At 40.8% G+C, this 72,089-nt stretch overlaps 1 protein-coding gene across 2 annotated transcripts; it reads left to right on the plus strand.

Moving 5' to 3' along the window:
• The first annotated feature begins 10,475 nt into the window (after positions 1-10,475).
• On the plus strand, positions 10,476-58,116 carry AHR (aryl hydrocarbon receptor). Of its 2 annotated transcripts, none has more exon segments than NM_001082205.1 (11): positions 10,476-10,814; positions 21,746-21,933; positions 37,031-37,134; positions 42,689-42,778; positions 44,867-44,990; positions 45,554-45,681; positions 47,070-47,272; positions 48,019-48,128; positions 49,072-49,213; positions 51,941-53,183; positions 55,513-56,305. In NM_001082205.1, coding segments are annotated over 11 exon segments (2,544 nt in total). In that variant the 5' UTR covers positions 10,476-10,749; the 3' UTR covers positions 55,660-56,305.
• Positions 58,117-72,089: the final 13,973 nt, after the last annotated feature.

The following is a 72,089-nucleotide window of genomic DNA, read 5'->3' on the forward strand; positions in this document are numbered from 1 at the left end:
TCCAGGATGCAGGTTGGCATTTTTTCTAATTTGGATATAAGTTACTCCATCCCTTTTTCCGTGGGGATTTGCTTTATGGAATCATACAGAAAATTGGCCAACAGCAAAAGGAAGACCTTTCTCTCTCTCTCTCTCTCACTGTCCACTCTGCCTGTCCAAAAAAAAATTTGGAATATTACCACGCACAACATGTGCTTAAATAAGCATTATGAAAGAACAATACAAATATTCAAAATACATATCTGAAAAGCATATGGTTCAGATGCACACTGTTTACACGGTAAAATAACCTACTTGGTATTTCTTTAAGCACCAAGATACTACAAAATAAGTACTTGATTTACAGAGTTTTTTCCTCCTTGAAACACATTATCTTTATGTGATCCTTTAAATATAGACTCAGATAATGAGGATGGATGAACCCCAAGCAGTGACTGAAAGAATATGAGATATTTATCCAGGAAGTGGGAAAAATGTGAATCCCAACCCACTCGCATCTGTGTTCTAGCAAGAAAGTCACTCAACCAAAGTTAAAAGTTTTTCTAGGGGACATTTCCACAGCCTACTTTGGGAGGGATGGGTGGAGAGCATGCTGTTGTATGGGATACTCCACCCTCAGCTATGTCCCCTTGATTAAATATGTAACCAGGTCCACTCATCTTGATCAACCCACCAATCAGGTAATGGCAGATTTTTCTGATGCTTTGTATAGGGTTTGATTGATCTGTGGCACCTACATTGCCTAGCATTCATGTGAAAGATATAACTTGAAGTCAAGGTTAGCATTTGTTCCAAAAGTTTTTAGCATGCTGTTATTTAAGCACATAAGCCTTAGAGATACAAATTCTGAGTAGTGATGTATTATGCAATCTTACAGAAAAACCAGTGATCATATATAAGAAATTAGATACAGTAGAAATTTCACATGTATAACAAGTGGAAAAGTATTTGGAAGGTATTGGCATTTATGAGCATTTCAGTATACACAAGTGACTGGTGAATATAGCAAAATGAATAATTTGTGGTTAGCGTGAACCAGCTGAAGTCTTGAAATACACAACTAACTGCACTTTTATTCTTTAGCCACACAGGCAGTACAACAGGGATTTAGGCTTTTTTGTTCACAGTCAAGAGAAGTGTAGAAAGTCACTTGTGTCTTTTATTTTCCACTTATCTTTCATCTGTTTCCTGTAATATCAAGAATAGAACAAGTCCTAAAGCTTTATCTTGGGCAAAAGCTGGGTGCCTCATGTTTCTGTCGTACCCACTGAAATGGCTATCAGTCTTTACATAATTACTGTGTCTCCAATTTTTGAACTTGAGAGTAAAAGGTTTTGTTAAATCTTGTTTTTTTTTTCCTTTTAACTGTGAACTCTTTTAATACATAGAATGAATACCTGTACACCCTTCAAAATTTGTGCATGAACATACTAGAGCACTCTAAAAAGTGCATTAAGAATGCAGTACAAGAAATTTATTTTCATGCAAAAATTTGAAATCCATGCATACAAGGAGTCTTCAAGAAGTTTGTGGAAATGTGTTTTCTGTAAGAATTATACATGGATTAATTTTTTTTTTTTTTTTTTTTTTTTTTTGCACCAGGGACAGGCATTTGACATAACTGGCTAAGCTTCCACTTCATATACTTACATCCCATACCAGAGTTCCCTGTGCCAAATCCTAGCTCCATTGCAGTTTTCTGCACCCAGGTAAGCAGCAGCTAATGGCTCAGGTAGTTGGGTCCCTGTTACCTACATGGGAGACCTGAAAGGAACTGCCGGCTCTTGGCTTCAGTATGGCCTAGCCCTGACTGTTTCAAGCATTTGGGAAGTGAACTAGCAGGTGGAAGATCACTCTCTCTCTCTCATCTGTGTGTGTGTGTGTGTGTGTGTGTGTGTTTCTTTGACTCTCTCTGCCTTTCAAATAAATAAAAAATAAAATTTTAAAAGAAAAAATGATTATTTGTTCCAAAATAAACTTCTTTTAATTCCATTTTCCATTAACTTAAAAAAAGAGCGAGAGAGAGAGAATCTTATATCTCCTTGTTCACTCCCCAGATGGCCCATACTGAAGCCAGGAGCCTCATCTGGGTCTCCCTCATGGGTGGCAGGGGCTCAAGCACTGAGCCATCTATCTTCCTCTGCCTTCTCAGGGGCGTTATCAGGAAGCTGAATCTGAAGCAGAGCAGCTGCTTCCTGAACTTGAACCAGCACTCTGTTATAGAATGCCTGTGTCCCAAACACTGGTTTAACCCGCTGTGCCATGACGCTGGCCCCTTCCATGAACTTTTTAAGTGCTCATGTTTGTGTATGTGTGTGTGTGCGTGTGTGTTACAACCTGAATGTTGCCACATGCATTTCCTAAGAATCTTCTCCTACATAACCATAAAACTGTCATCTTTCAAAATCCCAATTCTCCAGACACAACTAGATAAATTGAATCAACATTTCTGGAAAGTATTTTTTAATGCTCCCAGGTGGTTGTAACATGCAGCAAAGGTTAGCAACCCCTGTCTGCAGATTGGTTAAGTTCAAGTTGAGCCTTCAAGAAAAAAATCCATTGCTTTTGTGTTTTAATATGTATAGGATGTAGGCCGGTGTCACGACTCACTAGGCTAATCCTCCGCCTTGCGGCGCCAGCACACCGGGTTCTAGTCCCGGTCGGGGCGCCAGATTCTGTCCCGGTTGCCCCTCTTCCAGGCCAGCTCTCTGCTATGGCATGGGAGTGCAGTGAAGGATGGCCCAAGTCCTTGGGCCCTGCACCCCATGGGAGACCAGCAGAAGTACCTGGCTCCTGCCTTCGGATCAGCACGGTGCGCTGGCTGCAGTGCGCCAGCGGCAGCGGCCATTGGAGGATGAACCAAGGGCAAAGGAAGACCTTTCTTTCTGTCTCTCTCTCTCACTGTCCATTCTGCCTGTCAAAAAAAATATATATATAGTCTTTGTGTTTAGTAAATTTAAGTAATAGGTTTAAGTCATAGTTTCACAATAATACACATATCTTGAAGCTTTCCTCATCAAGTTAATACGATTTTCTGTTTAAAATAAATGTATTTGATCATTTCAGTTCCTTCATAACATGATCTAAATGCACTATATATTGTAATATTTATCATAAATACATTCGTCTCTCAAGCTAAATGGCTTTAAATAAAAATTATACTTTTACATACATTAACAAAATGTTTAAGAAATCAGATAGGAGTCTTAGCATGTGAAACATAAAGCTTTATCCTAAACTTTCTCATGGTCTGATTTCCCATTCATGAGAATATGAGAATAAAAGTTCCAGAAAGCAAAAAATCAAAATCTAAACAATGAATATTGATATTTTCATAAATAATGTTTTTTCATGTGTTAAAATTTTTGACATTTCTTACATTAAAGCATTACCCCGAAGCATAAATAAACTATTTTTTACTATTAGCAAATTATTCCTATATTTGAATTGCATTAGTATAAACCTAAAGTTTTATATCCAAAATTGTTTCATGTGTGTTAATTACTCGCCTGTGGCTTCTGTCTGTGACACTGCTGTGGAATATCCAGACAAGTAATGAAGACACTGAGCATTTAGCTTTCAGACACTTACCTTTGTTGTGAGGTCTTCAGCATTGATTCAAAGCAAGCCATGTGTGAACTGATTACTTTTAAGAAATGAATTATGACAATGCAAAGTAAGATTCCACTATAGATTTTAGACCGAAATACAAATCACAAGACCTAGATTCTAGACCATGAGGAGCAGCCACTTTACCTCTCTGGCCCTGAGGTTTCTCACCTTTTGGACGAAGGGTTGTGCTATGCCAAAGTTTTCCAAACTTTCTCTGTTCATAGCATTCTTAGTGTCCTCATAATTTTTTCATAACCCTGCAAGCTACAGCAATAACTAACAGCTCCCTTTATTAATTAAATAGGTTCAAACTTCTTTATGTCTATCCTAGCAACATAGTAGCTACATAACAAAATAATACATAAACATTAAAGTTATTTTTTAAAACAAATGTTATTCCTCATGGGACGTACACATCTATTGTACTGCGCCTCATACCTTCAATTGAGATAGAAACCACTACCTGAATTTCACACTCCACAGTAATTTGTCCCCAGTCCTGGTGTTCTCTCACAGCAATAGACAGATACTTAGCTGCACGAAATACAATGCCATCACAAGAAATAGAGAACAATTAAATGTTGAAGTTTTGGACGAGCTTGAGCCAGCAATTGCAGTTGATATCAGTGGTGTCCACCTGATGTCGATGTGTTGGACTTAAATATTTAAAATACCCCATCATGGTTCCCTGTTTGAGTTTTTGTGGCAATGCTGGGGCACCTGAATACACTGGGTAGGCAACCTGGGCTCTGCTTCCCAAAATGCTTGATGCAGATACACGTGTGATCCAAGAGCAGCGTATGAGTGAAATGGGTAATTCTGAGGACTGGGGTGAGGAGCTACAGGAAGGAACAGGACGTTAAAAACTGTGATGGTTTCCATATGAATGGACAAACCTTCTTGCTCCACTTCCCCTATGAGATGCCTGGCCATGCTTCCAAACTCAACTCAAGCGTCTCCCGAGCAAGCTCCGTTAATCTACCCAAAGACACCTTTTACACATTCTCAGAGTCTGCATTCCACACTTACAATTACATACTGAGTGACATAACTGTTGGATTAACTCTTATCCTTCCCCTTACAATGAAGGCTCTAAGAGAGCAGGAAGGCAGCTTAGATCACCACTCTGTCACATAGTTCTTGATATCTTGAAGGAGCTAAAACACCGTGCTCAGTTGAATTGAATGAATGCATGAACTATGACACAATAGGGTTAGCCTTCTTTTTTCATTATTTTTCTTTACTCTAAAACAACTGCAATTTATAGTAGTGTTCCAAAAACTTCTTTTTCTGACACAATTTAGCAGAAGAAAGGACTCCCACCCACAGATACACAGCTGTATCCAAAATCTCAAAATTAAGCCCACCTCAGCCAACTACAGGATGGCATTATTTTGAGAAGGCAGTCAAACGTTCCTGCACTCTTATAGGATATTAATTGTTGCAATTCATTTTGGCTGGCGCCATGGCTCAATAGGCTAATCCTCTACCTGCAGCACCGGCACACGAGGTTCTAGTCCTGGTCAGGGCCCCAATTCTGTTCCGGTTGCCCCTCTTCCAGTCCAGCTCTCTGCTATGGCCCGGGAGTGCAGTGGAGGATGGCCCAGGTCCTTGGGCCCTGCACCCGCATGAGAGACCAGGAGAAGCACCTGGCTCCTGGCTCGGATCAGTGGCTGCAGCGGCCATTGGAGGGTGAACCAACGGTAAAGGAAGACCTTTCTCTCTTTCTCACTAACTCTGCTTGTCCAAAAAAAAAAAAAAATCATTTTTATTTGAGAGGCAGGAAGGGAGAAGCGAGTGAGCACACTCTCATCCACTGCCCAAATGCTCCCCAATGGCCTGGCCAGCTGAAACTAGGAGCTAGGAGCTCAATCCAGGTCTCTGACTACTTAAATCATCGCCTGCTGCCTCCAAGAATGCACCTTAGCTGGAAGTTAGAATCAGCAATGAAACTGGGACTTGAACCCAGGTACTCCAATATGGGGTGCGAGTGATGCAGATGGCATCTTCAATGCCCACCATGGAATACTAATTTGTTAAAAAAATCATGTTACTGCACTCAAATTGTTCACAGTAAATTTTAAAATCTTAACTCATGGCCACAAACCACATTTTGACAGACATGCTCTACATTTGTGATATTAGAAATAGAAAGCAACAGTTTCTAGAAAGTGTCAGCTAATTTTTTAAAAATAGCACCATACCACAAAGACAGGTTTTACTGACATGCTAAGAAAAATGTTAAGGAGATTTAATGGCATCACTATGAAAATGAAATGGATTCTGGAAATTTTACTGCAATTGCTCTACAAAGACCAATATTTAATTAAGACTTTGTAATGGAATATAGTGTGATATGATCTCTGGATAATGAAAATAATTCTAAAGTAAAGTATAGAAAATAAGGGAATGAAAGTAGAACAGAATAAAATAGAATCATTGTACCAAATAACCTTCAAAAGAATACACATTTTTTTAAAATCATCAAGATTGGTTCATTGGATTTAATATATTTACTGCATCCCTTTTCTGAAGAAGAGTTATAAATTATAGACTCAGTAAACTTGGTTTTGATATGCAGTTTTTACACTTTTAAAGTTCCTATGCTATGAAGAATTTATTCTTTTATATCTTACAGATATAGGTAGAATGGCTATGGATAAGAACACAGAGATGAAGAAATGCAAGAGAAGGTAGATACAGATGGTTGCTCTGTTTCCCTGGAATTGCTAATCCATAAACTTCAAACTGCCTCGGTATGCGTTCTCTTCTCCGGGAATTTGTTCCATCGTTTGCCTTAAAATGAAAGCTGGCTCTCGCTGAGGATATTACTCTCTGATATGCTCTCCAGGTGGTACCTAATAGCTTCTCCTTTCAAGCATCCAGGGAATCCAGCTGATAACCCCTTCTTTGTTGCTACTTCCTAAGTCACTCTGTATTAGGCCAAAACTAACAGGAAGACTATTAACCATGATTGATAGATAGATAGATAGAGAAATAATAGATGGATAGATAGATAGATAGATAGATAGACAGATAAAGAGACCCAAAATCCAAAAAACAAACCAAGCCCACCCCTTTGTAGCTCATAATACAGAGGAGCCTTCCCATCCCATCTCCTCCATCTCTCTGATCCAAATTCACCAGTCTGCTACATCTCACCCACCAGCCGTCTTTCCTCTCGCTACTGTACTGATGGCTCCTCAAACTGCAAGTACATTTGAATCGCCTGAGTGAACTTGTTAAATTCAGATTCCAACTCAGTTCAGAACACCCAGAGGCTCCGAATTTCTCATAAATCCTGTGATAAGCTGTGGTTCTCTTTGAATGGCAAAGCATTGGAAGAGCTGTCTCTGATATCATCTAACCTACTGTATTCCTGAGAGTTCATTTGAGCTTTGACACTCATTTCTTCTTGCTTTTGTTATTTTAACATTCCTTTAGTGCCCCTTGCCTTTCTAACACAGTGTTCTCATTCTTTCATCCTCTCTCTCTCTCTCCTACTCTCCCCTCCACCATCTGCTGAAATACCATCTTTTTTATGAAGTCAAAACTACACTAAAACATCCCCCATTTAACCCTTTATTCTACCTACCTACTACCTACCATCTAATGTCACGCCTTTCACAGATTTTTTTTTTTTTTGGTAGTTGATAGTCTGATTTCATTTTAGAATAGCATAAAGTAAAAGTGATCTAGGAAGTTGCAACAGTCGAGGTGGACAGGAACCATATATCCTGAAAGTGTGATAAGAGAAACTAACTGGACACCATTTCGCGGAGGTTATGGAAATGACCTGCTGGCATTACTATGTATTCATCTCTAATTCAATGTGAGTGTGGGCTCACTACCCCACAAACACAGCATTCCGTGAATTCATCAGTGACCCCACATTGGAAAGCCAAACATGACACTTTCATTCCTCACCTAGGAGAAAGTTCTCAACAACACTGAATGCTGTTAATCACTCCCAGCATTTCTGCACATTGTCCTTGGTCAAGCAATAACGCCCTAATTTCCTTGATGCCATTCGAGGGACTCTTTATCATCTGCTTTGCAGGTCCAACAGCTTCTATCCAGCTATTAGATTCGGAGTTTCATTAAAGGGCTTCTCAGTCTTTCAGGTCTGATGCCTACTTCTTTGTCTGAATGCAAATGATCTTAGATTTATGTCTCCAGTTTATATGACTTCTTTGAGTTTGCCTACTCAACACCTTAGATGTCTCAAAAATAGACATGAGATATGAAGCTAAATTAATAATCTCTACTCCACTAGACTATGCTATTATTACTTAACCAGATACACAGTCCAGAAAACTAAGATTACATTCTTAACACACTCTCTTCTCCCTTGCTACCAAATATCAAATCTATTTTCTCCATCTCTACCATCACCTGCACTCCAGTATCAACAAATGTCTTCTCTTGATAGGGCTACTGCAGTGGCTTCCTATGGAGATCTCCATTCCACTGTGCTTTTCCCTCTTTCATCTGTTCTACATTCTGAAGATAAGGTAGTTTTTTGGAAACAAACTCTTGATTATCCTCGCTTTCCTCTGCTCATACTGAACTTCTTCTAGACCCTCACACTTGCCAGATGCCCTCCCACCATAAGCATTTGCCTACGTAGAATGTTCTTCCCCTGTTCCTCCTTCTGATGTCATCTCCATTACCATTGTATCAGTAAACCTTATATTCACCTCTGGGAGGAGGCCAACTTCATTCATTAGAAGACCATATAGAATCATGCACTTCTCCACCACATTTGTGACCCTTCCCAGAGAGCACAGTGTATTTCTGCTATTGTTTGCTTGGTCTTCTCAGTACCAGCTCAACTATCAGCCCTAAGTAGGTACTCTCACGCTATCTCTTGGAAGTAATAAATACTTAGATACAGTAATTGACTAACAAATCTTGATTAATATGGCACTTGAGCTGGGCACTATCTCTCTGTTTCTACTGCAGAATAAGTGGAGAGAGATGAATTGCAGATACTTCAAAGAACAAATTCCAATGGTATTTGCTGAGAGATCTGTATATCGTGACAGAGGAGTTTAAGTTGATTCCTAGCTTGATCTGAAGGATGGACCTGGAGAATGCTAACAGCCAAAGACAATGCAAGGGTTCAGCTAATGAAAAAGGATGAGTCCCATTGACTTATTTTTGGATACACTGAATTTTAGGTGACAGACTCACAGGCAGAAATGGCCTGAAAATATTTTAAAGTGTAGGAAAGGATGTGGTGTGAGGTATCATCTAGGCAACTTCAGCTCATCTGCCTTCCTTCTGCCCCTCTCAAGCAAAAGTATTTCTCTGCCTCCACTCTCTCTGTGTTAATAGCACAGAAAGAGCCAGACATCTTGGAGCCGCTCTTGTTTTTCTCTCATCCCATATTCCCCAATCCTTTTCTGTCACGGTCTGTATTTCCTCTCTTCTCTCATCCCAGCCACTTCCGTGGACTTTCACCTGCCGATTTCACTAGCTTCCTCTCTGCTCCCTTTGCATCCAGGCTTGTTCTCCTGTCATCCACTGTGCCTCTTCCTCCCAGGACTTTTCCAATACAAGCAGGATGTCACTTCCCTGCTGAGTATGTTTAAAAAGCTTCCGGGGCCTACAGCATAAAATCTGGACCTTTAGCTAAGTCTTATGAGTTATTCCTGAAATTCTTGAACAGGTTTTTCTCTGCAAGACAACTTATTTCTGCTCCCTCCTTATTCCAGCTCCTTTCACCAACCCCACCCTAGTAGACCTCGTGGTATCCCAGCTACCTCTTGCCTTAAACATTCACCTCCCTCCTTCTAGTCTTAATGAAAATTGACAGAGGAAAAGGCATTGTATTGCAGTGTGTTGTATTTGTTCCTAGCGTAGAGACAATTTTAATTAAATTTATTTATGAATGATTTATTTATTTAAGTCAGAGTTACAGACAGAGAAGGAGAGGAAGAGAGAGACAGAGGTCTTCCATCAGCTGGTTCACTCCCCAGTTGGCTGCAGTGGCAGATCTGACGCCAGGTACAAGGAGCTTCTTCCGGGTCTCCCAGGTGGGTGCAGGTACCCAAGGACCTGGGCCATCTTCTACTGCTTTCCCAGGCCATAGCAGAGAGCTGGAGCAGAAGTGGAGCAGCCGGGACTTGAACCAGCGCCCATATAGGATACTGGCACTGCAGGCAGCGCCTTTACCCACTATGCCACAGCGCTGGCCCTGACAATTTTATTTTTTAACTCGCCTCCAAGTCTAAACTCAATGTGGTTTTACAAAGCCTTCATCCCTACAACAGTTTTACCCCTTGGTTATCTGCCAGCTCACTGCAACAATGCTTAGCAGAAAGTCTGCTGAGTCACTGTCTGTCACATAGGCGAGGTTAAGCTCATTATTTATCTCTTGACGCAGTCTGGCTACAGCCAGCTTGCTTATGCGGACTCTGTGGTCACACCTTTCTCCCAGGTGGCAAATACTGGCCGTGGACCTCACCAAGATGGCTCCCGGTGGGCGTCGGGACGGCCTACGTCATCACGCGCCCGGGTGAGGGTGGAGTCCCTCGAGGGAGAGTGGGCGGGTCCAAGCCGGGCGGGGCGTGGCCTCGCGGCGCGGCGCGGGGCGGGGCCGCTGAGGGGCCGGGGGGCGCTCCTCCATTCAGCCCGTGCGCGCGGCGGCGGCGGCGGCGGCGGTGGCGGCGGCGGGAGGCAACGTCGGGGAGAGTCCGCTCGACGCCCGGTGCGGCGACCTTGCCTAGGGGCAACGAGTTCGGAGCGGACGGAAGCCAGCGGCCACCGGGGCAGGCGCCGCGTGCGGGAAGCACCCCCGGATCGGGGAAGCCCCGGGAGCCGCGCGGCGCGGCTTCCCCTCACCTCAGGGGTCGCGGCGACGGTCACCGGGGCGACCCGGGCCCGGCTTCCGAAGCGACAGACGGCCCCGGCCCCTCCCCCGCCGGGCCGCCTCACCTTCTGGCCGCCGCCCCGGGGGAAGGCACCTGTGCCTCCTCGCGCGCGGGGGTCGGCCCGGGCAGCGCCCCTGGACGGGCGCGCGCTGCTGTCGCCGCCGTCCCCGGCCGCCACCGGGTCCCGAGGATCGTGCAGCCCGCCCGGGGCTGGGGAGGGGGTAGCTTGGGGAGAAGGAGTGGCCGCGGGCCGGGCACCATGAACGGTGGCGGCGCCAACATCACCTACGCCAGCCGCAAGCGGCGGAAGCCGGTGCAGAAAACGTGAGTGTCCCGGGAGCGTCCCCGCCCCCAAAGCCCGGAGTCGGGGTTGGAGAGCCGGCTTGGGTTCTTTTTTTTTTTTTTTTTTTTTTTCCCCGTTCCCCTTCCCTGCGCGAGGGTCCCCGTGGCGCGCGAGCCCTCCTCCTCCTCCTTTTCCTCCTCTTCCTCCCCCTCCTCGGGAGCGGTGCTCAGGCGTTGGCAGCCCCCGCGGCTTAGCGCGCCCTAAGCCGGCGGCTCAAATCCCCTGTGCGCGGGTGCTATCGGCGGGGCGAACTGATTTAAAGAGCCACGCACGTGCGTGGCCTGCAGAGGTGGTCTTTGTGGGCTGCGGGGGCCGGCGCTCCGTGGCCCCGGCTCGCGCGTACCGACTGGGCAGGAGGTCCGACCGCGTCGGTGGCCGGCGTGGGGCTGCGGGCAGGTGCGGCGGTGTGGCGCGCTGATGCGGGCCCGCGCTGGTGCCTTTTTTTTTTTTTTCTTTTTGCGAGGTGTCGGGGCGGTTTTAGGGTTTGCAAAGGAGGACTTAGTGAAAGAGGTTTTCGTTCTCAGCACCCCTATCCCCGGTTTCCAAGCGGTGCCAGTTCTGATGGAGGGATTGCACACTTGGATTGGTGTGGGTTTGGGTGAGGTGCGTGTTAGGTGAGATGGCAGGTTGTAAAAAATAAAGAATAAAAAAAAAATGCGTGCTTTGGGAACAGGTTTTTTTTCTTGCGTGAGTGGCTTACTCCTCACCATCGCCCTCCTGAGTTCCTTCATTTGGGTTCTTGGGATCTCACGCACAGTTTTTAAGAATGCCTCAGCGTTTCAGTGCGAGCGAATCGGAAGCGTGCGTGTTGCCCCCAAGCCCTGCTGTCACTGCTGCGGACCCGAAAGATGACAGTTGGGTATTTTGAGCGATGGTTAAAAGCGGTTCTGATTCCCCCTGGAAGTTCCTAGGGATGCAGACGTAAGAGTGGGCATTGAGTGGCCATGAGGACTCTGGGTAGAATTTGGACGGCTGAGGGTCCCAGGGGTCCCAGGAGTTTTCGGTGCTGGCAGCGAGTTAGTTCCCAGTGCTGTTCATTCAGTAGAGTGGTTTACATTAAAACCTGGTTGATTGCCCTTTATCGTCGGTGAGTTAAATGGGAGACGTCCCCGATTCCTGTCGTAGGTGTAATCCGCAGTAGGGATATTGGGGGGGGGTGTTTATGGTCAGAAATTGTGAAGGTCTCCCTTGTGGGTTTCTAAGAGACCGAGTTTCAGTCTCTGTACCACCAAAAGGCACTGATGTCTCCGTAAAACGAAAGTACGTGCCTTAATTTTGCATTCATAGTAAAGATCACTTTTAGTTTCTCCTTTGAGCATATTGCATTTTGCTTTAATTTATGTAAGATGTACCTTTTAGTACATTACCTTAACATTTTGATATACTTCCTGAGGATTTAATATATCCTTGATTTAATAATTGATAGTGATGTGATGTAACTAAAGTATTCTGCGTTTATTATTCTGCGTTAATAGAGATGTCTGTCAGCTCTCTGCTGAGCACCGTATCTTGCTTCTAATTACGCAAATGCCTTAAATGTCAACTTGTTGTATAAGAAAAGCCGGGTGCCCCCATGTAACTGATCAGCTGAAAGTGTTTATATTCTTACTTGAATGAAAAATGGTTAAATTTATAATTCACTTAATCAAACTCCACTTTAGGATGTGGCTCATAAGCCCAATATTAAGTTTGACTTGAACTTTTAAGTTAAACTGCTAATTTGTGGCTAATGAAGCCTAAAACATGTCAACACTGTCTGGGAAAACTACATCTTGTTTGAGCTGAAGCTGCTATCAGACTGCTTACGCAATAGCCATTTTATTTTACTTTCAGAAAAAATACACTGCAGCATAAAAGTAGGACTGTTTTAACATAGAGACCCCCATTAAAATATACAAATCCATACAATTTTGAGATAAAGTAAATGACATAATTTTAACCTGAAACTCTTTTCATCTTTAATTCATTAGGCAAAATTTACTCCCCCTAGTGGCAGTTCCCACATTGAAAAATTATCTTTATCCTTGAGAAAGTTTTAAATGCATTAAACTTAAGCCCACTGGAGCATTGTATGTGTAGCAGGCTCTCAGTGTTTTCTTTCTCTGTGGCGATACAAAAGTTAGGAAATGAAAAGATCTGAAACAACTGAACATGGGATCCACATTCTTACATTTAAGAGGCAACTTTGAAAGATAACCTTAGGCATAGAATCTGCTGTAACTTTCCTCAGATTGTCATTCCGTCTTTAGCAGTCCTGCTCAAAAATGGAACAAGTATTTTTATTTAAATCCTGTCTTCTTTTACCTTGTGAGATGAAAGCCTTTCTGTGTGTTTTAATTATTTTATCTTGTGAAGAGAGCTGAAAGACCCGTAAAAGAAAAAAATGAAATCTATTTTTCTCTAGTGAAAACAACTTGGGATATGCTTTTATATTTTGAAGTTTCATCAGTACAGAAAAACTTTTACTGGTGTTTCAATTTAGAGTGTTTCTAGAAACTACTAAATGTTGGCAAATAGTGTTGAATAAATGACCTCCACACTTTAAAGTGATCCCAGCAGTGCTGGGGATCAAGGCAGCCGTCAGGAAGTGTCAGATTTGGAAGTCAATTCTGAGTCTTACCTGTTCCTTTGTTAAAAATGCATTCTGAGGAGAGATTTTACTGTATCAACATGCTAATAATAGTAACATAATATAAAAGCTGTGTCTTTCCTGCTATTCTTGTTAAATTGCTGTTCATTGTATTTAAACACCATGAATCTCAATTATATAATAAGGAGCTACTAAATTTTATTACATTATGTAATATCCATTAAATGCTTCCCAGAAATGTGATGTGATGCTGTTTACTAATAGATCTAAAGGAAAGGGCTAGGTCCTTTCAGTCACCCAATTCTCCATCAGCATTGTTCTTGGAGATAGCTTTATTTAGACAGCTTATGTGCAGTGAGCATTAGACACCTTTGCACAGCACAACTCTGAAGTGCAGTGAAGGGGAAGTGTTTAGTGATAAGTAACATTAAATGGCAGGAGGAGAAACATGGCATCAAACTGGAGAACACTGGACCTGAACTAGAAGGTGAGGTCCAATTTCCTCAGTGGTGCAAATCTGGGCAAGTCTCCTGTTGGGGAAAGCGGGACAGTGAGTACCCTTGCTGCCTCCCTTGCTACTCAAACCAGCAGAACCAAAGTGTCTTATAACTTGCAAAAACTGCTGAAGGTTTAAATGAAATGGAGGTACACTTCTGTTTGTAAAGTAATTTCATCTTAAAATGTCACAGAACTATCTGTTCTCCTGTGAAACAGTAAGAGGCAGTATCAATTCCAGATACTGCTGAGATGTGCTGCTTCCCGGGTGAAGAAGCACACGTACTCCATGCTTGTCATGTTTTAATTAAAGGGGTTACTTAGAAACAAGGACGGTGCCCATCTTCCTACCCGGTCCCTTTCCACCTCCATGCTTTTAAAGTTGATTTGTCTCATCGGGGTTTCCCATAACAGAAATACGGTTCATTAACACTTTGATACTGTTGTGCATGGTGCTTTACTTACCTCATATTGTTATATTTTTATAATAGTAAGAAAGGTAGTGTTTGTGTGTGTGTGTGTGTGTGTGTGTATGAATCTGAGGATCACAAACAAAATTGCTCAGGTAGTAAGTGAAGGAGCAGATACTGGGGATTGGCTCACAGCTCTTTTGGCTCCAGAGCTTCTGTTCTTAGCAAGTTGGCAATACTGTGCAGGATACCTGGTAGCCCTCTCCTGGGCGATTCCTCGTGTCTGCTGTCTTTAGTGTTGTGCCTGAAATCACTTCTTCACTTTTTCCTGCGTGTGATGTGTACTTGGCTCATCTCATAGGTTGTATTCGTTGCTTTTCCTCCTAGCTTACTGAATTGCCACCTGCCACGCCCTTTAAGCATTGTTTTTAATGACTGCGTAGTACTCTATTTTAGAATTTATATTTTCCTTTGAGGAGGAAATTCTGTTATTTCTGGCTTTCCAGTATTTAATTCATCCTTCAGAAACACTTGAAGTCATGTACATTTTTATGCAAATTATAATTTTCTTAGGAAAAGTTCCTGTGGGTGAAAATTTAGGCTGTAGAAGTATTTGTACTTCTAAGATTGAGCCAAGTATTACACTGTGAAATATAGTGTCAGACAACTCTGCATAAAGTTTGCCAGTTCTGTTGGCATTTTGTGAATGTGCTTGTACCCTTGCATTTTTGCTTAAAAATCTCATTGGAAAAATGTGGGCTCGATCATTGAGCTTACAGTGCTGTGTTGAGAGTGTGCTTGTGTTCAGCAGTAAGGACTGTGTCTGTTCACAGATTTTCTGCTTGCAGTATCTTTCACATGTTGATTTGCTTTGTCTTCTAGTTTTCCATCATCTTTCAGTTCTTTTTTAATTGAAATATTACTTGAAATTATATTCCTATTAAATAATATATGCACATTAAAATTCAGTAATGTATATGTAGTTGTATCTTAAGTTTAGCATGTTAGGTTTTATGTTTTGACATAATAGTGTGATATTTTGGATTTTAGTACTCTCTTATCTTCCCTTTACTTTTTCCACCTTTCTTCAACCTCCCAATATAATTTTTATCACAATTTTGGATTAAACTAACTTTGCTGTTTCGTTACTTTTGACTATGTAAATATTGTTTACCGCTGGACTGAGTAACGGCAGTTACCATTCCTTTCCTGCCCTGTGCCATCATCGTTTTTTTTTTTTTTTTTGCTACCTATTTTTCATCTTCATATTTATTTGCATCTGGGTTTTACTGTTGCTTGGGAGTATTGGAAACAGAGTTTGTATTGTAGTCTCTGCTTTCCTGTGTGGGCGTGATTTTCTGGAGGAGAAGGATGGTTGCAGAGAATTCTGCATTCTCACATCATGAAGCTGGAAGGGTCTTGTCCGTTTTAGGAGCCTGTTTAGATGCCACATCTCCGTGAGCTCTCTTACCTTGTTACAGGATGCATGTCTTCTAGTTGTCTTTGTTGCTGCTCAGGCTTCCTGGTGCCCTGTGTGTAGGACATATTTCACATTTACTGATTTAGCAGTTGACACCATTTAAAATTTTTCTGGTCACGATTTAGTGATTCTACAAGGGAAGAGAAGTTCCTTTATTTTTCCCCTTCTGATCTGAAGGGGAAATACTGGAGGCAGGGGGTATCCTTGCATAGAAGGAGGAGGCAGAGAACATTCTTAATCCTTTCTCCAGGATTATAGAAATTATGGAAATTTCTTGCTTACATTTTATTTTCCTGATTTTCACTGTAAAGTTTTTTGTTGGAAATTGTGCTGTAGATGTCTCAGAGTCTCTACTTAGTAGCAAACCCAGGAGAATGGGTACCCTCACCACAGCAGAGCCCAGCAGGAGGGGGCCAGAAGATGTGTGACTCACTGAAAGTAGCTTCCAGCCAGAGTTTTCAGGAGGCTGGTTTCATATAGGGAAACAGCATATATCCTGCTGTCCTCTGCTAACTGTGAAACATGACCTTATTTGTGTTACACATACTGCTGCAGAATTCCATTGAGCACACACTTTATTATTGTGGACATTGAAAATTAATATTCTGAGGTAAGTGTACACTGAAACTAAGGGGAGGAAATGAAGACTGAATGGGGTTGAGAAAGAGCTGGGCTGCACTGGACATAGTTAGTATGTAGAGGGATACTGTAGTATGGTAGAGGGCTATTGTTGAGGAATAACACTGCTTCAGATTTCCTAGCCATTGAATGGGGAATAGCGTCACAGCAGATACAGAGGAGGGATGACCCAAGGTCCAGGAAATAGGAACGAAAGGACGTTCAAGTACAGGGACTAGAACTAAAGATGGATAAGTTGTTAGTAAGTAGACCAGAGCACCGGGAATAGGTTCAGTCACCAGAGAAAAAGCAAATCAAGCAAACTCAGTGCCTAGTGTGAGGGGCATCTCTTGTCTGAAAATGTCATTTTGATTTCAGAGGAAAACTAAAACTGTATTTTGCATGTCATTTTGAGGTTTTATGCTACATTTATATATATATACATTTTCAGTTACACTATGATTAAATGGAGTTAATTTTGTTAGTGTTGGTTCCAACAATGGGTGCAGATGATGAAGCTAACCTTGTGGCAGCTCTGTCGGGCCACACTGCTGTACCTGTTGCCACCAGTAGTTGGAGCACGCAGGCCTTCTCTGAGAGAAGCAGGGCCGGCAGTTGGCTGGAGGTGATTTCACAGCTCTGATGTGCAGGTTGGGGCAGGATTTTTGAGGTTGCTCTTTTGCCGCATCACCGTCCCACAGGATCTCTTTCAGCAGATTTCTGAATGCTAGTTTTCCCAAGTTCGATTGTAAAGAGATGCTTATTTAGATTTCTGACACGGCCTTTTAGTTAGAGAATGATTGGCAAGGTACTTGGGTAGATGTAAAAACAATACAAAAGTAAAAGCACTAGCATAACCCACAGCAAGTGTAACTGACATACGATTGCTCGCTGTTATTTATTTTTACATCATTGGTGTGAATGGATATGTATGAAATATGTTCACAAGATAGTTCTGGGTATTTCTTACAAAATCAGTGGAAAAGGTGTGTCAGATGTGTTGCTTTAACACTGGAAGCAAGCAGTAGGCTTGCATGTCCAAGTCCCCTGGGTACTTCTCAGCCTTGACCTTACTTAATTCCTCTGTGCAATTTGACTTCCGTCTGTGACCTCCAAGATGTCCTACTCTGCTTCTTCTCCTCCTAAGAGAGGCCTCTCTGCCGGTGCCTCTCCCGTGCCCTGTGCTTCCACGTGGGTATCATGGAGGCCCGACCTCCAGCACTGTACCCCTTGCTGGTACCCTCCATCAGGAAATGTGTGGTGTTTTGTTTGATTGTTTTTCTGAGCCACAAGTCCTCACTTGCCATTTCCCTCCCTTGCTTCTTAGACCATGTCCATTTACTTTGACACAGCTCTGATCAGCTCTGCTCTGGACACTTCTGGCCAGCAGACATTAAGAGTCCAGGGCACTGAGGATGAAAAAATCATTACATTTACATAGTAATAAAAGTTATAGAAAAAATAAAAGTTATATAAAAAAAAAGTGTATGCAGTTGGATTGCTTAACACTGCATATATAGAAATTTAATCTTATTTTAAATATTTCATAAGATGCATGCTAACACATTGGAGACATGGGCAGTGTTTAACTGCACAAGAAAACAGCCTCAGGATCTGGTGCAGGGTTGAATACTGCCAAGAGCCAGCCCAGGCCCAGCAGTGATGCCTCTTGGAGATGCCTTCCAGTTCCTGTCAGTTCTTCCAGCCTGTCTTGCTTCACTGTTGTCACTGGTCTCTTCTCAGTGTCTGTCTGTCTGTCTCTTTCTTTCTTCTTCTTTTGTAAAGATTTATTTATTTGAAAGGCAGAGTTACAGAGAGGCAGAGAGAGAGGGAGAGAGGTTTTCCATTGGTTGGTTCACTCCCCAAATGTCTGCAACAGCTGAAGCTGCACCAATTCGAAGCCAGGAGCCTCCTTCAGGTCTCCCACATTGGGTGCAAGGGCCCAAGGACTTGGGCCATCTTCTGCTTTCCCGAGAGCATTAGCAGGGAGCTGGATTGGAAGTGTAGCAGCCAGGACTCGAACCAGCGCCCATAGGGGATGCCAGCACTGCAGGCAGCAGCCTTACCCACTACACCACAGTGCTGGCCCCTCAGTGTTTCTAATCATTACGGGAAAGCTACTAAGAATTTAGAAATCAGATACACTTCTGAATTGTTGTGAGCTATCTGTGTAAAGTACCCCTTAATGGAACTGTTGTATAAGACATTTGTATGAGATCCTGGAGACGTACAGGACAGAAGGAGCTCCCACGCCCCTTGCGACATAGGCCAGGGAAGCCTTCCTGTAAGTGCCTTGCTTATTGGTGACTTAAGGGGTGAGACGGAGGTGGGATGCTCTGTGCAAACACTATAGCACTGTTGGTAACCACAGGAGTTGCTTAGCCTTGGGGTATGGCAGGCAAGGAAGACTTGGGCTGGAGGAAACTCAGCAGAGCTTAATGTGGCTGGAAGCTATATATGTTGATTGTGTGCTGGTTCACAGCTACTGACAGTGTGAATCAGAGGAATGGCACAGTCAGGTGTATGGTTTAGAACGAAGTTGCTGGTGGCAGGATCCTCACTTCATTAAGTGCTGCCCTGCTCTCCGTGTTCTCTGGCATCAAAGTCAGCTTGATGAAAACATGACCGGAGCCTGCGCTGTGGCATAGCTGGTCAAAGCAGCCAACTGCCGTGCCAACATCCCATATGGGCACCAGTTCGAGACCGGCCTGCACCACTTCCAATCCAGCTCTCTGCTATGGCCTGGGAAAGCAGTAAAAGCTTGCCCAAGTCCTTGGGCCCCTGCAGCCACATTGGAGACCTGGATTTAGAAGCTCCTGGCCTTGGGTTGGCCCAGCTCTGGCCATTGCGGCCATTTGGGAGATGAACCAGCAGGTGGAAAACCTCTCTCTCTCTCTCTCTCTCTCCCTCCCTCCCTCCTCTCTGCCTCTGTAACTTTGCCTTTCAAATAAATAAATAAATCTTTATTTAAAAAAAAAAAAAAACCACCGGACTAATCCTATTAATCCCAGCTCAACCCTTGAAGTGACTCTCAGATATGAGAGTCCAGTTTTTCACCAGTACCTTGAGGAGACTCGCAGTTTGCTGTCTTAGACGTTCTGTCATCAGACCTCACTTGGGTCACTCCACTTCCTTCTCGCTATCTGCTATCTGTACTAGCGACTCCATCGTTCCTTAGTTCCTTAACTTGCTTCTGTCCTTCAACTGGAATTGAGCTCCAGGAGGTCAAGAGTTGCTATGTTTGTTCATTGCTCAGGGCAGCAGGTAGCGCAGGGTCAGAATTCAGGGTTTGGTGAAAGGACGTGGCCCCAGCCATCTTCCCCACTCTGCCTCTTTTGCCTTGTACTTCTCACTTCCCATGAGAGACTTCTCATACTTCCTCATGAATCCTGTTTGCCTTTCAAGACCCATCACAGAGGCCACCTCTTCTATAAACATCTTGTTTCAAGTGGCTGCTCCTATTCCTTAGCTTCTGTAACAGCTTTTGAGTATTTACTAAGAGAATGTTTTCCTAGGCTGCCCAGGATGTGGTAGGTACAAATTTTTTGACTAGGTATTAACTAGTAAGGAATTATATAGTGAAGTAGACAAGCCTATAAGTAAGGATGAAGTTTGGTTGGTAAATTGGAGAAATGCAGTAATTAGATATTTAATTTAATTATAAATACAGTATGATTAAGGGGAAATAGCTAGGGAAACAATCACCAATTTCTGTTAAATATTCAGTTATGCAAATAGTCTAGAGGAAGTATATTGTCAGTTCATTAACTTTTTTTGGTATAAGTGACATAAGCTGTAATAGAGAAAAATAGAGGAGTGCTAAAGAAATTACTTGCTGGTGACAGTGTGAAAAGTATGCTAAATTCCATACTTATTTTTCTTTATCTTTCTCCACATACTGGGTTGAAACAAATTGTCTAAAAATCTTTTGATTGACTCCATTAATAGCACTATACTCATTTCTGCTTTATAAGAGAATATAATTCCAAATGAGTTGTTAAAAATATCTTTGTTGTAGGGATACTCTGTAGTGCTAATGGGAAGGCATAGAGGCAGAATCCCCAAATCACATTGCTTGTTTTTCCAAGCAATCATCCCTATCTTTCAGCATGGATGTCTGATGTGTAAATTCACTGATTTATTTCTGTTCTAAAATCCTGACTAAGGCCTTTGTGTGAAGTTGTTCAGTTTCTCATTTCTGAGCTCAACTCTTACTCATACTCATAAGTATCTTTTCATTTAAAAAATGTTTATTTATTAGAAAGGCAGAGGGACAGAAAGAATAACAGAGACAGATATTCCATCCACTGATTCACTTCCCATACCAAAGACAGAAGCTGGGAACTCAATCTGGGTCTCCCATGTCGGTGGTGGGGACCCAAGGACTTGAGCCATCACCTGCTCATGTGTATTATCAGGAAGCTAGAAGCAGAGCAGGACTTGAACCCAGGCACTCCAGTATTGGATGCAGACTGCCCAAGTGGTATCTTAACTGCTGCAGCAACCCCAACTCCTTATAAGTAACTTTTCTCTGATGAAAATCATGGTAAATTGTTGGGGCTTCACTGAGCTTTCCAACTGATATACAAGCTATGAAAGTTAATAATTAAATAGAATTACTGCCCAGTCATAAAAATGAAAATTGCCAGTAACCACAGTAAACCTCTAATATTTGTCAATAAACAAGCACCAATAACTAAATTAAGTTTAATTATTTTTAAAATATTTGATGTCCACATTAGATGGCTGTAAAACCATCTGTCAGAAGGGTTTTGGGAAGTAATCATTTCTCAAAAATAAATAAAGTAAATACAGTAATAATAAAATAATAAAAAATTTAAAATATAGGAAGCTGGGGATGCTCAAAATATACTTTTTATTTTGGATTTTCTTGTTAATGTACAATATGAATAATGCTAAAGTACTTTTTGTGGAAGATAGCAAAGAAGGCATGATTTTCACATAATTTATTGTAGATTCCTTTTACTTCCTTCCCTTGACAATGACTAATTGTGTTTGAGGGGAAATCATCCTAATTGTTCATTGAGAATCACTTTATTACAAATGTGTAAAGTTATAAGTTGGATTTATCATTTTCCTGTGACCACTTCATAAGCTTTGTACTGAGGCACATGGAGGATTTTATCCCTTATTTTTCTTAAGATATGAAAGGAAGATTTTGGAAAGATTTATGTAAACTTGAAGTAGACTTTAAGTTTTTTATATTAGAGAAATATTTGAGGAAATGTTATCATGTAACATAAATTTACCCCTTTTATTTTTTAAAAGGATTTTTAGGGTATTTTGTTTGTTTTTCAGAGTAAAGCCAATCCCAGCTGAAGGAATCAAGTCAAATCCTTCCAAGCGACATAGAGACCGGCTTAACACAGAATTGGACCGTTTGGCTAGCCTGCTGCCTTTCCCACAAGATGTTATTAATAAGCTGGACAAACTTTCTGTTCTTAGGCTCAGTGTCAGCTACCTGAGAGCCAAGAGCTTCTTTGATGGTAAGTTAGAAGAATTTGGAAGATGCTTACATTAAAATGGCTGTTTCTATGTTTAAAAACAGTTTTGTTAAGTGGCAAAACCAAATGTATAATAATTCCTAAAATCAGCTTTCCAGTTTCATCATCAAACAGGTACAGCCATTTAAATAATATATGGTATAATTCTTTGAAAGTCATATATGTTGAAGTTAGGCTGAAATTAAGTATGTCCAATTGCTTAATTATTCCCTTTCTCCCTCCAATTCCATTTTTTAAAGTCTCTTTTTAAAAAATAAGGAATAAGGAAACTTTTTTCAGTATTTTTTATTTATATAAGGTGAATAAACTTCATGTATTTCATATATATATATATATATATATATACAGATTTTGGAGCATAATTATACTTCCCACCCCACCCCCTTCCTTTCTTTTTCTTTTAATTTTTACAATGATATACGTTCAGTTTATTTTATAAGCTTAACCCTCCACTAAATAAAGAATTCAACAAATAGTAAGAAGGAAAAAACACTGTTCCTCAACAGTAGAGATAAGGGCTGTAAACAATAATCAAATTTCAAAATGTCAATTTCATTCATATACTTTACATTTTTTTGTACTTTATTAGTTACCAAAGATCAGGAAAAACATATGATACTTATCTTTTTGGGACTGCATTATTTCACTGAGCTAGTTTCCAGCTACATCCATTTCATTGTAAAAATCAGGATTTCATTCTGTTTTATGGCTGAGAGGTATTCCACAGTGTATATATACCATAATTTCTTTATCTAGTCATCAGTTGATGAACATTTGGGTTGATTCATTATCTTAGCTATTGTGAATTGAGCTGCAATAAACATGGGGGTACAGATAACTCCTTCATATGCTGATTTCATTTCCTTTGTTCATTTCCCAGGAGTGGGAGGGCTTGGTAATAGAGTAGATCTATTTTCAGATTTCTGAGGAATCTCCATACTGTCTTCCACAGTGGCTGTAACAGTTTACATTCCCACCAACAGTGGATTAGTGTACCTTTGTCCCCACATACTTGCCAGCATTTATTGTTTTTTTTTTTTTTTTTATTTTTGTATAAAAGCCATTCTGATGGGGCGAGGTGAAATCTCATTGTGGTTTTATTTGCATTTTCCTGTTGGCTAGTGATACTGAGCATTTTTTCATGTGCCTGTTGACCATTTGAATTTCATCTTTCAAAAATACCTTTTCAAGTCCTTTGCCCATTTTTTATCTGGATTGTATTGTTATTGAGTTTCTTGAGCTCTTTATCAATTATAGATATTAATCCATTATCAGTTACATAGTTTGCAAATATTTTCTTCCATTTTGTCAGTTGCCTCTTCACTTTGTTGAGTGTTTCTTTTGCAGTACTGAAGCTTCTCAACTTGAGGTAATCTCATTTCTCTATTTTGGCTTTGATTACCTGTGCTTCTGGGGTCTTTTCTAAGAAGTCTTTGCCTATGCCAATGTCTTACAGAGTTTTCCCAATGTTCTTCTCTAGTAATTCGATGGTATCAGGTTGTAGATTTAGATCCTTGATCCATTTTTGAGTAGCTTTTTTTGGTGTAAAGTGTACAGAATGGGTCTTATTTCATACTTCTGCACATGCAGATCCAATTTTCCCAGCACCATTTGTTGAAGAGACTGTTCTTTCTCCAGGGATTGGATTTTGCTCTTTTGTCAAAGATTAGTTGGTTATAGATAGTGGATTGATTTCTGGGATTTATATTCTGTTCTGTCGGTCTACGTGTCTATTTTTATGCAAAGACCAGGCTGTTTTGATTATAATTGCCCTATAGTATGTCTTGAAATCTAGTATTGTTATGCCTCCAGCTTTGTTTTTGTTGTTTAAGATTGCTTTAGCTATTCAGAGTCTCTTGTGTTTCCATATGAACTTTAGCATCGCTTTTATAGATCTGAGGAGAATGTTGTTAGCATTTTGACTAGGATGCCATTGAATCTGTAAATTGTTTTCTGGAGTATGGGCATTTTGATGTTATTCTTCCAATGCATGACCATGAAACATTTTTCCATTTTTTTGTTTATTCTTCTGTTTCTTTAATGTTTTGTAATTTTCATCATAGAGATCTTTCACCTCCTTGGTTAAACTTATTCCAAGGTACTTAATTGTTTTTTGTAGCTATTGTGAATGGGACTAATCTTGCAGGTTCTTTCTCAATCATCTCATTGAGTGTGTATATAAAGGCTATTGATTTTTGTATTTTAATTTTATATCCTGCCACTTTACCAAACTCTTAGGAGTTCCAGTTGTCTGTTAGTTCTCCTATATGTAGAATCATGTCATGCAAATGGGGATAATTTGACTTCCTCTTTTCCAATTTGTATCCCTTTTATTTCTTTTTCTTGCCTAGTGACTCTGGCTAAAACTTCCAGAACTCTATGAATAGCAATGGTGAAAGTGCACATCCTTGTCTGGTTCCAGATCTTACTGGAAATGCTTCCAGCTTTTCCCCCTTCAATACGATGCTTACCGTGGGTTTGTTGTATATTACCTTGATTGTATTGAGAAGTGTTCATTCTATACCCAATTTGCTTAAGGTTTTTATCATGAAAGGATGTTGTATTTTATCAAATGTTTTCTCACATCTGTTGAGATAATCATATGGTTTTTATTTTTCATTTTTTAATGCAATGTATCACATTGTTTGATTTGCATATGTTGAACCATCCCTGCATACCAGGGATAAATCCCACTTGGTCTGGGTGAATGATCTTTCTAATCATTCTGATCATCTGTTGTTGCATTTCATTGGCTGGTATTTTCTTGAGGATTTTTGCATCTATGTACATCATTTGTATTGGTCTGTAGTTCTTTTTTCTCTGTTGTATCTTTTTCTAGTTTTGAAATTAAGGTGATGCTGGCCTCACATAGGAGTTTGGGAGGATTCCTGCTCTTTCAGTTGTTTTGAGTAGTTTGAAAAGAATTGGAATTAGTCCTTTAAAAGTCTGGTATAGTTTGGTGATGAAGCCATATAGTCCTGGGATTTTCTTTGTTGGAATGGTTTCTTTTTCTTTTTTTTTTTTTTTTGACAGCGTGGACAGTGAGAGAGAGAGACAGGGAGAAAGGTCTTCCTTTACCTTTGGTTCACCCTCCAATGGCCGCTGCGGCCAGCGCACCACGCTGATCCGAAGCCAGGAGCCGGGTGCTTCTCCTGGTCTCCCATGGGGTGCAGGGCCCAAGCACTTGGGCCATCCTCCACTGCACTCCCTGGCCACAGCAGAGAGCTGGCCTGGAAGAGGGGCAACCGGGACAGAATCCGGCGCCTGGACCGGGACTAGAACCTGGTGTGCCGGCGCCGCTAGGCGGAGGATTAGTCTAGTGAGCCGCGGCGCCGGCCCCTATGTGTACTTTTAATCCTAGATTAAGTATGTTTAGGAGATGCACTTTAACAGTTCTTTCCACTAGAAAAAGCATCGCTGTGTAATTAGATTTCATTGTCCTTTGTGCCACTGACAAACTAACTGTTGGGCTTTAACCAAAGCAGGCAGTATCCCTCTTCCTAAGTTTACTCAGCTAACAGAGTGAGGGTTTTGAGATAGGTGGGTGTAGTGCTGTTTGTCACCTTTTAATAATGCAGAATTTCAGCATCACAAAGTATTTTAAATGGAAGTTTCTGTTTGGAAATCATAGTTTTGTGTGTTTCCTCATTTAAAATAATTCCTTGACTTTCATCTGGTTGTAAGCCAGAAATAGATTTTACAAGAAGTTTCTTTTCCAAATGTCAGGTTATTTTATACTTCACAGACTTTAGTAACAGAGTGAACCTGCATGGCTGTGTCAGTACTTCTCAGGCCTTAATGTGCATTCAGGTTCTAGTAGGGGTCCATTAAGATGCAGATCCGGCCTGCTCCGCGGCTCACTAGGCTAATCCTCCGCCTAGCGGCGCCGGCACACCAGGTTCTAGTCCCGGTCAGGGCACCGGATTCTGTCCCGGTTGCCCCTCTTCCAGGCCAGCTCTCTACTGTGGCCTGGGAGTACAGTGGAGGATGGCCCAAGTGCTTGGGCCCTGCACCCCATGGGAGACCAGGAGAAGCACCTGGCTCCTGCCATCGGATCAGCGCAGTGCGCTGGCCGCAGCGCGCCGTCCGTGGCGGCCATTGGAGGGTGAACCAACAGCAAAGGAAGACCTTTCTCTCTGTCTCTCTCTCTCACTGTCCACTCTACCTGACAAAAAATAAAAAAAAATAAATAAATAAAGATGCAAATCCTTACTCAGTAGGTGTAGGTATGAACTGAGATTTTGCATTCCTAAAAAGTTCTCATACTACTGGTTTAAATCACAAGGAAGTGTTGTACCTATTTAATGTATTTGCTGATACTTGAGTTTGTAATTTATGTTTAGAATATTATAAAATACTTAATTTTTCTTTGAGTTTATGTTGCCCTGTTTTGGTGTCTTTAGTCTGAGCATTCTAGTTATTTGCTTGCTTACATGTACTTTCTCTGGTATGGGGAACAGACACACACTTACTTGTAACTTCATGGAAAATTCATATTTACAGATTTCATAGTGGACTTTTCCAGTTTTCTCTAATGTATATCTAAAAAGGCTTTCCAGCTTAATCCTGGAGATGTGTTATACACTATTAAGTGGACTGTCTGTGGCTGTGTTTATCAGCTGTTTGGTCATTTTGTGTTAGAGCTGAAACTAGAACACTAGTTTCCAGATTCCTGGTATATGGTTTTTTCTTTTCCTCACCATATCTCAGTTACTTCTTTTTTTTAGGATCCTTATATAGCAAAGCTCTGAGGATTTTCCCCAAGATCTGTGGTCCTCAGAGGCGTAGTTCCCAGACTAGCAGGATCAGAATTACCTGGGAACTTCTGAGAAATGCAAATTCTTGAGCCTCCACACCTACCTGTAGAATCATAAACTCTGATGCTGAGGCTAGACACCTGCTGAAATTTGGAAACCACCACTGTAGGTTGTGGCTCCCAGCTCCGTGGAATGGCGCCCTGATCCTTTGGGTTTATGCACATGCTGTGCTCACTACCTGCCCATGTCGTGGGGGAGTCTAAGGCATAAGAGACATGGCTCTCAACCCTAGAGTTTACCCTCTAGAAGCCAGAGAAGCATTATTTGTTGACTTTGTAAAGATTTATTGGCCTGAGTCATTTTGCATTTCCATTTCCTGCTCCTCTTTATATCTGTTAAAAAGAAGGGAAAAAAATGTTTAGGTTATCCCTTGTTTAGAAGCAAAACAAAACTGAAGCTCCTTAGAGCAGCTGGCGTGGCATTTAAGTGCTAACATAATTAGTACCCTTTAAGCAGAAACACTTGTATATACATTTAATGTATGCATTATATGTGTGTGTACACAGAGACACACAAGCCTGACTAGACATGCCTCCTGTTGTCCAACCCCTCAAGGAAAGCAGGTTCCAAAGTCTACTTTATAAAGAATGTCGTAGTTTAACAGGGCTCATCAAGGAGTTAATACTTGTTAAAAAGTATTTTCTTAGCTCTTCATTAATGAGCTTGTCCCTCTTTCATTCTGCTTCAGTGTATTTGACAGTAGGATCTTATTACCTACATGTATCATTTCTTCATCAAGTATATTGTCTTTAATTTGAGAACCTTTACGTATTGTTTTTCAAACATCAGTATGTATAAGAATTACCTGGAAATCTTAATAAAAAGCTATGTTTCTTGTATTCTGGTTCAGTAGATTCTGTGTAAAACCGAGGATTCAGTATATTAACAAGCACATTACAATGTCTGAGGCAGAGACTTACCGGGCCTTGATTATTTCCTGAATAAGTTTATCTTGTTTTGTATTTAGTGTTTTCATTGCATTCAGAAAAACAGATCGAAAGGTACAAAATGTTAGGAAAAATGTGTGTTTGTACACTAGGGGTGTTCATACATCTTAAACAGTGTCTTAGGTTGTTCAGTAAACAACATAGCGTAAGGTAGAAAGGGAGGGAAGTAATTGGTAAAAATAACAAAATAGATCCCCAAGTCTGCCGTACATTGCCCGTGCTCTGGGAAGGCAGTACAACAGAAAAACACCTGGAGGTCACCCACCCACCTGAGCTGAGTGACTGCTGAGTGCAGCCGAGACAGACGCTTGTTGCAGTTGGTCCTGCTCTGTCACCACTAGGGAAACAGTATAGTGAAGGGAAGGGAAGCTCCAAGTGAATAACAGGATGCAAACAGGGGGTGTGTGAATTCCTGCGGAAAGAACAATATAAACCAGTAATCATACAATCTTGTTAGAAAGGAAACTCAAGTTTTACTATAACAATAGATATTTTTCCAAGAAAATACATCTATTTATTGCAAGTTTAAATAATCCAACTTGGATGGATCATCTTAAACAGCAGGGCCGTGACTACACTGCTGTTACTGTCTGCAAAGCAACACTTAACTTTTAAGTACAACAGTGATATGTATGTATTCCTAGTTAATTAAAGCATTCTGAAATGTAACTTTTGAGTACTTCATTGATGAAGTTTGAAGCAGTTTCTTTGACATTATTTGAGTATTAAACTCAAATATCACATTATCTCTGACATGCAAAGTATATAAACAGTTTAAGTAAATTAAAGTGATCACTAGTAGCTTGTTAGCACACCAGAATCTGGGTGGCCACGGCTTAACCTGTAAAATTTGGTGTTAAAGTAGGGGGTTGTTTCCTCCTGTGTTATCTTGCATATTTGTCCCACAGTAAGCATTGGGCTTGCTGACCAACCCGATCCTGTGTGGTAATGTTTTATTCGTACTAAGAATAATTTCAGCATATATTGCATTATTTGAATTAGATTTCCATATTACCGTTTGAAATGTTCAACATCTTGTATGTATTCAAATTTATTCTGATTTTTGAGAGTGAATCCCACATATTGAATTTTTGGGAAAAGAACCAAAAATTTGGAAATAGGTAATCTAGGTTTTCTATTTAGACGCATGTATCTAATGAGCTGAAAGAGACAGACAAATTTTTTTCCTAGGTGATGGTAGTAGGGGAAATGTGTGATGTAGTATTTATTCCTTCAATAAAATCTTCATAGTAAATATGGTACTATTTATACTCATTAACTATAAAATATTTTACATCCTCTATTATACCTGAGTCATGGGTTATTCATTATGGCATCTTTAGAATTAAGGTGTATATATTTAATTCGTGGAAAAGAAGTGTCAGAACAAGAAAAGGATGAATTTCACTAGGTTACCATTAAGCCTGTCAGAACTGAGTTAGGGGTTTGAGTTTCTAATTCTAAATTCCACACTGGCTATCATCAGGGGAAGTAGTTTTCTGGTTATTTTCAAAACCTGGTAACAGGGGAAATCTGAGTCTTGACTCATGTTTACTTGCTTAGAATAATCACTGTTTTATAAAGTGTAGAGTTAATGTTAGAATATTTTAAATTTCCCAGGTCTAAAAATAGTGTGAGAAGAGAGGATGCCAGTTACCATACTAGATGTCATGATCTAATACTTATTAGATGTGAAGTTGGATGTGATGTTAGATAATCAAGATGTAACGTTTATTGGATGTGAGGTTAGATGCGATGGTCTAACATTTGTTTGACTCATTGCTTATCATGGATCTTGGCTGACTTTATTTGGGGCTTTTCTTGTTGTCTTCCACAGGTGCTTTCATAATTGGCCCTCAACCATCACAGTTATTAATTTACTTACAGAGAGCTGTTGTGTTTATTCACCTGCAGCTGATGCATCTCTACAAACTTCAGTCCCGCTTTGGTACCTCTTTAAAGCAGAATATTGTTATTTATTCGTGGACTATTTTCATTTTATTTGAAAGGCAGAGAAAGAGAGAGAACTTCCATCTGCTAGTTCATTTCCCAGCTGCCTACAGCAGTCAGGACTGGGCCAGGACAAAGCTGGATCTTGGAACACAATCTGGGTCATTAGCCATCACCTGCTGCCTTGTAGGGTGTGCATTACCAGGAAACTGGAATCAGAAGTAGAGCTGAGACTCAAACCCAATCCCTTCAGCATCCCAAGCAAGGTTTTAGTCACTGCACCAAAGCCTACCCAAGAATATTGTTCTAGAAAAATAAATATATATGCCAAGCTTGAGCAAGCAGTAAAAATGAATTAAATGATAAAGCAACTTTTAAAGGTTGATATTTTATAAAGTCTAATGGGTTTGTACATCTGCTTTTTCATTCATGGGAATTCTATAATTTCATCTGCTGTAATGTTTAAGTTACCAAATACCAACTGATTTACCAATTTTAGTATCACAATATCATAGCAAATGTTATTTCTTAATTTTAGAAATATCTGAAGTAGGTTTGTTTATCTGAGTTTAGCATTGTATAATCAACAAATAAAGTGTTTGGTGAGTTTTATTTACCCATGGTACTATCCACCTTTGGATAGATTTTTGGTTTAATGATAAATAGTGTTTTGATTTTGAGATGGAAATTTGCTATTTAATTCTTTTTAAGCTTTTTGATGTAATATATATGGGGAGTGAACCAGCAGATGAAAGATACCTCTCAATGGAAGATCTCTATCTCTCCCTGTCTCTGTAACTGTCTTCCAAATAAAGAAGCTAAATATTTTTTTTAAAAATATGTAATAATTACTGATCCATATAATTTTCTTTCATCAGAAGTGGCACATACTCCATTTTAGACACTGTGTTCAGGGAAGAATGACATGGCTTGCTTTGGTGAGAATATAAATGATGGGCGTGGTGTGCTGTTTATTTGGATGCATTGAGAATTTTGTGTTACTGCCATGTGTTTCGTGTGTGCTTCAGTTTTTGTGTTTGTAAAAGTGTTATTAGGGCTATTGTTTCCTGAAGAAATTTCTACAAGTGTGTTCTTTAAACATGGTAATGATGAGAGACATAGAGAACATTTCTAAATTGTTTACTAAATCCTGAAATTCTAAGTCACTGGTTCACAGAGTAGCCCTGGTACCAGTGCTCTATGGGAACTTGTTAGCAGTAGCCCAGACTACATAGTACAGACTATGTCCTAGCCTACACTTACTGAATGAGAGACCTGAAGCATTATGGCTGACGCGGCTTTCCAAGTGATTCTAATATCCCTGACAGTGTGAGAATCCGTGTTGTCATTTATGAGTTATAGTCAGCTATAGTCATTTATGAGTTATAGTCAGTGCAGTTTGAATTCCCCTCTTATATATATGAAAAGTTAAATGCAAGTCATTTCTCATGGAAGAGGTAAATTAATGGCTCTTGTTGGCTTAGTTAATGTAGAGATTTAATGAATCAAAACAGAAGGCTTGCATGTCACTGTGTAACTAGAACAATGTTAAGTAACATCTTTGAAAGTCAGTTTCCACTTGAGTTGAAATAGGACCCACTTCTAAGGATTTTTTCTGCTTGAGAAATTCTTTTAGATTTGCTCAAAAGACAGTGACCACTTGTTTCTTAACCTACAGTCTTGTATATGTAAACTAACACTCACATTTTTAAAAAACCCAGTTTACTTTTCTGCTGTCTTGGTGATTAGAAATTTGTAGCAGAAAAAAAAGAAGACATGATCTGTATCATCAGAAACTACTGAACTATGTAGACCTTACATTTGTTTTCTAGGGATTAAAAACAACACAGTTTTATTTTCAATTTCTTCCTTCCCTCAAAAGGAGAAAGAACACTTCATTTACAAAAGGAAAGTGAAATGTATCTTTTACTCCAGCATATGTAAAGGAAACTCCCTTTAGGTACACTTAATGTCTTATTTGGAAATTATTTATAAATACGCCTTCATATCAGGCTAAAATAAACTAGGGATATTCTCTTTACGTGTAGGAAATAACCCCCTAATTAACCCTTTCTCATTCATAAAAGTTTATGTGGTTGGTTAAGTTTTATAATAGGTCATAGTTTTGCTGTCTTTTATGCTTATGTCTGTGTGGGAATGGAATTTAACTTTCCCTGCCAAAGTAATAAAGGGATGATAAATATTATTATAAAATCAATTGAATTTATGGCGATGATTAGGGATTTAGAAAGCATATGTTCCTCCTGGCAGGATTCATCCTGTCATTTTTCTGGTTAAGTGCAAATTACAATAACAAAGTACAAAATAAACAATAAACTTTATCACAGTCCAGTATTTTTTTACCATGAATTTTCAATCTTGAACAATTTAAAGCATTTTTTTTTGAAGAAGAAATATTTGGCATGTAGGGAGAAATGGACCTCTGAGCTTAAATATATAAGGAATGAAAGTTCCATATTAGGAAACATGAGTATGTTTAAATGCAAGTGGGAATAGGCTGGAATCATCTAGAATATGATATGTTTACACTCTAAATCCTGTCACTGATTAGATTAACTTCTTATTTGTGTTGTGGGGTTGCTTTATAGGCCTCTCAGTGAGCAGATAGTGGAAACACACTGTGGTTTACTATTTTGACATTCCACTAAATGTTCAAAGTCAAGTCCTTGGGCTTTGGAAAGTGGTGCTTCCTGGCTGGTGGAGGAGACTGTAACACGTATCTGCTACAGCACAGCACATGCTCCCTAAGTAGCAGAATCAGTTGATGACTTGTTTTCAGAGATTATACTTTGTTTCTCTGAATTGTGCATTTAATTCTTGAGATGCAGTGTTTAAAGTGTTCTAGATATCTGATAATTAATGCATGAAATTTGTATAACAACTTGCAGTTTTGAAGTACTTTCAACGCCGTGTCATTTAGTCCTCAGAACAGTCCTGCTAGATACTTGATCATTAATACTTCTATGTAAAAGTGGGAAAACTAAGTTTACCCCTGGTGTGCACCTTTATCTCAAGCTGTCTGTGATGACTTGAGAGTGTGTAAACTCAACATTGTTTATTATCTTTGCCCTTGACTGTCAGTGATTGATTCCAGACTACTCAGGTACTCCACACGGTGTTTTGCCCTCATAAGAATTTGTCTCAAGGGCTGGTGTTGTCCTCACTTGAAGATGAGGAAACTAGAGGTCAGAGGTGGATAATATAGTGGAGGAGTCCAGGAGGCAGTTCATAACAGCTCACATGTTGGCATCAGGCTCCCTGTGCTTTTATCTAAGTTCTGCCACTTAAAACTCTGGCCCTGGGGACGTGTGTTAACCTCCCCTAACTGAGTTTCTTCATGTGTTCCGTGCTGACGTCATAGGGCTGTTCTGCAGATTAAATAACACCGTCATGCCTAGGCAATGCTGGGTCTGCAGTTTGTGCTCAGTACCACACAGCATTGTGAAAATCATGTATTGAAAGTCACCCAGGCGGTAGAGATGTGATAGTGTCACATGGCACCTTCCTTCTTTGTCACTGCTTTCTAATCAGGGCAAGCAATGCATGAGCACAAGTAAGTGGTAGTAATATACTTTCTGGTAATTCTAAGAAGGGAGTGGTAGTTGGTGAGAGACCAAGAAATAGAAAACTTCACAGAAAGGTAAAACATTACATAGTCTGGTAAGGCCGGAGCATAAAGTGAGTTTCTCAGCAGGCACAGTAGTGTGTTTTAGATGACTCTGGGAAGGGAACACACCCTTCCTGGACACATCTTTGCATAATATTTACTTAAATCCTTTACCAGTGATTGACCTTAGATACAAGAGCAACAGAAATATTTGCTTTTCGTAGACCCTTCGGTGATCATTGCCCAAAATGCACTTCTTGCAATATTTAATGAAGTAGTTAATGTATTAAATATTGCCCTTGCAACTATTTACAATCCTGTGCATCGTCATTTAGAAGGAATTTGTTCCTATTTTTTCCTTTAAGTTCTTTTAGTACTGTAATTAAATCCCATCTGGTACTTAATTTTTTTTACACTTTTTTCCTGTTCCTTGTTTGCATAGATTAAATTTCCTACTAAAAAGCAGTGTTTGTCTACTGCCTACTTATATTGTCTCATAACTCCAAGATAAGTTCAAAGAGAAATCACCAGTTACTCTGCGATGAATGATGTCTCTTACTTCTTCAGCTTACCAGTGGTCAAGATGTTATCTCTCCGTCTTTTCTCCTATCAGGTTCTCTAGTTGGGATTAACTCCAGTTCCATTTATTAAAACTTAATTTTAAGAGCTGCTTCATGTTAATTTTAGGCACTTAAAATATGATACTGTTGTTATATGCCTCTTTCAGGTTATTTTTTTTTTTTTTTTACATGGCAAGCAATGTACATGTTTTGGCTTTGTTCTTTTCTTTTTACTAGGAAGTCTTAATGATTTTTCAGTATAACAGAAACTATACCTATACTGGAGCTTTTGGAAAAGTAGCAGAGTGTAATTAACCCTGACATTCTGAGGTTTTAGTGCGTGTAAGATGTCCATACATGGGTGAAAATGTTTGTATGTGTAGTGGAATATTATTCAGCCATAAAAAACGAAATTCTGTCATTTGGAGCAAAATGAATGGAGCCGAAGGTCATTGTTGTGAAGCAAGCCCGAAACAGAAAGAAGAATGCTGTGTGTTCTCACTCATGTGGAAGTTTTAAAAGGTGCTTAGTGATAGCCAGAGACAAAGAAGGGAGGTTGGGTAATGGGCACCAAAAATATAGAATAACAAGTTCTGGTGTTACACAGCACAGTGGGATGACCGCAGCTCACCGTCAGATGTTTTTCTCTGTGTGAAAAGCTGGGAGAGAGGAGCTCATAGGCACAAAGCATGGAGAAAAGACCAGGAAATGTCGATTATGTTCATGACCTGGCTTGAACACTTTGTGTTGTATACATGTGTTGAAATATAGCACTGTGCTGCGTAAAGCTGTACAAATAATGCGTGTTAATCAAAACTCTTTTTTAAAAAGGAAGGAAGGAACAACATTATACAGAATAGAAATGGAAAGAAAGGCCATTCTTGCTCCTACCTTTCGGTCAGAAAACATTAGATATTTCCTCTGGACATGATTAATTGTTGGATCAATTTACCTCAAGCCATTTTTTGGCCTAAGGAAATCTGTTCTCTGGCCTTTAAAATTATCATATTGAGAGGCCATATTTCTGGCCTCCTCTTTAGAGAAAAATCTTTCCACTTCAACGACAGCTAGAACTTGGCATAAAGTCCCGGTGTGACACATGCTCTGAAGATTTACCAGAAAATACACTGCAAACACGAAAATGTTTTATATGGGATGCTTTATTCAATTTGAGAGAAAACTGGTGATTAGTGAATCTTGTATTTCACGGAGGCAGATTATTTTGATCTATAAACACAATGAAATAAGAAGTCTTAAAAGGACTGGCCCAAGATGGTTTTGTTTACTAATTTCCCCTATTTAAATATCCTAGATTAAAAAGAGATCACAGAAATTGAGAGATAAAAATTGAAGGTATCAGGCCGGCGCCACAGCTCACTAGGCTAATCCTCCGCCTTGTGGCACCGGCACACCGGGTTCTAGTCCTGGTCGGGGCACCGGATTCTGTCCCAGTTGCCCCTCTTCCAGGCCAGCTCTCTGCTGTGGCCAGGGAGTGCAGTGGAGGATGGCCCAAGTACTTGGGCCCTGCACCCCATGGGAGACCAGGAGAAGCACCTGGCTCCTGCCTTCGGATCAGCGCGGTGCGCTGGCCGTAGCATGCCAGCCATGGCGGCCATTGGAGGGTGAACCAATGGCAAAAGGAAGACCTTTCTCTCTGTCTCTCTCTCTCACTATCTACTCTGCCTGTCAAAAAATAAAAATAAAAAAAAATTGAAGGTATCTAGATGTTCATACCTTACATAGTAAGACAGTCATTAACCTCTGGGAATTATGGCTGAGTTTTTTTTTTTTAATTTTTTTTTTATTTATTTATTTGAAAGAGTTACAGAGAGAGGTAGAGACAGAGAAAGACGTCTTCCATCCACTGGTTCACTCCCCAGATGGCCGCAACGGCCGGAGCTGCGCTGATCCGAAGCCAGGAGCCAGGAGCTTCTTCTGGGTCTCCCACATGGATGCAGGGGCCCAAGGACTTGGCCCATCTTCTACTGCTATCCCAGGCCATAGCAGAGAGCTGGATCGGAAGAGGAGCAGCTGGGACTAGAACCGGTGCCCACATGGGGTGCCGGCGCTTCAGGCCAGGTAGTTAACCTGCTGCGCCACAGCGCTGGCCCCTATGGCTAAGATTTAAAGCTATTTTTTATTGAACTATTGATGTGCCATGTGCCAGGCACTTCACATATGTTCTCTAAACTCTGTAACAACCTTGCAGAGTTGGCTTTGTTTTTTTTTTGTTTGTTTGTTGGTTTTGGTTTTGGTTTTTTTTTTTTTTTTTTTTTTTTTTGGTTTCCACTTCAGTTAACAGGAAACAAGCTCGAGGAGTGCACACATTTAGTAAATGGCAGAACTAAGATTTGAACCCAATTCTGTCCAACACCAATATCCACATGCTTAAAAATGAGAGCGTATTTGAAAGTGCTGGGCAAAATGCTTAACTAAGTAAATGGTAACTGTTGTTATTTCTGTTTAGCTGTGCTGCCTCCCAGACTGTAAGTACATCACACACACACACACGTGTGCATGCACACCTTGAGAGAGGATAGAGACCATCACAATTAACTATTTGGAGATGTGACTCACAAGCTAGTATGACAAAATGATAGACTTGAACCAGTGGTGAAACATTCTTGGAAAGAACCATTTGTTGATTTATAAATTTAACATGAGCCTAATAACAGCATTGGCAGTTTTTTACCCAAAAACTAGACAAGAGAATTCTCAATGTGGTAGAAGTATCTCTCAGTGAGGTGTGTGGTTGATTGTTGCTCCTCACCATTGCTAGTCCCTGAAGCTCAGATACAGCTCTGCAGACCTTCAGACCCTTCTAAAGGTCGCGTTCTCGGGAACTGTAGTGTGGGAAGTAGACTGGAAATGGAGGGAAGAGTTCGTAGCAGCACTGTTACTAGAAACTTCTAAGTTGTGTGGTAAAAATCAGAGTGAACCATCAAAAGTTGTCTCTGATAGCATCAGCTGACATCTTGCTTCAATTTTATTGTTAGCACAGAGTTGGAAACCATCATTGGCAAAAGGATTACCTGGTCATTACAGTACCAGTGAACGCCATTATTTCAAGTTGTCTTTTTGCCCCTGTGTTCAGAGGTTTTCTGTCTCAGTCCTTTAACGTTGCTTGTTTTAAGATCTGCTCTACTATCTCACGTGTCTTTCCATTTTTTCCCATAGTTGCATTAAAGTCCTCCTCTGCGGACAGAAATGGAGGCCAGGATCCCTGCAGGGCAAAGTTTGGAGAAGGCCTGAACTTGCAAGAGGGAGAATTCTTACTGCAGGTAAATTTTAGTGAGTATGATTCTTTGAAAGAACAAATGTAAATAGAAAAAGAAAACTAGAGCCATCTCATGTCCAGTGCCACTTTTACCTGAACTACAATAAAGATGTAATGTGAAGAAATTGTGTTACACGAAGTAGACTAATTAAGGGTTTAATCATCAACCCTGTTGTATTTCTTCATATAGCAATGACTCTTAGATTAGTGTAAAGTTTCCATTTAAGGTATTGAACTTGTATATACTTTTTTGCAGAAATGCAGCTCAGTTAAAATAGTTATATTTACTTACTAGTTAAAAATTCTTTTTAAGCAGAATTTTTTTCTCCAATATTTTATCTTACATTTTATTTAAGCACCTGGGAGAAACTTACAGGCTGCAGATTTTCTCAATTATTGTTAGTCCTGTACATTTGGAGAACTTGGAGAGTTTCTAATAGATTTTTCTGTAAAAGCATTTTGAATACTTGTTTTCCTCTATTGTCTTTCTCTTAGAACTGACACTTGATTGTCATGCAACATTTTCAGATATTTATTTATTTTGTTGAAAAGAGGTAGAGGGAAGTAACCACAAGTTTTATTAGCTCCATTAATTCTTTCAGTGAATACTGAAGTTTAGACTAATAATTTTTGATGTTTTTATTATGATTCTGCAATTATGTTTAAACTCCAGATAACAGAAATTAACCATTTCTATTATGTTAAAAAATTGAATATATTCAAGCAAGAGTCCTCCCCTCAGCTCCAGCTGCAAATCTTTATGCATATATTTAAAAAAATGACTCTTTATTCAGGTCATAGGAAAAATTCTAATGATTGCTGCTTTATGTGATTATACACTTATTGGGTTATGTAGTCAGGTGGTCCTTTATTTCAATTGAAAATAGACAACTGTGAATTGATGGACATAACAGTTGCTAAATTGTGGACCAGTGATTGAGACAAACTGCGTACATATCTTTAGTCAAGGATGCAGAATAAAAATGTACTAATGCAAAGCTAGAGTTTTTAAATTAAATTTTAAATTATCTGGAAATTGTAAGTCTTGAGGTAGTTATAATAAAAGCACCTTGGGGGTGTGTGCGTTGATTTGGCTTTTGGTTAAGACTTCTGTTAGAACCATCTGCTTCATGCCTCAGAGTACCAGGATTTGTTTTCCTGGCTCTGCTCCTGACTCCAGCTTCCTGCTAATGCAGGCCTTCAGGCACAGCAGTGATGGCTCAGGCAGATGGGTTCCTGCCACCCACATGGAGACTTGGTTTATGGTCCTGGTTCCCAGCCCCAGCCATTGTAGACATGTGGGGAGTAAACCAGCAGGTGGGATCTCCTTCTCTTACTCTGCCTCTCAAGTGAATAAAGTAAACCCACCTGTTTTGAATCATGTTGGATACCATTTGTAGACCACAGTATTGTCTTTATCTGTTATCGCTTTATGAAGAAGGTGATGAAAACATTGTACACCTGTGAAATGGCACATTTCATTTTATACAGTTGTCATAACAGCATCTGGCTGTATTTTCTACCTGAAATTATTAGCCAATTACTGCTACAGCGTGGAAGATGTTTTTGCAATACGGCCTGGAACTTGTGATAAGAAGTCTTTTCTTTTGCTTTTTTTATTATTATTATTATTTTTTTAAAAGGTTTATTTATTTGAAAAGCAGAGAGGCAGAGAGAGAGAGAGAGAGAAAGTCTTCCATTCACTGGTTCAATCCCCAAATGGCTGTAATGGCTGGAACTGGGCCAATCCAGAGCCAGGAGCTTCTTCCGGGTCTCCCATGTGGGTGCAGGGGCCGTAGGTCTTGGGCCCATATGGGACCTTGGCACCACAGGTGGCAGCTTTACCCTCTATGCCACAGTGCCAGCACCATTGTTTATTATTAATTTTCACTTTACTTGAAAGAGAGAGAGATACAGACACAGAGAGATCTTTCAGCCACTGGTTCACTCCCCCAAATACCTGCAACAGCCAGGGCTTAACAAAGCCAGGAGCCCAGAACTCTATCCGGGTCTCCCAAGTCGGTGGCAGTAGCCCAAGTACCTGATCCATCACCTGCTGCCTCCTTGAGTATGCATTAACCGGAAGCTGGAATCAGAAGCAAAGCTGAGACTCGTATCTGAGCACTCTGATATAGGATGAGGGTGTTCCATGCAGCATCTTAACCACTGTGCCAAATGTGCATCCCCCTTTGCTCTTAAGAAAGGTCATAAAGAAAATGTTAAGGAATTCATTAACAGAAATTTTAGTTTCTACATTAGCTTGTTTATTAATATTTTATAAGAATAAAAATGACTTTTTATCTTTTCATTGTCTGTGTACTTCATAGTTTATTTCATACATTTCAGGCAGGTTCTAACTGGTACTGTTTATTTATGTCCCTTCATCCTATGTGTAGGACACCTATAAAAACTAAATATACCACTTATGAAAACTTTGCATAAATATTATGTCATTGAAATAGTCACAGAATTGAAAACTCAGGACTTAATGGGTTAATACTATACTTATTACAAAACTGCAACTTTATTTTTCAGTAAAGCAGTTAGAATTACATATAGCAATATTGTACTTTTCTTCTTTATATTAAATAGTAAGAGAACAATAACATGATTTTTAGATAAATGGGCAAATCTTTGTGATTAAGACTAAAAGAAAGATAATCCCTTTTATGATTATGAAATTACCTTTTTAATCCAATTTTTGAAAATTTTTTTATTTATTTATTTGACAGGTAGAGTTTACAGACAGTGAGAGAGAGACAGAGAGAAAGATCTTGCTTCCGTTGGTTCACTCTCCAAATGGCCGCAATGGCTGGAGCTGTGCCAATCTGAAGCCAGAAGCCAAAGCTTCTTCCTGGTCTCTCATGCAGGTGCAGGGGCCCAAGCACTTGGGCCATCCTCCATTGCCTTCCCAGGCCACAGCAGAGAGCTGGACCGTAAGAGGAGCATCTGGGACTAGAACCCAGCGCCCATATGGGATGCCGGTGCCGCAGGCCGAGGATTAACCTAGTGCGCCATGGCGCCGACTCCCCTTTTACTCCATTTTTTAATTCACTAAGATAATTTAACATAAATAAAAAGCTTATTTTTCACAGTATATAGGATCATCTTGAGATCTTAAGATCTTCTAAGATCATTTAAGATCATATTTAAAATGCATTGATGTATGAAAATTAACATGCAACTATTTTTAGTTTTTAATTTTATTTGTGACAATTAACATTTGTCTAAAGGAATTTTCAATTGTTTGAAAAAATACTTTCCCCAAATAATATGAACATGATCAACTAATAGTATTCTCTAGGAAAAAAAGGTATTTTTGGATGAAATAACACCATGATGGGTATGTACTGTTACTGTTACTGCCAACAAAATTTACTGATGCTCATTTTTGATGTGTTTATCATTAAACATTCAACTTCCTGGTGTACTGACTCACCACTCTTTATCCTGGCAAAATCTCTGTGTACTACATATGCTTTCTGCCCTCAGGGGCCTGAGAAGGCAGGTGTGGTTAGAGAGAGAGAGCTGGGTACCAACTTTGCAATTCGCAGTGTGTAGCAGGGGGGTCAGCGTGGGTCCTGGGGGAGGCTACAGAACCGTTCTGAGTTTGCCTCCTGGCTGACTCTGGCTCTGACCTTGGAGCATATTATGAACAGTGAGTTTACCTCCTATTCCATTATAAAACTGGATTACAGCCCTGCTTCAATGAGTTGCTGGGAGAGTTCAGCCCCTTGGATACTCTGAAACACTTAGCAGAAAGATTGTCGGAGAATAGGTATTATCTTTGTGGGCAAGATCAGAAGCACCAGAGATCCTGGCTGTGAAGGAGCGAGCTGAGAGAATCTGTCTGCCTCACCTGCAGTGCGGGTGCTCCCTAAGCTGACGAGCCCAAGGCTGAAGTTTCCATGAAGTCCTGGACCCCAGCACTGAAATATGTTCTCTCACCTGTGGTCGAAGTGGTTGTCACAGAAACTAAGTATTATTTCTGTGGCTTCTTATAATTCTCAAAGCATGATCGCATAAACCAGGTTTTGCTCATTTCCACACTCTGACAGTGTAGTACCTTACATCAGGGAGTGCCAGTTCTGTGCTGGGCAGAGTGCAGTGCGTCATCACCCACCTCTTAAAGTGACAGTTTTTGAAGTGACGACACCAAAGCTTGCAGAGCCACACAGCCAGTGAGAGACAGAGATAGGAGTCTAGTCCAAATCTGTGTGACTAAACCATACTACTGTCTATCCATTTGACAAATGAGAATCTTGGAAAGGTTTAGCCATGATCACATAGCAAAGAATAGATCGAGGACCAAAATCAGCTCCGGCAGGAAGCAGTGAGTTCCCATAGAACGGAAACTTGTAACAGTAAACACTAAAAGTGGCATCACATCTGTTTATTATTACCCAAGAGGAGCAAAGGAGAATTAACACTAGCTTGAATAACCACTGAAAGAACAGAAAAAGAGGGTAGAACTTTCAAACTAAATCAAGGAAAGATATGGAAAAAGAAAAAGAAAAATAATTAACGAAAGCAGGCAAAAGGGAGAGAAAAAGAATGGTGTTTCAGATGGAACAAATGAAGAAATAGCACTGATAGCAGGATAGATTGAGAGAGAAAAACACTGTTAGTAATGGCATTAGATGTTAGGGGACAGATTTGTTTGCAGGAGGTTTATATGTGTATTTGAATGTCATATATATGTGTTTGTGCACACTGTTGTTTCCATTAAGTCTTAAAACGTCTTAGAATACTTTGAGGATATCCAATTTCGCATTCCTTAAGTGTATGAAGTATCTGTACACACACAAAAAATTGTCTCCTATCTAGATTTCTCTTGTTAAAGAGTGTAATCAGCATCCGCACATACTATCATTCTCTAAAATAGCAATGTGAAAGGTTCTAGTGCATTCCATATACAGTTTATGTTTAAAAATAGATACAGTATATTTAAGGGAGAACACCTGAAGCAGGAGGGGGAAGAAGAAGCCTGTGTTCTGCTAAAGTGGTTGCAGTTAAGCTTTGAGGCTTAGCTGTAAGTTGTATTTTTTTTAATTTCTGAGATTGTCTTATGTTGCTTTTTTTAAAAAAAAATCTAATTTATTTGAGAGAAAACAAGATAGAGAGAGGGAGGGAGGGAGGGAGGAAGATGAAGCTCCTATTGGCTGGCTCACTCGCTCCATAGAGCCTACAACAGCTGGCCCAGAGCTCAGTCCAGGACTGTCACGTGGACTGCAGGAACCTGCACTTGAGCCGCCACTGGTGCCTCCCAGGGTTTGCACGAGCCGGAAGGTGGAATGAGAAGGTGGAATGAGGAGTGCACCCAGACCCTCTGATGCAGGCCATGGGCTTCTTAACCAGTGTCGTAACTGCTAGACGAAGCGCCCACCCCAGCGGGCAAAGCAGAAGGAGTAAATAGGTTTTTCTCACTCCAGGACTGTGTGATGTGTCTGAGGTACAATAATTTAAATCATTTTGAAAGGAAGCTTTTTCAGAGATAGAGTCACTATTTTTGGTTAATGTATTGTTGTGTTACTAACTTTGTAACCTTTTTACTCTAGGCTCTGAATGGCTTTGTACTGGTTGTCACTGTAGATGCTTTGGTCTTTTATGCTTCTTCTACTATACAGGATTACCTGGGGTTTCAGCAGGTAAATATATTTTTCTGATATCATTCACAGTAAATTTTTCTCAAAAAATGAACTTTCTACTTGTGATATATAGTATACCTTCAGATATACATAACATTTAAATATATAAATTATCAGAATATATAGGCTGTGGAATAAAAAATGATCTATTTGCAGCCAATATATTTTTTCTAACATTAACATACAGCTTTGTGATTTCTCTAAGTCTGTATGATTATTAACACCTGATTATTGTGTTAATTAATGTCTTATTACATTAGTTACTTAATAATGGCACTCATATATAAGGTTATTAATTAATGTACTTAGTACATTTATTACTTAAGAATAATTAATTATAGTAAGGAACCTTGAGTTCAGAAGAACTGACAAAAAACGTATGGATGACTTCTAGATTGCTGAGGATAGATGAACGAGGTACTAAGAGATAGTACTAGCAAAATTCTATGGTTTGTACCTTTAATTCTGATATATGTGGTTTATGGGAAACACTTAAATGATCTTTAAGCTGACCTAGAAAGTGTGGAGGAAGGAACAGAGGAGGAAGCAGGAAGCCCTGTGAGAGGAGACTGGGATTCCTTGAAGGAGGCGTATGTATTCAGGTTAACATCTGTGAATGATGGGCCAATACTTGGAGCTGTAAAGTATTCAGCCTATTTGAGGGGTGAGATTACCTGAGATAATTTGAGAACAGAGTGTAAGTACACTAGCGTGCTTGCTGTTCTTAGATATCTGGTTCTCAGGCTGCAATGTGTGTGAGAATCACCTGAAGAATCTAAAACCTCTGGGTTCCATTCCCAAATGCTCTGGTTCAGTAGGTCTTAGCGTGGCATGGACTTGCATTTCTGACAAGCCCACAGGCTCTGGATATGATTAGCACTGTCTGCATGAGACTTCAAGACTGTTTTTAACTCCATCACACATGCAGTAGAAACCAGGGGCAGCGCGTGCTTCAGTGTGTGTTTCAGATAATTCTGGCAGCTGGGCATTGGGTGCCATAGAAATGGTTTCATGGTAGAAGATGAAGTTCCTAGGGAGATTTAATGGAATCTGGCTACCACCACAAAGCCTCAATTTAAATTTTCTTGCATTTTTGCATTTTAAAATATATTGATATCATAGAAAACTTGTTTGAATTTTAATGAATTACATAATTGTTAACCATATGATGTGGTTTTAACTGTTATAAAAACAGAAAAGATTAGCCATTTTCCTGTCTTTTTTTTCTCACACATAATCATAGCCTAGATATTGTTTGTTTAAGAAAATATATCTGACATGAGTGACAGTTTAAAGCAGCATTTTTAAAACTGCAAGCTTTGACCCATTAGTGGGAAATTATGCAGTTGATATAGTGGATCAAACATCAAACTTTTTAGTTCCTTAGGATGAAATCAAATAAAATAATATAGAATACACAATGTCATCACTCATAATGAAGGAAAGCATTTTGTGAAACTTTTTTCCATGTGTATATGTGTGCATGATATAGATGGAAAAACATGTTTCTTACCATGAATTGCAGTTTTAAAACAGTTAGAAAAACTCGAATTTCAAAGCTAAGGGCTCAGCACTGTGATAAGCACAGAGAGGCAGAAAAGGGCAAGGGCTTTGATGTGGTGAAGGCATGATCCCTTAGTCTTACAGACTCTACTGGCAGTGAAAATGTAATACAAAGAAAAATTTGAGACTGTGAAGGAACTATGTAATAAATAAGCTTAGAGAAGTCATAGAGGACTGGATTTTCAGGGAGGGATTCATGGAAGAGGTAGGATTTCAACAATAAATGGACAAGGAACGTAACTAGATCTTAATACAGTACAGTAAGGAATGCGGAGCGTGGCTGTGGAGCAAGAGCATTCATGTTGGGAAGTGGTGGCGAGTAGCTTGCTGATCAGTTATAATCTGAAACATTCATGGTGGCTTTCCCAGTCGTGGGTGACTGGGCAGCTTTTGCAGTCATTCGATTTGCATTCATCACCACTAACCAGCACCCACTAATCCAGATAGGTTCTGAAATGATTTTAGTTATCCATGTGTTTTTTCATCAGTAGTTTTGTTTTATTTCCTTGTATCTTTTTTCTTTAGTCTGATGTTATACATCAGAGTGTGTATGAACTTATCCATACCGAGGACCGAGCTGAATTCCAGCGTCAGCTACACTGGGCATTAAACCCTTCACAGTGCACAGACCCTGGACAAGGAGCCGATGGTAAGAACATTTACCAAAAGATAGTGTGACTGTGTGGATGGGTTCCGTGAAAGGAAGCCTGGGCTCTTCAGGGCATAGAACTCCGTGCTGAAATGAGGAAAAGTGGAAAGACATGAGTCTGTAGCCAGGTCACAAAGAGCCTAACACGCTAATACGTTGTTTTGAGTTGAGAGCTGGTGGTGAGGGAGCGATGGCATACTCAGTATTACAGAAGGAACTGCTAACCTCGTGAAACATGGAAGGACTGTAGAAGATTGATCCTGGAGTGCGTGTCAGAAAGCAAACTATCATGTGCGAGTATAAGAAGGCTTTTCCCAGAAAAGTACAGAAACCTGTGAAAGTATTAAGCAAACAAAAAGATGGTAGAAAATATGACAGTGATGGCTCAATAAAGACAGAAACTAAGTCAAGTTCTGTGCTTATGAAGACAACTAAATTTTTTGTCTTTTTGGATCATATTTGAAAATTATTTAAAATTTTCAGGATATAGATTTTTTTTTCAGAAATTAGCCTGCATTTTAAGCAAAATGGAAGGTATATTTGTGTTGTTTTTATTTCTACAGAAACTCATGGTCTTCCACAGCCAGTATATTATAACCCAGACCAGCTTCCTCCAGAAAACTCTTCCTTCATGGAAAGGTGTTTCATATGCCGATTGAGGTGCCTACTGGATAACTCATCAGGCTTCCTGGTAAGCTGCAAAATCTTAGGACACTAACTCTCACTATGAGGATATAACAAAAAAAGGCCAGTGAAGCCAGCTTTCTTTGATTGTATTCGAGTTCTGTTTTTTTTTTTTTAATCCATCGATTTTATAAAATCAAGTCGCTTCATAAAATCGTTAGTTCAGATTTTGAGTGTCTCCCAAAATTCAGAAAATCCTTTCCTTTAGGGCCATAATAAAGACTGAAATAAAATGGAACCTTATATTTTGACTAATTTTAGGACTCTTTAGGATGAAAATAGAGCATTGTCTAGCCTTCTTTTAATAGGAGAATGTATGCTATTTTGTAATTTAAGGCCTGTTAGCTGGGAAAAATTGTGACCTTTTCTACATGTCTGGAAAGATGATTATATATTCATGACTGCAGAGTCTTCATGTGATAGGAGATGCTCTGTCTTATTGCACAGGCTGAACACCTGCTGGGGTGACACCAGGAGCTCAAGTGGGGTGTTCTGAGTAGAGGTACCTGTTCTCTTGATTGTGTGCTTGGGCCCACTCACTCCAGTGAGTACAGGAGAACTTGTAACACAGACTGCCCATTCTTTGGATGAATTCTCAGGCAATTAAAGCAGAACCAAATTTTACATTCAGCATTTCCACTCAATGATTTTTGTTGTTTATTTCTGAAGATAGTTGTGGCAACTCAGAGTTAGAATTGTGCTTGATGGTAGTTTTCCTGGCACTGATGTTCAAGATCAACACTGTGAATCCTTGGGATGAATTTCTGCATGTAGTAGGATCTTTTCTTCCTTGTGCTACTCTGAGATTGGGGTCAGACTCATCCCTTTATCTGGCTGATATTGTTTTAGTGAAACAAATTGAGCATGTTTAAAATGTCTTCATTTCCTCTGTTTCCTAAAAAAATTATTTTTGTTCTAGTAGAGCTCTGTATTCTTTATATGAGTTCATAATGACTGATTTTAGTGTTTTAATAAAGCTGTATTTTTTTTCTTGTAGGAAATATCATGTTCCACATAGTTCATGTAAACTTGAAAATTAATACATAAGTGATGACTTCATCACTGTTCATTTACTCAGTGGGAAATGCATATTGAGTGCCTAGTATACAAGGGGCTATGCTGAGTAAAAGAGATGAGGAAAATGCTCAGAAAATGATTACAGTAGTCCTGTGAGGACCATTGGAAGCAAAGAGAAGTTCACTTCTCGGCACTTTAGGACATTGCTCACACTAAGCTTTGGAATCATTTTAGTGGACTTCCTATGGAGACAGGAATCAGAGTAGCAGTTCTCAGTCTTAGTAACTTCTATGGAGTTAATCAGGAACCCCCAGAACAGCCACCATGCAGCCTTTCAATTTTAGTGAATGTTTGTGTGTGTGTGTGTGTGCTTTTAAGGCAATGAATTTCCAGGGGAGGCTGAAGTTTCTTCATGGACAGAACAAAAAAGGGAAGGATGGATCACTACTTCCACCCCAGCTGGCTTTGTTTGCAATAGCTACTCCCCTTCAACCACCATCCATCCTTGAAATCAGAACCAAAAATTTCATCTTCAGAACCAAACACAAACTAGACTTCACACCTACTGGCTGTGATGCTAAGTAAGTGAAAGTTTTCACTTTTATTTCATCAAAGTACATTTTATTTCAATAAGTCTCCCTTAGCATATAAAGCATATAATGTAGATTATAATATTGTTTATTATATTAGCTATTTGCTTGCATGTTCTTTCAGTGCATCCTTTTAAAGTAAGATATTTTCTCAGGCCCACAAATTATTTTGTTATTTTGTAATTGTTTAGAACACTTGCCACAAAAGGTGATGGTGATGGACTTCTATTAGTAAGGTTTATTATTCTGATTACAGTTATTATTGGTTTAATTTACATTTTAAATTTTACAAATACTATTTATAGCCCTAGAAATTTAGTAGCTTTCAGAACATTATGTGATAGAATCTGATGGTAAACATTCATATCATATAAAAACAGATCAATGTTTTTCTGCTTTCTAATGTGGGAATTTGAGATGTAATTTGAAAATCCTCGTCACTAAAAGATGAAGTATAAGCATTCTAGATTTTTATTCAAGGTCTTGTTTTGCCTACACAAACTGCTTTGATAGTTCTTCTAAATTTTATGGTTGTATTCAGGAGAAGAAAATAAGCAAAAACTGAGCAAAAGAGAACAGTTTAGATAGTTGTGGTTGATTTTTTTGCACCTTGTTATATGAAATTCTGAATTTGGTCAAGCAAAACATAATATAGAAAACAACATAATTAATGAATTTTTGGATACTTTTTTGTATTCGATTTTCATTTCTTCTTCTTTTACCCTGTTGTTCACCAGAGGACAGATCGTCTTGGGCTACACAGAGGCAGAGCTGTGCATGAGAGGGTCGGGGTATCAGTTCATCCATGCTGCTGATATGCTGTACTGTGCCGAGTCCCACATACGGAGTAAGTTGGTGTTCCCCACAAACATGTCAGGACTCTAATGTCTGTTCCAAGGCGTCACTCATAGTGTGTGTTGAATGAAACTGTTTGGACAAACTTCTTCAGAATGACACTCTTTATTCATTGTCTGCCTTACAGCTGCCACACAAGAATATAATAGGTGAATTACTACAAAAGTGACCATTTTGGTCATTGAAATTTTACTCAGGGATTTTTTGAATAGTGTCATTATTCTTTATAAGGGTAGATTAATATAGATTTAAGCTTTAAAATCGTGAAGTACTGAGCTGTAGAGGAACATGCTATTTTTAAAATGAAAATAGTTTTTATCTTTACTTCCATGTGTTACCTCCAACATTTTAAATAATAAATTTTAGTATGCAATAGGAAAAAAAACCTGCAGAACTGCTTTCATTTCTTTCAATATATTGTATTTAAAAGTTGTCAAGATAGGGGCTGGTGCTGTAGCATAGCAGGTAAAGCCACTGCCTGCAGTGCTGGCATCCCATATGGGTGCCGGTTTGAGTCCTGCCTGCCCCACTTCCTATCCAGCTCTCTGCTATGGCCTGGGAAAGGTAGAAGATGGCTCCGGTCCTTGGGCTCCTGCTCCCACATTGGAGACCCGAAAAGTTCCGGGCTCCTAGCTTCAGATTGCTGTAGTTCCGTCTATTGCGGCCATCTGGAGAGTGAACCAGCAGATAGAAGACCCCCACCCCGCCTCTGCCTCTGCCTCTGCTTCTGCCTCTCTATAACTCTGCCTTTCAAACAGATAAATACATCTTTAAAAAAATGAAAAATGTTGTCAAGATAGTAACTTCTTTGGTCATAGATGCATCCAGAAATATGTCAGAGAGACTTTCCGGGATGTTCTTTAATATGTTTATTAGGAGTTTGATCATTTAATTTTTTAACTTTTTTCTGTTCTTTTTTTTTTTTTTTTTTTTAGTGATTAAGACTGGAGAAAGTGGCCTAGCAGTTTTCAGGCTTCTTACAAAAGATAATCGATGGGCTTGGGTCCAGTCTAATGCACGCTTTATTTATAAGAATGGAAGACCAGATTTTATCATTGCAACTCAAAGACCTCTAACGTAAGCACAAAGACTCAGAATGTTTCCTATTTTCATTTTTTATTGTAATGACATTTGGTTCACAGGTCCTCTTACGTGAAAACTCAAAAGTCATTCTAAGAGAATTGAGTCTGACAGGTAAAACTGAAGTACACTAATGTGAGTATGTGCAGGAAGAAGAGGACTTTGGTGAGACCATTGAGTGGTTGGGATTGGCAGACTTAGTGCAGCCAAACAGGGAGGGCTAAGAGAACAATCAAAGAAAACTCCAAGGTGAAAAGCTGGTGCCATCTGTAAAACAAAGTAGGAAAGTTACCATGCTTTGTTGGGATCGCGATGTTCACCAAGCCCAGCAGGGATTTGGGAGGAATTTCTACACACTCTGGAAGTGAGTCCTTTGTCAAGTGTTTGCAGTGCAAATATCTTCTCCCACTCTGGCCAACTAATTTTTGAATATGGCTTAAGAGGAGAGCAAGGTTGGTTTTTCCTTTTTTTCCCCTTTTATGTATATCTAATTGGCCAGTCAGATTTATTTAAAAGACACTTTATGAAAAGGCTGTCCTTTACTCCACTGCAAAGGATTTTGATCAAGGAATTGTGCAGCAGTTCTGTTTTCTGGACTTTTTTGAAGTTGGCTGTTTTGTACCATCACGTTGTCTTAATTACTGTATTTTCAGGTTTGATATCTGAGTGCATGTCTTCATTTTGTTTGCTTAGCCCTTGTTCTTCAAGATTGCCTTGCCTCTTCTTCCCCTGTTATGCTTCCATATGTATTTTAGAAATCAACGATAATTCCCATTAGAAAATCTGTTGGGACTTTGAATGGAATTTCCTTGAAAGTATAGGTCACTAGAGAGAATGAACTCCTTGGTAATACTGAGTGTTCCAACCCATGAGCCTGGTGATGTATGTACCTGTGTGTGTGTACTGTGGAGGTAGGCAGGTGTACGGCTGTGTGTGTACCTGCACAGAGCGGTGCCCTTTCCCCTGCTCACTCTTGCTGGGATCTCATCATCTCTTCTACAGTTCCACTTGTAGTTTGTTCATTTTTGCTATTTTACCTTTGTGTTTTATATTTGCTCATTATTTCATACCTTCCACTTTCTTGGCTACAGTTGGCTATTTTTTCCAACTTTTTCTATTTTAATATATATTTAGACATATAAATATATGCACACACATATAAATTTTCTTTTAAGTACAGTTTTAACCAAGGTCCTCCTGTTTGATGTGTCTTATTTTTACCATTCACAATATTGGCAAAATTTCTTTTTTATTTATTTTTTATTCACAAGCTTCTTAAATATGGTATTATCTGTTTTAGAGTTAGGGGACTTTTCTGGTTGTTTTAAGTAATTAACATTTAGCATGATTCCATGATGTCAGAAGCATTCTCTGAGAAGGATTTCGGTCCTCTAAAACTCAGGGTGGCTTATTTTATGACATAGCGTACAGTCAGTGTTAATGAAATATCCCATGTGCTCTGGTCAAGAATGTATGTTCTGTTGTTAAGGAGTTTGGTGTTTTTTCCATGTCACTCTCTAGTTGGTTAATTGTATTGTGAGTATTCTGCATTGGTTTGTGGTGTATGGTTGCTCTGTCAATTCCTAAGAGAAGTTAGTTGTTTTCATTTTCTTAATGATTCAGGGCATTTCTTTATCTCTTTATGATATATCTTTTTTTTTAATGAATTGCCAGTTAGTATAATTTGTCTTCTGTTGAGTGTTTTGGCTCTCTCTTAGACCTACTGGAGCTCTGTTCATATCTACTATGGATATGAAATTTAAATATATACATATATCTAATTATAAATTATAAATATACACATATGTCCCAGATGTTTTCCCCATGCCTTAATTTGGTTTATGACATCTTTTGCAAGGCTGCAGGGTTTCAGCTGACACACTGCCAGTCACACCAGTCTTCTCCTGTGAGCTCCTCAGGAAGTGTTCTTCTTAGACATGGCTCTTCTACTCAGATTCCTTTTCTTTATGCTAATGATGAACTCCCTGAGAGACAGATGAAGAAAGGGATCCCATTCAAAATAGCCACAAAAAATAAAGTATGTAGGAATAAATTTAACCTAAATCCTTATCATTTGTTTTTATATTTAATTTTTATTCCATACAAATTTATTTCTCTGGAGAATATCACCTGAGCTTGAAATCACCTACTATACCAAGTTTTGAGGGGGAAAAAAGCTCTAAATCATTTTAAAAATTTTATTTACTTATTTTTATGGATTTGAAAGGTAGAGAGACAGAGATAAATAGAGAGGAAGAGAGATCTTCTTTTCACTAGTTCAATCCCCAGATGCCTTCAACAGCCAAGACTGGGCCACACAGAGGCTAGGAGCTGGAAATTCCATCCAAGTCTCCAACATGGGTGTCAGGAACCCAAGTCCTTAAAGCCATGGTCTGCTGCCTCTTGGAGGTGCAGGAGGTGGAATTGAGAGGGGAGAGCTGTGGAGTAGGGACTTGCACCCAGGCATGCAAGTGGGATATGGGTGCCCTATGTTGCCTCTTACCCACTGCACCACGTGCCCTCCCCTAAATCATTTAAATGTGTTTGTCTAAAAAAAGTTTTCTAGCACTAACCATGAGAATGATTTGGGGCAAAATAAAATCTGTCTTCTATGTTGTCAACTCACTTGCAGCGTATTTTTCTTGCTCTTTTTTTTTTAATATTTTAAGATATTTGTGATGGACTTCTGCTAACATATACAGACTTTCTTGTACCCAATTTTAGAGATGAAGAAGGAAGAGAGCATTTACTAAAACGAAACACGAAGTTGCCTTTTATGTTCACCACTGGAGAAGCTGTGTTGTACGAGATGACCAGCCCCTTCCCGCCCATCATGGACCCCCTGCCAATAAGGCCTAAAAGTGGCACTTGTGGGAAGGACTCTGCCACCAAACCAACTCCAAGTAAGGATTCTGTCCATCCCAGTTCCCTCCTGAGTGCCCTGATGCAGCAGGATGAGTCTATTTACCTCTATCCTCCTTCGAGTAACGCACCTTTTGAAAGAAACTTTTTTACTGAGTCTCTGAATGAGTGCAGTAACTGGCCAGAGAACGTTGCGTCGGTGGCCGGTGGCAGTGTCCTCAAACACGAGCAGATCGGTCAGTCTCAGGAAGTGAGCCCAGCGTTCTCCGGAGATCAGACGGTGCTCTTTCCAGATAATAAAAACTGTGACTTGTACAACATTATGAAAAACCTCGGTGTAGATTTTGAAGATATCAAAAACATGCAGAATGAGGAGTTTTTCGGGGCTGACTTTTCTGGTGAGGTTGACTTCAGAGACATTGACATAACAGATGAAATCCTGACTTATGTCCAGGATTCTTTAAACAAGTCCCCCTTCGGGAGTCCAGGTTACCAGCCTCAGCCAGCCACAGCACTGAACTCCAGCTGTATGGTGCAGGAACGCCTGCAGCTCGGACCGCCGCAGCAGCCTCCGTGCCGCTCGGAGCAGGCAACAGTGGAGCCGCAGCAACAGCTGTGTCAGAAGATGGAGCACATGCAAGTTAACAGCATGTTTGCCAACTGGAGCGCTAACCAGCCCGTGCCTTTCAGTGAGCCTCAGCAAGACCTCCAGCCATACAGCGTCTTCACGGACTTCCACACGGCTGATCAAGCGTTTCCCTACACGGCGGCGATGAATACGATGCCTTATACACAGAACTTTACTCCTTGTAATCAGACTGTAGCACCACAGCATTCCAGGTGTACACAGTTGGATTTCGCTATGGGGAATTTTGACTCATCTCCATACCCTAGTACCTCTAATCTAGAAGATTTTGTCACTTGTTTACAAGTTCCTGACAGACAGACACATGGAGGGAACCCACAGTCAGCCATGGTGGCTCCTCAGACGTGTTATGCTGGGGCCGTGTCGATGTATCAGTGCCAGCCGGGACCTGCACACACCCTCATGGGTCAGATGCAGTGCGAGCCACCAGTGCCAGGCCCAGAGGCATTTTTAAACAAGGTGAGTGATTTTGAACCCAATAAACCCTCTCGTGATTCTTCTTACCTTGTAAATAAATAGACCTGAGTTATAAATATTTCATCTCAGTGGCCGATTTTCATCTATTTTCAGTAGTGTTCATGGAGATAGGGTTTCTAATTATATGTGTGACTACGATTTTTATAAGCCTGTACTTTTTCTAAAACATGCTATTTACCTGAATCTTGAAAGAAAGACGGCAAGGGCTAATGCAAAATGAATGTGTCCTAAATTACTTGGTAAAATTAGTTAAAAATGGGTTTAAATAGAGAATTTGTCTTGAGTGTTTCAAAACATAGAGCTTTTTAAGATCTCAGACTTGAAAATTTCACTCTTCAATGGTGTAACCCTGCTGGCTGGCTTGATACTGTATTTGCATTGTTTAAATATGTCCTCAGAACTCTGCTAGCAGCAAGTACACTTTAAATCCAGAAGTGATCATTAAAAAAAAAAAAAGATAATGTAACATAATGATCCCAGCTGCTTTCTGTGGCCACCGGGGAATATATTGTTTGCACTTGTACTTTATCAGAAAATACACAGTTCATTTTAAAACATATTTGTTTAGCTTCAAAGAATATCTTGACTACAGTTAAGTTCACTGACCTCTGTGTATTATAGGAATTTGCAAATGTGACTTGAATCTTTATCCCTGATTTTTTTTTCTGGCTTTCTGTCATGCATTTGGTTTGTCTGATTGAATATGAGCTTTGTTAATAGAAAATGATGATGCGTTCTGATCATCCTTTGATTATATTAAAATTTAATAGTCAATTACAGTCTGTCTGACAACGTTGTTGTGACCTAATCATATTTCATTCTTGAGTAAGATGAATTGTGCGGAAGTGAGTGATGTGAAATTACATTTTAAATAGTGCGTCAGCATCACTTGAGTTCCCCCCCCCCCCCCCACACACACACTGCTTTTTATGCTTTTCTGTGAATAACAAAATACTAATTCTGCAGCATGCATTTTCCTCCATGGTGCCACTTGTTACCTGTGTCTGTTGGGCACTTGAAGTGTGGCTAGTCTGAAAGGAGATGTGCTGTCACCATGAAGTAAACACCCCGTTTTGGAGATTTGGCTTGTAAAAGCAGTGCAGAATGTTGATTTCATGTTGAAATGATAAAGTTTGATATATTAGCTTAAGTAAAACATTAAAATTAACTTCTTTTTTATTTTTTATTTTTATTTTTTATTACTATTTTTTATTACTATTTTATGTGATTATTTGAAAAATTGAAGTTTTGGGCCTCACATTATATTTCTAATGGACAGCACTGCCCCATACAATATATTTAAAGAGACTGTCTTGCTTTTCTTCTGTTATATGGGATGAGAAAAATTCATTTAAAACCCGCTATTACCTGGGGAAATAATATTACCTTGTACTTGACAAAGCTGCAATTCAATCTGCTTGAAAGTTTTCACAACTTTTGGTATCATATACAAAAATGTGAAGGCTCTGTAATCTGTAACATTCTACAGAACTATGTATTTCCAGGCTGTTTGTCCTCCCTCCCTGCCTCCCTCCCTCCCTCCCTCCCTCTTTCCTTCCTTCCTTTAATTTCTATTTCTCTTTGCCTTTTCTTTTATTTTCTCTTTTCTTTTCTTTTTCTTCTTCCCCTTCTTCCCCTTCTTCCCCTGCCCTGCCCTTCCCTTCCCTTCCCTTCCCAATAGCATTATAGAAACCAAGCTAATTTCAGTGTAGGAAAACAAAAACGAATATTTTCTTTTGTTAATTGGACTCAAAGTAGAATGATGCTTTTAGTAGTATTCATTGATTGGCAGTTCTTATAGATAAGAAATTAAAGAAATCATACTCATGGTATACTATTTTAGAAATGCCAATCAACCTTTAGAAACTCAGAACTGGCCTTGTTGGAAAAGCCCAGGTCATCTGCAGGCAAGGTCACTGAGCCAAGCACTTGACTGGGAGCAGTCTGCTCAAAGCAAACCCACCTGTGGCCAAGCGTGTTTGTGACTCAGGAGTGGCTCTCGTGGAGCTGTCCTTTCCTGACCGACACAAAGGCAGTCTGAAAAGAGGCAGTTGTGTCACTCACCTGTACCAAGCTCAAAATGTCTTGTTACACTAGCAGAAAAACCAAAAGTTTATAAGTGCATGTAATGGATAATATGTAATCAGGATGTCGTCACCAAATGGAAGAGTTAAAGTTTGGTAGTAAACCAATGTGAAGTTTAACAATATGCAGAACTAAGATCTTTGCAACACATCTCACTATGTTTTCTAATGGCTTAAAATATCTGGAGGATTATTCAAATAAACTTCATTGCTATTTTCGTCTTCAGTTTCCGAACGGGGGCATGTTAAATGAGACATACCCAGCTGACCTGCATGACATAAATAACACTGTGGCCAGCACACACCTCCCGCCGCTGCACCATCCGTCCGAAGCCAGACCCTTCCCTGACCTGGCGTCCGGCCGACTGCTGTGATTCCAAGCCCAGCGTTCACCTTGGTTTTCTGCACTGAAGTCACTTGTGAAGGATTACAGAGTATTAAACCGTCAGTGCTGGACAGCAGGTTCACCTGGAGGCTTCGGCGCATGCACCGTTACTCTAAGCCGAGTTTTAATTTCTGTTTTCAGAAAAGGAGTCTTAGAAATAATGCTGGCATTTCATATGCTATAGTCATTCAGATGGAATGTGTGCAACCATGGAATCGTGAGATACCATCTATATGTTACATGGCTCTGAGCACCACAAGCATGCAGACTTGTTCAGGGGATTTAAAGACTTAAATTTGAAAACTTTCTTTGAATTATCCTTTCAGGATAACAATGAAAAACTTTGACGTTTCCATCTTCTTTATTGTTAGTACACCAAATACAAAGTTACAAAATAAACCCATTTCTCTATCATTTTAGCCTCTGCTTTTGTGTCAGATGTTAAAATAAGTGGTTTGGTGCTTTTATAAGAAGAAAATAATCTCAGTGCTCTCCTCTTTCACTGTTACTCTAAGTGCCTCACATTTCTTTCTACCTGTAACACTGTAGGATGTATATTTTATATAAAATAGTCTTTTTCTTGTTTAAATTACTAGCATTCTCTCTGCACCCAGATATATTTGTATTTCCTAAATCCAGTTGTTTTTATTAATTCAAACCTATTTTAACTGCACTACTCACCCACTTTTTTCAGGTAAAGGACAAATAATGATTGAAAAGATAATTATTTACTATATAACCTAGTTGCTTCTAGACTGTAACTGTTGCTATGTGCCTTATGTTGGAAACATTTGAAAGTAAAACATCTTCCCAAGTTATTTCTTATCTATATAAAGTTTAAAGCTGTAGCACTTAATGTCAAGGATGATTTCAGAAAAAGAGATACGCACTCCGCTGTATGCCTTTCTTGAAATCTCCATGATGGTGGTTGTATGTTGCAGTGTAAAAAGTCTGCTGTTAAATGCAACCATGTGTATTATAAAATTATGTTGAAAAGAAGCAGCACATGTTAGTTTGTAATTAAATTAAGCAAAGCACTCATTTCAATGTGTTTAAATTATCTTTGAAAACTGTTTTAGATCTGTAGTCATTAAATGTTATGTTGACTTTATAAATTTCACTTCTTAAAACAGTGGAAACTTTGTTTTTCCTCATTTGAGGAATGTTAAGATTGAAGATAGCAATGTTTGATGCAAAGTATTGTAATGAGTGAAATGGATGGTGCATTGTACAGATAAAATGAACAAAATTAGTTGTAAAATATTTCCAATCGTTCATTTAAAAATAGGGCCAAACCTTATATAGGCACATAAATAATTTGTTTTAGTTTCACGCATTTTATCAGTGTGTCTTTTTTAAGAAATCATATAATGAACTAAACTGCTTTTAAGTTACTATTAAGAAAAAGACAACCACGTAGTTTTTTACCTTCAAACGTTATGTCTTTATGATATAAAGACCTTTATTACAAATAGATTCCGCACTCTAGCAACTTTTCTGATCTCAAATTATTAAAAAGAAAATATGTCACCATCTGTCATTTTTTACTTAAATAAAGGCATCCAAAGGACTTAGACACACATTACATAGATTACTTAAAAACTGATGGAATCCCAAACTGAGATGCAGTGTTCAACTATAACATTTTTCATTTATAAGTAAATTTAATGTACATAAAAGTGGCTTCAGAGAAAAATCTCTCAGTTCCATGCAATTTTAGTCAAAATCTGAATCTGTAGACTCAGTGTAAGTGTTGAAAAAGAAATCTGCCTAAAGCATTTCCTAATTTGTTTCCAGCTTGAGGTGTCACTAGGGATTTCGACCCATGGTTGTGATTACTATTCTCTTTCTGCATTTAAACCTGTCATTAAGAGCCTTTGCATAGCCACTTGTGTTGGTCTTTCCACATGGTAGCAGACGCATTGTGCAGTGGAAAACATAAGGCTTTTAAAATTGTGACTCTGATGACCATTATACACTTCTAAAACTAAAAGTTTTTAAAGCAATATTGTATATTTTTACCTACTTAAGTAAAATTTATCTCAGAATAATAAAATCATGTTAAACCAAATATACCTTTGTCTGTATTGCTAAGTGCCAAACCAAGAAGGCTTTGTGGCCCACTGCAGAGGGCTTTGCTTGCAGGTGACGTGCATGTCTAAGGGTGTGTGTGATATGTTTAGTGTGGACTCTTCCTCAACCTGGGAGATTCGCCAGCTTTCCAGTGTGTTACAAAGCCAGCCCTCAGAGCTATGCACGGACTCGTGTGTTCAGTATTACTAAACTGTAGATAAATGTTTTCATGGCTTTGCTCTTTTCCTTCAAAAATGTTACTGCTTACATATGCCATGCATAGATTGTTGTTTAAAATATGATTTATAGTCTCTTTATTATCAACATTGTATATAACAGTATATATGGTAATAAAGTAATCACCAAGTAAGAATATGTTTTAATGTAAGTTCTTTCTTTTGGTCTACGTAAAGGAAATGATCACTTAACATTAAAGGTTTATAACTGTTATATGGAGGCAGTCCACATTATTTAAGAAAGGGCTAAGTCAGTAATTCATAAACTTTTATTTACCTGAAAGGAACAAATTTCATGTATGTCATATCTGCAATTTTAAGAAGTTAATGATGCTTCCCACACTTCCCTCCCCGCTGGTTCCTACTCTCCCAACTTTGCTCTTTCTTTTTTCTTTTAATTTTTTCAGTGACACACTTTCAGTTTACTTTATAATCACAAGCTTGATCCTCCACTAAATAAAGAACTAAACAAGTACTAAGTAGAAAAGCTGCTCCTCAGGAGTATAGACAAGCACTATAAACTATAAGCAAATCCAAAATGTCAGTTTTGCTCATGTATATTACATTTTTTTCTACTTTATATATTAGTTACCACAAATCAGAGAAAACATGATTTTTGTCTTTTGGGGACTGGCTTATTTCAGTAAGCATAATGGTCTCCAATTGCAATCATATTGTTTCAAAATATAGGATTTCCTTCTGATTTTTTTTATGGCTGAGTATTCCATCATGTATATTTGCCATGGTTTTTTAATCTAGTCATCAGTTGATGGACTTCTGAGTTGATTCCATATTGTAGCTATTGTGAATTGAACTGCTATAAACATGGGGGTAGAGTTAACTCTTTCATATGCTGATTTCATTTCCCTTAGGAAGATTCCCAGGAGTGGGATGGCAGGGTCATATGGTAGGTCTCTTTTTAGATTTCTGAGGAATCTCTACACTGTCTTCCATAATGAGTATACTAGTTTACATTCCCACCAACAGTGTATTACAGTACTTTTTTCTCCACATCCTTGCCAGCAATTTCTTTTCTTTTTTTTTTTTTTTTTTTTTTTTTGATAATAGCCACTCTAACCAATGGGGTGGCCCCTCATTGTGGTTTTTGTTTGAGTTTCCCTGATAGCTAGTGACCCTGAGCACCTTTCCATGTGTTGGCCTTTGTGTTTCATTGTTTGAAAAATATTTGTTCATATCCTTATCCCATTTCTAAACTGGATTGTTTATTTTGTTGTTGAGTTTCTTGAGCTCCCTGTGTATTCTGGATATTAATCCTTTATCAGATGCATAGTTTGCAAATATTTTCTCCCATTCTGTCTGTTGCCTCTTCACTTCGTTGAGTGTTTCCTTTGCTTTGCAGATGGTTCTTGGCTTGATGTAATCTAATTTGTCTATTTTTGCTTTTATTGCCTGTGCTTGTGGGTTTTTTTCCTAAAAAGTCCGTGCCTATGCCAGAGTCTTTCAGTGTTTTCCCCTAGGTTTTCCTCTAATAATTTGATAGTTTCAAGTCTTAGATTTAGACCCTTGATCCATTCTGAGTCAATTTTTGTGTAGGGGGTGGGATAGGGATCTTATTTCATACTTCTACATACAGAGATCCAGTTTTCCTGACACCACTTGTTGAAGAGACTGTCCTTTCTCCAGGAAGTGGTTTTAGCTCATTTGTCCAAGATTACTTGGCTATATATGTGTGGATTAATTTCTGTGGTCTCTACTCTGTTCCATTGGTCCACGTGTCAATTTTTGTCCCAGTGTTTTGATTATAACTGCCCTGTAGTACGTCTTCAGATCTGGTATTGTGATGTCTCCAGCTTTGTTTTTGTTGTTTAAGATTGCTTTAGCTATTCAGAGTTTCTTGTGTTTCCATATGAATTTTAAGGTCATTTTATTCTGGAACTGAAAGAAATCTTGGTATTTTGATTGGGATCACATTGAATCTGTAAATTGCTTCGGATAGTATGGACATTTTGATGCTATTAATTTTTCCAAATCATTATCATAAACTTCTTATCCAATTCTGACCTTAAATGTTTTGGCCTTTACCTAAATAGAAAAAAATACAGACTTTTCAGTAACATCAGAAATTAAAATGCTTCTGGACTGTTCTTTTAAACCCTATGTTATCAGTGTTACAAATGGAGTATTTTTAACATCTCAGGAAAAAATAGAGAGTCCTGTTTTTAGTAAATAACTTCTTGAAAATATTTCTGAAGAAATTTGAAACAACTTTTATTGGCTGTATTTTGTCATTGGATTCAAAAAATTCTTGCCCAAACCCAGATGCCCTCTCTAATAAATATTTTATACAAGAGCCCTTGCCCCAAATTCCTAATTGTTGAATGAAGATTCACCAGGAATTCTGCAATTAGAATTGATTAAAGAAAAATTCTGAGAAAACAGTTTTCATTCTCATAACAATTATGCATACAACCTTTTTGTATTTATCCTTTACACTTAGGTATTTTTCAGAACCAGGCTACAAGTGCCATCAAACTTAATTCCAGACATTTTAGAATGGTCTAAGAATGACATAAAATTCTCAGCCTTAACTGTTTGAAAAAAATCCAGTACTGTTTGCATTCAGTTGATGGATTCTTTTCTAAGATTATTTATTTATTTATTTATTTAAAAATCAGAGTTAGAGAGAGAGAGGGAGAGACTGCGAAATAGCGAGATTGTCCATCCCCTGGTTCACTCCCCAGGTGGCCACAGTGGTCGGGACTGGACCGGGCTGAAGCCGGGAGCCTGAAGCATCTTCCAGATCTCCCATATGGGTAGTAGGGGCCCAAGCACTTGAGCCATCTGCTGCTTTTCCCTGCCATTAGCAGGGAGCTGGATCAGAAGTGGAACAACGGACTCAAACCCGTGCCCCAGTGGGATGACGGCGTTGCAGAAGGCAGCTTTATCCACAGCACCAGCCCCGGTAGATGGTTTCTGTCAGTACAACTGGTTCCATCTCATCAAGCCTGCTCAATAAACACTGGTCCAGGGCCTTGGTGACGCCTGATCCCTCTCTCACGGTCAGCAGATGAGTAAGGTCCCAGTTTTACTACTAGAACTGAGAGCATCATCCTAAGTGTGTTCCTTCACCCCAGCAACACCGCTGTTCTCAGTCTCCTGACCTCTGGTGTATGGGGAGAGGTTAGGTTGCCCGGATTCTAAGGTCTGCACTTATTTCTTACTGTGGTGCATGGAGCTTTACCCTTCCCTTGTTGAGTCTCCTCACAGGCTGTGCTGTGTGCAGGTATGCCCTCCACCCTGGAAAAAACATTACTTGACCCTGATCCCTTTTCTTTATTAAACTACCTCTCTGCTTCCTGTCTGAAACAGTTTTGATCTCCTGAAATCTGGTTTGGTTTTCCACCCTATTGTACATGTCATGTAATTTGCTTCTTACTGTAGGCTGATTTAAGTCTGGCTTAGCTGATATTGTTGTACCATTGGTAAGTGTCAGATTTTGCCCACTACCCCGTGGTTATATAAAAAATTAACATTAGAGGAATCTGGATGAAGGCAAATAAAGAGGCTGCAATTCAAAACTTCTACAATAATTTATTTAAGAATAATTTTCTATTTAACTGCGACATAGAAAGTACTAAGTGTCTGCCGTTACTATTTTCCTGTGATGTCTAAACGGCCTTTTTGCAGATGGAGGTAAAGCTATACATGGGCGCTAAATCTCCTTCTGTGGTTTGATGACTGGCTGAGGTTTTAGTCTCCTACGATCCTCCTTTCCATTGTGATCTCCCGACATCATCCTTGGCAGTGATCCTTCCAGCCTCGTGTTCATAGCTCCTACACACCAACTTCTGCATCGTGTTTTTCCATTCCACGTAAATACAGCCATGCCTGAAAACACTGAGCACTTGTAACTGCCCTACCTCTGTCCACTTGAAATTGCCTTTTGTTATCTCAGCCTTTCCTTCCCACCTCCCAGTCCTTTTCCCCATCTTCAGCCAACCTTGGGATTCCCAGACCCCTGGGTCTGTGTGTTTCCTCTACAGGCCCTCAGCCTGGACCGCCACTGCAAGCATGCTTGCATCCTGGATTTGTTCATTGCCTTCTTGGCTTCTGCTACTCCAGTCCATAGCCTTGGTCTAACCACTTTGTCTCCCCGATTAACCGATTGCTAGAGAAACGTCACACACTGAAATAATGGCCTCCCCATAGACTCTTCACCGTGCCTGTATTGCCAGTTGACTCCCCTTGTATCATCTTCCTGGTTCCTTCATCAGAGATTTATCACTGGTTATAGATTTCCCAGCCTCTTCTTGGGGAGAAGTAGCTAACAAGGGTGCAGGAACACTCAATGAAACAAGCAAGAAGCCACTGCTTTTCTGATGTTTGCTCTTCATACCCATACATGGCTGCAGTGGATGGAGATCTGTTATCTACCTTGATCCATGATGACAGAAGACATTGACTAGGTAGTGAAGCAAAGCCAGGTTGAGCCAAGGTCCTGCATGCCCTGGAGCCACTGAACCCTGCTCTGCCTGCCTCTACACTTGGTGTGTATTACAGAGAAACATGCGCACGCACACACACACCATGGGATCTGCCTCACCTCACTGTCTACAATGACGTCACCTCCAACTTGACTGAAAACGTCCAACATAACCTGTGGTTTGCTGGGTTTTTGCCCTTGGCATTTCTATCAGCAGTCCCCTTATATTTTCCTATTTTTTCTACTTTTTCTTGTATCTTCAGTCATTGAATGCTTTGGTTTCTACGGCTTGGAAACATAATCATCTTCTAAAAGAATAATAAATGAAACTGCCACTTCCTTCTTATATTTTTATTCTCTTTTTTTTACCACTGTATATCTGAAAAAGCAGCTGATTGATAACTTGCTGATCTTTATTTTTTAAATTTTCCATCTGAATTTAACTGGATCAATGTTACCTACTAAGTGAAGAAATTACCCCTGGATACTTGACTTGTTACCTTGGCTTCTTTCACATTGTGTGCCCCTAATTTCCTAATTTCAGACTCTGACCCTGTCGCTCCTAGAGTCCTTAAAAATCGCTAGCATGGTGTTCAGTACAATCAGTAGGCTCGAGGGGCCTGCCTCGGGCTGTGCCGTGCTCTGAGTGACCCTACGTCACCTGCCTCCGGTCACCTCCATTGGGTGAACTGCCTTTCTCTCCCTGCGTGAGCTTCGCTTGTCATCATTGTTATAAAGCAGCTCCATCTGGTAAAACCTTTGAGGAAGGGCCCTTTCCCATGTCCCTTCCATGGTGCCATGGCTTCTCATGGTGTGGGAGATGCAGAGCTAACTCAGATTTCAGACTTAGCAAAACCTTTGTCTCTTCCAACAAAGTGCTGTATCATTGATTGCATTTACCTCTGTTTGCACGGCCAGGAAGTGCAAAAATCAGTTTTGTACTTAGGTTCAACCTCCTCCCCTGCCTTTACTTGAGGGAAAAGTATTTGTGCTTCTGTATTACTGCGAAGCCTACTTCCTACTTCTTGAGATTGCCTGCTTTTGTTTTCAAGTTTTAATGTAAGCTGCACAACTTCTTTTACGGTTGGATAAGAATTACCTGTATAAGGATACCGTCAATAGGCCTGCACCGCGGCTCAATAGGCTAATCCTCCACCTAGCGGCTCCAGCACACCAGGTTCTAGTCCTGGTCGGGGCGCCGGATTCTTTCCTGGTTGCCCCTCTTCCAGGCCAGCTCTCTGCTGTGGCCAGGAAAGGCAATGAAGGATGGCCCAAGTGCTTGGGCCCTGCACCCCATGGGAGACCAGGAGAAGCACCTGGCTCCTTCCTTTGGATCAGCACGGTGCGCCAGCCGCAACACGCCAGCCATGGCGGCCATTGGAGGGTGAACCAACGGCAAAAGGAAGAGCTTTCTCTCTCTCTCTCTCACTATCCACTCTGCCTGTAAAAAAAAAAAAAAAAAAAAAAAGGATACCATCAATAAATGAAGCAATGTTGAAAACTATTGGAAGAGACATAAGCTAGCCATAAGTGCCTTTAAACTAAAATGTGCACCAATAACACTCCACAGAACATAGGAGGTAGATGGGCCCAGTGTAGGTGTAGGACCTAAGGGAAAGGGATGGTGACCGAACAATGGTTTCAGTCCTGTCTGGCTTCCCAGAGGCTGTGACTTTTTTCCCCCACGCTTATTCTCTTTGACACAACTAACTTAAAATGATTTGCAATACTTTGTTTTTTTGTTTTTTTGGTTTTTTTTAGCCACTCTAATATTCTCATCATAGTTGTCTTCTATCATCTGTCATTTCCTGTTCTACTTAGTTTCTGTTTTCTTTGCTGGACCAGAGGAAAGCAACAGGCCCAGAGTGGAAAGATGTGAGAGCTGATTGTGAAACTACCTGTGAAACTCTCTTCGTCCTCCCCTAAACAAGCAGGTGGGGAGGTTGCAAGCGTGCGAGGGCTTTCTCATTTAGGTCAGGTCATTTCGATACTTGAGTCGTTATGACCGTTTTGCACTGGCTGATGAGAAAGCCCAAGTTACACACTTGAAGATTAGCAAATGGGGGCCCAAGAGGTAGAGTGGTCTATTTGAACACACACAGGGTGGTGCAGACAGACCCAGGGTTTGCACTTGCTAATTAAGAGCGCTTTCAAAGGCATCAAATAAGAGCCGCTATCTCTGTGCCTTGCTCTGTTTGGTATTCTGCTAGTTGCTTAGTTCCAGCTATCTCACTTACTTACTGCCTCCCATGAAGTAAATCTAGTTATCCAAATTTTACACATGATTAAGCTATACTTAGAAAAAGCAGCCAAAATAATCAGTGTGCTTGTAGTAGACAGAATAATATCCCCCACCAAAAAAAAAAAAAAAAAAAAAGTTCATATCCTAATGCCCCAGAACCTGGGACTGCGTTAATTCAGATGGCAGATTGGATGCTGTGGTTTGGTTAAGGCTTTGGGTATGGCCTTCAGAGATCTGTGTGTTGGAAGCTCGGTCCCCAGTATTGACAGTTAGAGGTTGTGGGCCGTTAAGAGCTGGGTCCTAGTGGGAGATCTTTAGGTCACTGTGGTGCAGCCCTTGGAAAACACTAAGGGCCTTCTCTTCTCCCGGGGCACTGGTCAGTTCTCCCGAGAGGGCTGTTAGCAAAGGGAAGGCTGGCCCCTCTGCACTCAGGGCTCATAGAAGATGCTGGCAGGGCAGTAGGAGCAGTTGTGAGAGGAAGAGGTCCTATCGCAAAACACGAAGTCGGAGAGGCTGGGCTCCCACAGCCCTTCTCAGGGGCACACCCAGCGACTTAAGGACCTCTTAAGAGGTTCATAAATTCTGACCACCTCCCAGCACTGCCTCTCTGGGGCCCACACTTCTGACACATGAGCCCTTGGGGGCACACTGTAACCACATCCAAACCACAGCGCCTAGCTCCAGGTGTTCTGCGACAGCAATGGAAACCTGCTACAAGGGACTTCTCAGGCGGTTTTAGGGTTCTTCCGGATTACCTGGGTGGATCCAATGTAAACACAAAGGTCTGCCGGCGCCGTGGCTCAATAGGCTAATCCACCTAGCGGCGCCGGCACACGGGGTTCTAGTCCCGGTTAGGGCGCCGGATTCTGTCCCGGTTGCCCCTCTTCCAGGCCAGCTCTCTACTGTGGCCCAGGAGTGCAGTGGAGAATGGCCCAAGTGCTTGGGCCCTGCACCCCATGGGAGACCAGGATAAGTACCTGGCTCCTGCCTTCGGATCAGCGCGGTGCGCCGGCCGGAGCGCGCCGGCCACGGCGGCCATTGGAGGGTGAACCAACGGCAAAAAGGAAGACCTTTCTCTCTGTCTCTCTCTCACTGTCCCTCTGCCTGTCTAAAAAATAAAAAAATAAATAAAATTAAAAAAAAACACACACAAATGTCCTTATAAGAGGAAGATAGGAGTTCACAGAAGGAGGTTTTTTGACAGATGCATAGGGGGAGAGAGAGAGAGGCTTGAAGATGCTACAAACCAAGGAATGCAGCGATCCCCTAGGAGCTAAGAAAAGCAAGGAGATTATTTCTCTCCTTGAGCCTCCAGGAGGCACACAGACGCGCAGAGCTTGGAATTTTTGACTGCTCGTGCAGAGAGCATACACCTGTGTTGTCTTAAGCCACTAAATTTGTGATAATTTGTCACAGTAGCTTTGGGAAACTGATACAGTGGTTACGGATTTTCAGAAAGCCAGGGATGCACTCGGGATTGCAACATCTAGTCCTGGAGAAAAACAGAAGAGCTGTTCTCTCCACCTCTCCCTGACTATGGCCATTCTGTGGGGAAGAACAGATCAGAAAGGTCCAGTGGTACTTCTCATCCCCCCTGTCCACACCAAGTGAAAGACCTACCCCTACAAAAGACCGTCCTAGTATTATGAGGCCAACGGTGGCTCCTAATGGGCTCCAGCCTCGCCTGGGCATTGCAGAGACACGTGGAAGAGCACCACCAGCTCACAGTTCCATGGCAGCCTTGCCTTGCCAGATCTTCAGCTCATGTCGGAAGCCAGGAAATGCATCGCTTACAACCCCATGTGTGTTTCTGAAAAATGATCCTGATAAGCAGAGCCTGCTGTTAGCAAATAACACTACAAATTAGTCTCATTCCTAGAAGAAAAAAAATGACTTCTCTACAATGGATATTATATAAGCAGTGTCAGTTTGTACATCTCAAGTGTTTTTTTATTCCCTGTGTTGAAAATTAACAAAGCTACTTTGGAGTCACCTTTTATAGCTATGTAGCTAAGGTGCTGGGAAAAGAGAAACAATTTTTTAAACTTATGTCTTCCTAGTATCACCCAATATGGTCAAAGGAAGGATCACTGCAAAGAGGAAGTGGCCCCAAGCTGTCATAAATGTATTCGTTCAGTGCCTAATTTGCAAAAGGAGTTGCAAATCCATGGTTGGAATTGATTCTGACTCCCACTACACTGAGTGAGGAGCCACGAACTGTTGGTTGAACTGCTTGCATCAAGCATGCAGTTCTGTTGACGTCCACCTGTCCAGCTGTGGCTCAGTCCCTGATAATCGGACAAGAATAACATCGCCGAACCTACTGAGGAATTCTTCTTTCTGCTGAGGGAATAGAGGCGACAATGTAAGATAATGAATGCTTTTCAGACTAGAATGTTCCTCATTTGTGTAGGAAATTAATATAACCAGGTGGAAGAATGATTTGGTCACTTGACTGATCTTTCAGATTGCTTTCCTTTTTAAAAAAAAAAAAAAGATTTATTTATTTATTTATTTATTTTTGACAGGCAGAGTAGATAGTGAGAGAGAGAGAGAGAGAAAGGTCTTCCTTTTGCCATTGGTTCACCCTCCAATGGCCGCCATGGCTGGCGAGCTAATGGCCGGCGCACCGCACTGATCTGAAGTCAGGAGCCAGGTACTTCTCTTGGTCTCCCATGAGGGTGCAGCGCCCAAGCACTTGGGCCATCCTCCACTGCCTTCCCGGGCCACAGCAGAGAGCTGACCTGGAAGAGGGGCAACCGGGACAGAATCCGGCGCCCCAACCGGGACTAGAACCCCGTGTGCCGGCGCCGCTAGGTGGAGGATTAGCCTATTGAGCCGCGGCACCGGCCAAGATTTATTTATTTATTTGAAAGAGTTACACAGAGAAAAGGAAAGGCAGAGAGAGAGAGAGAGAGGTCTTCCATCTGCTGGTTCACTCCCCAATTGACCACAGCAGCTGGAGCTGTGCCGATCCAAAGCCAGCAGTGGAGATCCTCTGGGTCTCTGGGTCTCCCATGTGGGTTCAGGGGCCCAAGGACTTGGGCCATCTTTTGCTGCTTTCCCAGGCCATAGCAGAGAGCTGGATCAGAAGTGGAGCAGCCGGGACTCGAACCATCGCCTATATGGGATGCCGGCACTGCAGGCGGTGGCTTTACACATACGCCACAGAACAGGCCCCAGATTCCTTTCCTTGATTCAAGTGAGAGGTGAAATGGAATGTCTCTCATTGGCCATCTAGGATTCTCCAGATGGCGCTCTCTGGAGCTGGCGCTGTGGCGCAGCAGGTAAAGCCGCCGCCTGCAGTGCTGGCATCCCATATGGACCCCGGTTCGAGTCCCGGCTGCTCCATTTCTAATCCAGCTCTCTACTATGGCCTGGGAAAGCAGTAGAAGATGGCCCATGTCCTTGGGTCCCTGGACCTGCGTGGGAGACCCAGAAGAAGCTCCTGGCTCCTGGCTTCGGATCGGCCCAGTTCTGGCCGTTGCAACCATTTGGGGAGTGAATCAGCGGATGGAAGATTGATCTCTCTGTCTCTGCCACTTTCTGTCTATAACTGCCTCTCAAATTAATGAATAAAACAAACAAACAAAAAGTGCCTGGTTCGACTCCCTGCTTCCTTTCAACTCCCAGATCTGTGTCCAATTCCAACTTCCTGCTAATGTGCACTCTTAGAGGCTCAAGTACTGGAGCACCTGCCACCCTTGTCAGAGATCCAAACTGAGTGCCAGGCTCCTGACTGTTGTGGGAATTTGGGGATGAACCAGGGGATGGAAGATCTCTCTCTCTCTCTCTCTCTTCCTGTTTCTTTCTTTATTTCTCCCTCTGACTTTTAAATAAAATTAACAAATAAATTACAAAAAAGTTAAGGTATAGTTCCACTAGCTTTTTAGGATTTTTGAGAAAGTCATTCCATTTTACACCTGTTTAAAGTAGTTATTCCAAATTTCTATCCTGGCTGTGGGTATGCAAGATGTTTATGTTAATGTCTACAACTTTGTTTCCTGTAAAATTCTACACAGTGACATTTTCTTAGTGATTTTAACCTAAATAGTACAGTGAGTCACTCAATGTCTTCAGACACAATCTACAGAGTGTGTGTTTTTATGAATATCAGTCACACGGTGGAGCCGGTGGTGTGGTGCAATGTGGGTTAAGCCATCACTTATGATGCTGGCATCCCATAGCAGAGTGCCAGTTCAAGTCCCAGCTGCTGTGCATTTGATCCAGCTGCCTGCTAATGTGCCTAGGAAAGCAGCAGGTGAGGGCACACGTACCTGGGAACTCGCCACTTACGTGCGAGACCCAGATGGAGTTCCTGGCTCCTGGCTACGGCCTGATCCGGTGCATGCAAGCCATTGAGCCCATCTGGGGATTGAACCAGCAGATGGAAGATCTCTCAGTCTCTCTCTCTCCCTCCCTCCCTCTGTCTCTCTCATCTCTCATTACCAGGATAGGCAGTTGGGTAACACACATTACTGAACTTACTGCGACATGGGACACGGGCATCCCAAGTGGCTTCTTAACTGCTACACCACGTGTCCACCCCAGCATGCTGGATGTTGTGACTGTTGCACACATTGCCAGAATGACCATCCCCATCGTGCAGATGCCACCTGTTGCAAAAGAAAGCCACAGGGCCACCTCCCCCTGTTCCTCTCCCGAAGCAGCTTTTCAGAGAAGCTGACCTGCAGGTCTGTTTCTGTCTGTGAGTTGTGCTTCAGGATCCTCCCACACTGACTACCTTGACGTTGTCAATGATGCCGGGAAGAGAGCTGCACAACCTCTCCTCCAGGACTCAACCGGGGTGGCCAGGAGCAAGCGGGCATGGCACAGGTGCCCACCTCAGCACCTCCAGGCAGCAGCTAATCCTACAGAGTGGGCTGGGATGTTGGGTGTGCGTTCATGTACACACAATGTTCATGCAACCAGCAAGGCAAAGGATGCTACCGCCAAGCAGCAACTGAGAGAGGCACACCCCTTCAGTAGGCTCAGTTTCGAGGTAGGAGGTGGAATTACCTAAGAATCCAGTGACTGTTTATTGATTGACCAATGACTGTCGATTCCAGAGGCTGTGTATTGATAGCTGTGCATCTATGGCACGCACTGGATACACACCCTCTCTTTCGGATGTTTACACGCACAGAGCCAAGCCAGACCCTCACTGGTAATATTTACAATGGAGGAAAGCAGTGGAATCCCTAGAAGATCAGAAAAAAAAACATAGAGATCCTCTTGTCTCCACTGCTGCTTTCAACAAAGGAGAACACCCAAGCCCAAGGGGTAAGCCAGTTTTCCCAAAGCAACATCACTAGTTGCACAAAAATGCCTGCCAGGTTGATAAGGGGAACATGCATTTTATCCACAAAAATTAGGGCTTGATTAATACGGAATGGAGGCTACCAGCAACGCTGCGGATCTTCTTGGTCTTTCCCACGTGGAGGAATCTCTGAAGGCTCTTGTTGCAATGGGGATTCTGATTCAGAAGGTATGGGAAGGCCCTGGGGTTCTACCCACCTCACTCACTCCCACGGGGATCTTGACTGCCAACCTACATGTCTGAATATTGAGCATTTATAGGTAACACCCTGGCCAAGTGTGGGTGCAGAAAAGCGCCCTCAGCTTTGCACTGTGCAAGAATTCTTTCCTGCTTTGTGGAGCAGTTCACAGTTCACATCAGAGAACTCTGGTCATGCCTCGGGCAAATAGATTTTCTTGTGAGTGCTTCTTTCAGGAAAAAAAAAGTCAATCTAATGAATCATTTAAATGTCTTCTATTTGTGTAAATGCCCAAGCCGTATTCCTGAGTGCCCTTGGCAGAGGGGCTTTGTCATCATTAAGAAAGTTCGCCTCCCACTTAGCTCTGCTTCCTCTTAAGTGATAAGCAACATTGCAAAATTGCAACTAGGCAACCAGCAAACCCTTCCCAGCAACCAGAGCTATGAGCTTTCAGAGTGGCGAGCTCCCTTCTCTAACCTACACTGCTCCCTGCTGCAGGCTCTCATTCTTGGGTTTCTCAAGCTCCTCCGAGCAGTTGACATTGTAGGATCGGTCATTCCTTGCTGTGTGAGGGCTGCCCCCCTGCACAGTAGGATGTGTCACAGCGTCTCTGGGCTCTTCCCACCAGATGCTAGTGGAACACAGGAGCCTCAGGGGCCGGCACTGTGGTGCAGCGGGTTAAAGCCCCAGCCTGCAATGCCGGCATCCCATATGGGTGCTGGTTCAAGTCCCGGCTGCTCCACTTCTGATCCAGCTCTCTGCTACGGCCTGGGAAAGCAGTAGAAGATGGCCCAAGTTCTTGGGCTCCTGCACCCACGTGCGAGACCCGGAAGAAGCTCCTGTCTCCTGGCTTCAGATCATCGCAGCTCCGGCCATTAGGCTATCTGAGGATGAACCAATGGATGGAAGACCTCTCTCTCTGTCTCCGTCTCTCTCTGTAACTCTGTCTTTCAAATAAATAAAATAATTCTTTTAAAAAAAAAGAACATGGGAGGCTCAGATATTGATAGATGTCCCCTAGGAGGCAAAATCGCCCTCCAGTTAAGAACCATGCACTTAACAAATCATTTCTATCACGTTGGAGAAGATAATGAGCTTACAGTGTAGAATTATGTAGCTCTAGATCTGAAAGAGGTCCCTGCACTCACACGCTGACTTTAGAAAGATCCATTGGGTACAACGCTGTTGGTGCACATGGTGAAATCAATGTATATGCAATGTTCCAGCTTTAAACAGTGCAAAATCCCAGGTTCCACATCTGCTTTGTCTTTGCTGATGTAAGGGACGTTGGAGGGAGTTAGTCCGAGCTTGGTAAAGGTTAGACCAGAGCTGTGTGCACCCTGCGACAGGTCCCCAGAGCAGAGATCATCCAGCTGGGTGGTGAGATGTTTTCTGTCTTACGTAAAGCACTAGTGTGCAAACATAACTTCGAGATAAATCCCTAATCCAGCCTTGCTGGATTCTGGAGCAGTTGACGGGCGCGGCAGTGAGAGTAAGTCGGTTTACGACATGCTTGTTGCACATGGTTTCAAGGGTGTTTTTCTTCCTGAAGCGTTCGTGGAAAGAGTTTTATTAATAACCCATTGACAGAAAAAGAAGACAGCGAGAGGGAGAGAGTAATTAATCGGCCACTCACCTAAAGCTGAGCGAACGTGACCCACTCAATAACCTCTTGTTCTTGGAGCAGTTATCTCACTGTTAGGAGAACCCTGAAGGAAAACACTTCATTGCCTTACTTAGAAATTCATTGTCTGCACATTGGTTGTCCAACACTGTTAGGAGTTGGGGGGCCTAGAAATCTGCTATACAGTTGGGGGTTATTTATGGTAGCTGACATTCAAAGCTGGAGGCTCTGGGACAGAAGAGGCTGTTTCTACCTCTTGCAAAGACAGCCATTGTCTCCTGGCTGTAGGCTGGGGGTGACAG

Source organism: Oryctolagus cuniculus, chromosome 16 (assembly GCF_051225735.1).
Source record: "Oryctolagus cuniculus isolate XC-2025 breed Fujian yellow rabbit chromosome 16, ASM5122573v1, whole genome shotgun sequence".
Lineage (NCBI taxonomy): Eukaryota > Metazoa > Chordata > Mammalia > Lagomorpha > Leporidae > Oryctolagus > Oryctolagus cuniculus.

Excerpts from the sequence above, each read along its gene's own strand:
- AHR (XM_089314998.1), top strand. The coding sequence starts at position 45,622 with ATGGAAAGGTGTTTCATATGCCGATTGAGGTGCCTACTGGATAACTCA. Across the intron at positions 47,273-48,018 it reads CCTACTGGCTGTGATGCTAA|AGGACAGATCGTCTTGGGCT; the intron begins GTAAGTGAAAGT and ends GTTGTTCACCAG. Across the intron at positions 53,184-55,512 it reads CAGAGGCATTTTTAAACAAG|TTTCCGAACGGGGGCATGTT; the intron begins GTGAGTGATTTT and ends TTTCGTCTTCAG.